Genomic DNA, 72,089 nt, shown 5'->3' with positions numbered 1-72,089 from the left:
TTTTCCGCTGCTATTGTGTTTCGAGAAGTACTTCTGTACTCTTTCATTTCAGTGTATTGTTTCTTTCAGCCTTGTTGTATTTCTGTTGATTAGCACTTCTTAAAGCTCTGTATACTATTGGGACATTTATGTTTTATTTATGCACTGGACTATTGTTATTGTTGAGAAGTGCTGAAATTTGTGGAACAATTTGTAGTATTGTGGGAGGAATAAGGGGATGTTTATAGAAGTGTGTTTTCAGTGCAGGTAATTTGTGGTAAGTCCATCCCTTAGGGGAGGCTCTGCCGGATTTTCCATTGGAGGGTCCGGTAGGGTTTCCCTGGGATCAGGGCTTGTCTAGGGTTCCGGGGAGGAATTCTGGATGGGTCTTGACAGTAAGAATTGTAGTGAAAGGCTATGCACAACAATTTAATGTGCATTAGAATGAAACTTTTGCTTTGGTAGCTCGAATAGATATAATAAGAGCTCTCATTTCATTGTCTACTTAGAAAAAGTGGCACATTCATCAACATGACGTGAAGTCTGCATTTTTCAATGGATATCTTGAAGAAGATATCTAGTTTGGACAACCGTTGGGGATCAAAATTCTTGAAGAAGAAAACAAAGCTTTTAAAATGAAGAAAGTTTTTATGGATTAAAACTAGCTTCGCGAGCCTGATATAGTATGTGACAGTATTGATACTTCTAAGAGGTGTTTTATTTGCTCATAGTTGACAGTATTGATACTTCTAAGAGGTGTTTTATTTGCTCATAGTTCACGTTGTATACAAGATAAAGCAAATCTTGGTTTTCATTTCCCTTGTGATGGGCCTGAAAGGGTGGGGGGTGAGGGTAGAAAGGAGCTTGACGACAAGACCCACCCATTAAGCGATAACGAAAGTCAGCCTTAGTAATCTGACGGTGTTGAGTTGAAGGGTTGTCATTCAACGGATAAAAGTTACTCTAAGGATAACAGGCCATTTAGGTTAACAATATGTGGAAGCGCCTTTCCCTATATAAAAACGGTGCATTCCGAGGTGTGAAATGGGAGAAAGAGATCTATTCATTGATAAGAAAAAGAAAAAATGTGAATGGTGATTGGATTGATGATAAAATAGAATCTTGAGTCTCGAACAATGATTCAACGGATGATAAAGAAAGAGAATTCTTAGTTTAGTTCTCCAGCTTAATGATAGAAAAATGGATTTATCAAACTCTATTGATTCTGACTCATAATGATCACTTATCAAAGAATGAATTTGGTTATCACATGATTGAACAACCGGGAGCAACTTACTTATGATACTTAGTTCACATTCATAAAATAAAAATAAAACAAATTGATAGATATTTCACAAATCAAGTTTAGGAGGAGTTAAAGTGAACTGACACTTGCACCAAGATTCAAGGTAAAGATAGTCTCATTATCTCCCAGTTTATGGATGATGTTATGTATGTAGGAAATAACAAAGATGATGTAAGAGTTTTAAAAAGATATGATAAATAATTTTAAAATGACAAATTTGGATTTGATGCGTTACTTTCTTTAAATTGAAATAAACCAACAAAAGGAAGGGATTTTCATATCTTAAAAGAAATACACCAAAACAGTGTTGAAAAAGTTCAAAATGAACAATTATAAGTCAGTAATCACACCACTTGTGGCAAATGTAAAGTTGAGTAAAGAATTTGAATTTGAGAAGGCAAATGGTAGGCTTTACAGAATTCTAATTGGAAGTTTACTATAACTCACTACTACTTGACTAGACATTATGTATGCTACAAGTCAATTTTAAAAATGCTTGTAGAATCCAAGTCAAATGCATTTCAACATGGTAAAGCATATCATGAGAGAGATATATTTGGCTTAATTGAAGGAAATAAAATAATTAAGAAGAAGGATGAAAAGAAGGAGAAATAAGCATTCATACATCTTAGCAACATAAGATGAGATGAAAAAGAATCGTCAAGATTAAATTGCTACTAACAACTCCTTCTTTGCAAGAAACTTTATCAAAGGAAATATCTTTTTCAAAGGAAAATATTTTCTAATATTCTTTTAATATTATTTGACTTTATTTGAAATTCTTGAATTGGTTGACCTTCCTTTCTTATGCTTCTAATTATCACTCAATACTAAAGAACAATATCATTTTGTAATACTATAAGTATCTGTGTAACATCTTGTATACGCCATTGCCACAACATATACAAAAACTATTTCTTAAAATTCTTCATGGCAGTAGACCATAATTCACCATAACCCTTTATCACTATGGATTCCCAAGCCCAGATAACACCTCAAACAAAAGCCATTTCAAAAGCCCACTATTCCTCAAACAAAGTTGTTCTAACCATACAGACTTTTCATCAATGCTCCAGTTTTGTATTTGTGAAACTGAATAGTTCAAATTTTCTTCTTTGGCATTCTCAAATCCTTTATTTCATTCAAATCCATGGAGTATGTTGTCATTTCACTAGTGCAGAACCACCATGAGAGTTTTCGCAAGATGAAAAAAAAAATCATAGTTATGAATCGAAATCACAGTACATGGATTAATAACGATGTGTTATTGACTACTGGGCTTTTGAGTGTTATGACTAATGATATTTGGAGTATGAATGTAGGAATTGAAAATCTTACTCATTTTGGAAGTCTATAGAGGATTAGCTTTTGCCTACAACTAAAGAGCAAGAACATCTTCTCAAGGATTTTATTGCATCATTCAAAAAGGGCAACATGACTGTTGATAAATATCAAAGAAAGTTTAAAAAGGTGTGTGATAACTTTGTTGCTATTAATTATTTTTTCTAAGAGGTGGACAAAATGTTCTCGTTTTCTAGAGGACACGGATCGAGTTTTCGAGATTTTAAGTTTGCAATGCTCATAAAATCTCCCTATCCATCATTCAATTAATTCATTCTAGCTTTACAGAGTCATAAAGAACTAATAGAATTTGAAACTTTAGAAAACAAGCAAGATGTTAATCACAACCATGCTTTCTTTGGACAATAAGGTAGAGGACAAATATTTAACAAGATTCTGAAAAGAAGGCTAAAGGAAAGGTCTTTTTTGAAATATGTAAGAAACCAAACCATGTTGCTGTAAATTGCCAGCATAAGTTTGATTACTCCTACACTGATAAAGAAATACCCGAGGCTCTTGTTGCTTTTAATTTCATGGAAAGGATAGATCCAAATTTCTATGCTGATTCTGGAGCAACATTGAACAATGCAAATGACAAAGGTAAGGTTTACAATATTGAACCTTATAAAGGCAATGATGAGATATATGTTGGAGATGGAAACTGCTTAAATATCTCTGATATTGGCTAAGCAAAAATTAAAACTGAAAATGGATATTTAAATTTGTAAAAATTATTACTTATTCACTATCTTAAAAAAGAATTCTTTAAGTCAACTAACTAACAATAACAATTCAATTACCAAAAAAAAATAAAAAAATAACAATAACAATTGCTGCTTTGAGTTCTCATCACTTGATTTGTGATAAGGGACAGTAATAAAAGAATTCTAGCCATTGGATGAAAGAAAGGTAAACTTTACGTGCTTGATGAAAAAAGTCTCTAAATAAGTGCAACCAAGGCATCTTCTGAACTTTGGCATCAATGCATAGGACATCCAAACTCAAACATGTTAAAAGTTTTAAATTACAGAAATATTATTGATTTACTCATTGGACAAAGAAAATTGATATTTGTACTAGCTACCAAATGGGAAAGAATTGCCCTTTGGTCTATTAAATAAGTTTGCTAGTTCACCATTAGAAAAGATTCATTGGGGTCCAGCCACTATTATTTCTTCTCAAAAATATTGTTCTTATTTTGTGTTTATTGATGATTATTCAAGACTATTATTTCTTCTCAAAAATATCATTTTTATGTTGTGTTAATTGATGATTATTCAAGGTTTACATGGCTATTTCCTTTACGTGAAAAATCTAACTTCTTTGAATGCTTTATTAAGTTTCAAAAATTGGTTGAAAACCAATTTACTCAACACATAAATCTCTTTCAAAGTGACAGTGGAGGTGAGTTTAAATATTTATTTTTTCAAGAACATTTAAGCAAACATGGAATTGTACATCAAATGTCCTGTCCAGCTACTTAGGAGCATATTGATGTTGCAAAAAGAAATCACGGCCACAGGCTTGAGATGGGACTTACAGTGCTGTTTTCGCACTAATATGCCACTCAAACTATACGTAGAAGCTTTCTTAACTTTTGTTTATCTTATCAATTGCTTACCCTCTTCACCTTTGAATTTTGAAACTCCTTACTTCCACTTATTTAAGTCACATCAAAATTATAGTATTTCAAGGGTATTTAGATGTAGGTGTTATCTCTATTTAAGGGACTATTGTTTCATGTAAGTTCTATAAGAAAATTTATACTTGTGTATTTTCTTGGGTATAGCCCTCAATATAAGGGCTTTAGATGCTTATATCCTAAAACAAATCGTGTATACATCTCTTGGCATGTTGTTTTTAATGAAAGAAAAATTTCCCATATCATGAGAGTAATGTTTATACCTTCAAGGATTATTAGAACTTAATAATTTTCTTGATCATGAACAAAAAAAATCACCTATAAAATAGCCACCAGTGACAAAAAATAAGCATAATAGTCTTGTTGATCAAAACAGTTCATTGTCATTATCAAACATGGTTTGTTGTGAACGAATACAACCATAAACAAAAATTGTCAATAATCCTGCTAAACAGCAACCTTATGATCAACCACAATCAACAAATGAATTCACTAGCAACCTATAATGCAGGCATGCTCTAGCAATTGATTTAGAAACTACCAACGATAAAATAGAAACCTTATGAACATCTCAAATACAACAAATAAACAACAATATTGAGACTATATGTAACGCCCCATACTAAAAATTCACACGTTTTAACAAGTTTGACCAAGTGAACAATATGTAGGTTCAAGTTGACTTTTCAATGGTCAATATTTATGGTTTGACTGAGGTATCATTGTGTAGATCTCATCGATACGAGTTCATAGACTGGCGGCACGTCAAATTCTGAGTTACGGATAAAAAGTTATGGTTCTGAAAAATTTTAAACATAAGTTTTATATCAGTGTCTAAACGAGTCCCCAGTTTTTGTCTGTTAGTGACCCAAGGCTCTATATAAGCCTCGGTAAGCATGGAAAATAGGAAACAAACCCCAAAATACATATTTCATCCCCAAAACCCGAGAAATTCTCCCCCCAAGACCCGCATGTCCAAACTGGATCGTTTTGACCCGTTTAATGGTGAACTTGATCATCACCGTTTTTGCCCATTTTGACCACCAAACTATTAGACGCACCAACCAGAGAGGAAGCCCACATTAAGGTGAGCTTGGCAGTGAATTTCACAGAGAACGACGGCCGGATGCGTACGGATCTGGCCGGCGAAGGTGGCGATGGCCGGCGAGGTGGGTCGTAGGATTTTCCCATATTTCGACCATTTTAGGTAGACTCATAGATCTTTCCTACCATTTTTGAACCCTATGAGCTCATTTCTGTGGTTATTTTGCCTAGATTTCTCACCATTTGAGAGATGCAACAATAGGAAGTTCGGTCAAGATTTAATCGAGTTTTCTGACTAACGGAGGAACGTTTGACCGAGATGAGCATACTGATGGGTTCCTTGTCTCTTGGTATTTCCTTGGATATAAATTTTGTAAATTTTTGAGGTCGTTTGATAATTTTTCTATTTTTAGGTCAATTAGTTAATTATCGGATAAATTGAGATAGTGTTTGGAAAAATTGGATCAAATTGGTTAAAATTGGAATTGGATTTGTGAAATTGGATATTATTGGGACCCATTAGGAGGTTCAATTTTGAAAGATTAGGTTTCGGGTGAAAATCTCCAATTTTGGGTACCGGATCCTAAGGACATGCGGTATAATTGGACTGTTCGGTGTCCAATTTATGTAATTTTATAGAACCATAAATTATTTTAAGACATGTAGGTCATACAAGTGTCTTTGGTTTAGTTAATTGGAGCCTAAGGAATATTTTATTATATTACAGGCACTCGAGTTGAGCATGAAGGCGATCCTGCAGAGGAGTAGGAGTGAGCATCCGCAGTACAATGAGTGGTTATAATTTTTTAAATATTTTGGGTATATAGAATAATATATATGTGTATTTTGGATATTTTACATATATATAAATTGATTGAAATGGTTACTTTATGCATATAAAATATCTACTTTCACTAACACGAGTTATCATTTTATACGGATTTTAATAATGTTTTTAATGATTTGAAATTTTGATAAGTTCATAGTGAACTTGTGAATTATGTTAATTAAATATTTTGCTATTTGAATTGAGATTTTAGATCATTTTGGAAAATATTTGATCTAAGGAGCAGATTGAAAATTTATATGATTTTAAACATGTTTAAATATTTTATAATTTTAAGTGCTTAAAATTAGTTTATTGGTGAATATATTTTACTGTGGTATTTCTGGTTTCGCATGAAATGATGATTTGAATTTTTTTGAAATATTTAAATAAGCAATTGAATTTGAATATTTATTCTGAATTATGACACAGTATTGGTTGGAAAGAGATACATATGTTTTTACAAGGTTGTTTTAAGGATACTGTATCGGTTATTTTAAATTAATGTACCATGTAGTGCCAATATCTTGGATTAATATTATATTATATTATATTACAGCGCGCTGGATTTCGCCACCGATTGGGTTCAGCCCACAGGATATTATTACCATGGATCGTGAGGTTGGGTTTATCCCACAGGTTATCATTGCCATGGTATCGTGAAGTTGGGTTCAGCCCACAGGATATTATTGCCATGGACCGTGAGATTGGGTTTATCCCACAGGTTATTATTGCCACAGTACTATGAGGTTAGGTTCAGCCTACAGGATATAATTTCCATGGACCGTGAAGTTGGGTTCATCCCACAGGTTATTATTGCCATGGTGCTATGAGATTGGGTTCAGCCCATAGGATATTTATTGCTACGGACCGTGAGGTTGGGTATGTCCTGATGGTTTACTATTTCCACGATACCTTTCGGATATTAAGGGTCGTGAGGTGGGGGTATCTCACTATTTACAGATTGGTACATCGAATAGTACATAGTATACGTTTGAATATATTGTTGGTTTCAAATATTGTGGTTATTTCTGCATATTCATAATTATTTCGTGGAACTTATGTATAAGATTGTATGCTCAATATTTATATCTTGTTTAAGATACTTTGTGATATTATATTGGTCATTCATTTTTTTTTATATACTTTTGAGCATCGATTTTATGATATTAATTTGCGGTACAAGATCGGATTTTATGAAATGATTTCTAAACGGGGAACTTTTTAACCAAGTGGAACGAGAGGTCTTGAGAGAAAGATTTTTATAGAATTAAATTAATATTTTTCTATTATACTATTCCACTCACTGAGATTTCTTAATCTCACATTTTATTTGTTTTAAATTCGTTCCCCTATGTCCAGGCAACTAGTAGTAGTTTACCTTGCGCTCAGTTGTCACTTCGTTCTTCCACAACAGCTACAGTATTTATCTTTTCTTATCTTACCTTTATCTTTCCGAACTCGTTCATTATTTATTTGTACTTCTACACTTTGTTAACACTCTTAGAATGCTCTGATCTATGTTTTGGACTCGGTAGAGACCATATTACTTATGTGTGTAGTTATGGCCTATGATACTATAGGCCGGTTGTGGAATTATGCTATTATGGTTTTATATTTATATATATTATGGTATTATTTTTGAGATCCCACATCGGTTGGAAAGGAGAACGAAGCATACCTTACAAGAAGATATGGATACCTTTCCCTTGAGAGGCCTTTTAAAACCGTGCGGGCTGGGCCCAAAGCGGACAATATCTCATGCTGGTGGTCTGGATTGTTACAGATGGTATTAGAGCCGAACCCGAATCGGTGTGCCAGCGAGGACGCTGGGCCCCAAGGGGGATGGATTATGAGATCCCACATCGGTTGGAAAGGGGAACGAAGCATGCCTTATAAGAGGATGTGGATACCTTTCCCTTGAGAGGCCTTTTAAAACCATGTGGGCTGGGCCCAAAGTGGACAATATCTCATGCGGGTGGTCTGGACTGTTATATTATTGATGTCGCTTGTGTTTATTGTCCATGTTTCAAGTGGAGTTCCATTGGATATTCTTAGGAATTGTCCAGTGGAACTTTATCAGGTGGGATCACCAGGAAAATCCTAGGAGGGTTCCTGGGGCGGGTCCTGTCACTATACTCGCTGTAGCATTAATAATTGATCCAGAATGCTCATCTTTAAATATTTTAGTTCATAACTCTATAGGAATTCAAGATAATTTGTTTGTTCATTTGCAGGATCCATAGCATATGGAAGATCAACCACCAGTTAGCAATTAACATCCTGTATCACAAGGCATAAGCTTTAAAAGAACCCTTATTTAGCCTTACAAATGGCTTTTCTCTCATCATTCAATGAACCATGATCTCTTAAGACTGCTTTGAACAATCCAAACTGGTTCCCAACAATGAAAGAAGAGATTACAACCAAGAATGACACTTGGACCTTTGTTCCTAGACCAACAAACAACAATGTGATTGGATCCACATGAGTTTATCTATCAAATATAAAGACGAAGGTATACTAGACCAACTTAAGGCAAGACTTGTTTCTAGTGGTTTCACACAAGTCAAAGGACAAAATTTTGAAGAAACCTTTAGTCCTATGATATAGCATACAACAATAAAAGTCATCATCTAAATTGCTACAACCTATCAGTGGAACACATGTCAATTGGATGTAAAAAATGCCTTCCTTCATGGTTCACTTAAAGAAAAAGTGTTCATAGAACAACCACTAGGTTCATCTCTTCAACCAAACCACATCATGTCTTTTGTTAAATAAATCTCTCAATGGGTTCAAACAAGCCCCTAGAGAATGGTTTGATAAGCTTTTTCAATTCCTTCTCTCTTTGAGTTTTATATGTAGTAAAGCTAATCCCTCCTTATTCAATCTTTGTAAAAATAGTTCTGTTATAGTATTACTCATTTATGTTGATGATCTACTTTTTACAGGAAACAATCTAAAGCTTATTGACAATCTTATAGCCAAAATGGCAGTTGAATTTGTCATCAAAGATTTAGGAAAATTAAGTTATTTTCTTGGCATAGAAGCACGATACTTCTCAAGGGCATCTTTCTCAATCAATCAAAATGCACTTTTAATTTACTGTCAAAAGCTACAAAATTAGAAGCTTCACACATGAAGACACCTGCAGCTGTAAAAGTCACTCCACAATCCAATGACAATCAACCTGTGGATGCTATTGAGTACTGATAACTTATTGGGAGTCTCCAATACTTAACTTTCACACGTTCAGATATCACATATGTAGTCAATCGCATTTGCCAAAATTTTCAAGCTTTTACTGTGCCAAATCTATGAGAAGTTAAAAGAATCCTACAGTATCTAAAGGGTACCATTCATTATAGACTTAAATTTACTCATAAAAGCTCTTTTAATCTTAGAAGTTATAGTGATACAGATTGGGAAGGATGTCCAATTACATGTTACAACACTAGTGGTTACTGCATATTTTTAGGAGCAAATTGTGTGTCTTGGCCATCTAAGAGGCAGCCTACAGTATCACGCTCCAGCACTAAATAGAATATAGAGCCATGGCCACTGCAGCCGTAGAACTTACGTGGATAATGTACCTGCTAAGTGACATTGGAGTTGCTCTCTTAAAACCACCTCATCTGATTTGTGATAATATAAGCGCGTTTCATATGACCATTGTAGTACATGGACGAACAAAGTAGATCCAAATAGATTATCATTTTGCATGAGAGGTCAATATTGGTCGATTAATTACTCAATACATTCCCTCTCATCTTCAAATAGTAGACATTCAAACCAAACCTTTACCAAGGGCTACTTTTCAGAATTTAGGAAACAAGCTTGGCGTTAATTTCTCTCCATTAACTACTAAAAAAATGCCTTTGAACAACCATTAATTTGGTTGCAAAACATCCAATTTTGGTCGCCAGTGGCTTTTAGAGACCAAAAAACCGTGGTCACCACGTGGTCGCTTAAACGTCGTAACAGATTCTATTTAGTAACTAATATATGTTGGTTGCTAAATCAGTTGAGGTTTTAGTGGCTAGTTTTTAAGGATTTTGTGACCATAAATTAGTCTTTAAAACGCCTTGAATATTAAAAAGGACACCAATTTTAAGCTTTTACCGACCAATTATAAAATATGAGCAACCAATATTTTGTCACTCAATGCTGTGTTGGTGACTATTTATGGTCACTTTAAGCATATATTTTAGTCATAAAAACTTATAACTTCGTAACAAAAAAATGTTATGGGACCAATTATTAAAATATTCATGGCCAAAATTATGGTCACTAAAAACCGTATTCAATAACAAAATGTTCCAGTCATCAAAAGAGGTTTTGAATGACCATGTAGTTGGTTGCAAAAATATGGTTTTAGCAGCAATGTGATTTGGTCGAAGAATTTAGTTTCAACGACTTATTATTTGGTCCTTAAATAGTGTTTGAGTGACATATTTTTGTAGTCACTAAAATTGTTGGTATAGTGGCTAGTTACAATTGGTGGCAAATTTTATTACTCTGTAACTATTATTTGGTCGTCGAGAAACCTTTCACTAACGAATGTTATGGTTAATAATAATAATCATTGGCAATTTGAAATGCATTTTAATGACAAAAATATTAGTCACTGTATCCCTTTTGCACTGTATACCAAAATAAAGGGCATTATCAATTACCAATATTGGGTTTCTATAAACCTTTATTTTGGTATCAATTACCAATAGATTGGTAGTGAATTATGCTTATGAATGTTAATAAATATTAATAATATTATATAATTTCAATTATATGTTTAACCAAAAAGTATAAAACTGATTATATTATTATAAATTTCATTACATACATGAAATTGATATCACACTATATTTACATTGCAAACACAAAATATTAAAGAAGAAAAAGCATCTGTATATAACATGAATAAAGCAAACAATATAATTTATACTTGTGAGATGCTACAATGTAATTTCAAAAGCACGCACCAATATCCATGGTTATTGTAATCGTACCATAAACTGTATCAACGCATGTTTGTTGTAATCATACCATCTCATTCTTAAATATAAAAAAACATTAAAAAAAATTGAAGACAAAATACAAACGAAACAAATTAGAAACAAATTACTAATTGATTGATATATTGGGGAAAAAAAATGTGCATAACTGATTCAGCTCCAATAGTATTCTATAATAAATATCCCTCACTTCCATTGAAATTCTCCAAGAACACTAAATGCATTTGTGAGTATTTGACAAATAGAGGCAATAATAAAATTTAGGGAAAAAAAGACAAACTCTAAAAAATGCAATAATAATTTCACCAATAAAACATTTTTTATTAAGCCAATAACATTCATGATTGAGCATAAATTCACAAATGAAAATACATAATTAATTTTCAATCAAAACAAACTCTACACAAATATACAAGTAATCTCAATCTAAAAATAACTTGCACAAGGTAAAACATTGAAGGAAATAGAATCACTGTTACTCTAAATATTATCATGAATTGGAATAAAAACAAATATACATATGTATATATATATATATATATATTTTTATATTTTTATATATCTAATCCTCCTAATTCACTTTAAGAAATATCCTATTAGGATCATGTTCGGCACTGTAGATGTAATCAATTGCAACAAAAAAAAAAAAAGTACTCTTTTTTGTCATTAGGTGCTTGTCCAAGGTGATAAGATGGTGCAATATATTTTATTATGATGACACCCCTGTTTTAAAAAATAAAAGCATATTGGAATTGATGATGACATAAAAATAAAGAAATTATTAAGTGAGAATATAAATATAAATAATTAATATATGCAAATAAACCACATTCAAAAGACAGCATAGGTTATATTAACCTCTAGTTAAAATGGAGCATGATTAGCATAAGCATGAATATAAATCATTACACAAATACAACAGTATGATGAAGAGAAATCATTACATAAATACAACAGTACAAGTAATTCGTATATGCAAAGTGAAGGAACTTTCTAATATGTCCAAAGTGATAACATGGCGCATTATAATCATATTGTGATAAAACTTTAAAGAATAAGAGTATATGTAAAGTGATGACAATAAAAACAAAAACGAATTATTAGCTGACAATATGAACATTCTGGACTTAATATATATATATATATATATATGCTAGTAAGCTATATTAAAAAAGCAACATATAGTTATATTAAATTAGTTTGAAATGGAGCATAATCATCTTTAACATGAACAGAAATCATTACATAGGAAACTGAAAAAAGGAAAAAAAAAAATATAGTTATTTATGCAAATGAGTCAGTATCCTCACCGGTTTCACCATTACTTAACAACTCATCTTCACTATCATTGTCGGTTTCCTCATTGTACTCCCGATTATCTTCATTCTCTGTGCCACTATCTGCATCTTCATAATCTTCACTCTCTGCACCACTATCTGCATCTTCAAAATCTCCACTCTTTGCCTCACTATCTGCATCTTCATAGTTTGTTGCACTCTTCAAATTAATTTCTATTGGGTCAATATCTTCACGATTAAGACGTTCAATATCAATTGATTCAAATAAATTTTGAATGTCCATTGAATCATTTTCTTGATAAGCATCCAACTCATAAACTTCAAATGAATCACCATGATCATCACCTTCATCTAATCGGTCTGGAAAATCCCACAGATGACGGTGATGCACCTTTCAAACCACTTTCCAATGTTGACCCATCTTATAATCATCCACGTAAAACACTTGTTTAGCTTGTGAGGCAAGGACAAAAGGGTCGTTCTTATACCAATATGAAGTGACATTAATGCTTGTGATTTGAAACTCTGTGATCATCTTTTTCTTTTTCACATTTGTGTCAAACCATGCACATCTAAAAAGTACAACAGAGTGTTTGGACCTATAGTCTAACACAAGAATGTCTTCTATTACCCCATAAAAGTCACAAGATTCACCATCATGATCACCTACAACCCAAATTCCACAATTTTGAGTGACACGCCTATCATCACGAACTTTTGTGCGATATCGAACTCCATTTACTACACATCCACTATATGATCTTATTCCATAATCAGGACCACATGCTAGTGAGTACAACTCATCAGTTACCATTGGATATTTACATCTACTGAAATATTTTATCTGTGAAAATGTAATTTTAATTAATTAACAATACTTACATATCAAGCTGGAATTTTACCTTTTATAACTAAAAAATACATACCCTTTGTTCAAACCATTGTGGAAATTCCTTTTCTTGTACCTGCAGAATACTTGTGACACCTCTGTTTTGCAATAGTTTGGTGTGCTCACTGCAAAAATGTAATTTAATTAGAAGTATGGATTTATAATTTACTTATTTTGAACTTCAACTAATAATATATAAGTTTTGGTTCTTACTCAAAATATGGCTGCAACTCACAGCAATTGTAAAGGATGTACCAATGAGCTTTTTTATAATCATCATCTTTCAGTTCAACAAATTGAGGTTTCCCCAACAAGTTCACAGGTTGAGTGAATACTGACAAATTCGAAGCAATCTGATTCTCACCATCTTTATTAGGTTCTGGCCGATTGAATCTAGTTTCAATACCATGAAGGTACATTGAACAATAAGTTAATGCCTCATTGACAACATAACCCTCTGCTATTGAACCTTCTGGATGAGCTTTATTTCTCACATATTTTTTCAATGTTCCCAAAGCTCCAATAATGAATGAAAAATATCATAAAAATAAAAAAAAAAGTAAAAAAATTAAAAAATTAAAAGAATGTAAATTGATTTATCAACTTTAATAACCAAAGGCTTTACCTTTCAAAAGGATACATCCAACGAGTGTGTACTGGTCCTGCCATTTTTGCCTCATATGGTAGGTGAACTGCTAGATGAACCATGATATCAAAAAAGGATGGAGGGAATATTCTTTCCAATTTACACAATGTAAGTATTATCCCCTCTTGTAACAGATAGAGTTCGTGCACAAAGTTTTTGGAAGAACATGCACATTTCAATAATTGTTCCACAAACCTCTTTCTTAATGTAAGGTCTTATACCCACGGGAAAAAAGTTGTTGCAAAAGAACATGACTATCATGACTTTTCAAACCTGATATCTTACCATCCTTAATGTTCACATTCTTTGAAATATTAGCAGCATAGCCATCTGGAAATTTGACAGACTTTAAAAACTTACAAAACTCATGTTTTTCATCCCTTGTTAATGAAAAACATGCCAAAGGTTTCAAAACTTTACCTCCAGTTTCTTGTAAATGCAATTCTTTTCGAATATTCAGATCCTTTAAATCCATACGTGCCTTGTCAGTATCCTTCGACTTACCTTTGATGTCCAACATTGTTCCAACTATATTATCACAAATGTTTTTCTCAATATGCATCACATCCAAATTGTGCCGAAATTTTAATTTAGACCAATATTCTAGTTCAAAAAATATGCTTTTCCTTGTCCAATTTAATTCACAGGCAGCACGTTTTCTCTTTTTATCCACATTGTTAGGATGTTTCCCCGGTCTGCTCTCAATTGTCCTATCTAACTGTTGTAATATTTCAGCTCCTGAAAACTGCCTTGGAGCTAACCTTCGTTCAGGCTTTCCATCATATTGTCGATTATTTCTCCATGCATGATTTATGGATAAATATCGACGATGTCCCATGTAACAAATCTTACTTCTTAAAGCTTGGGAAGAAGTATCTTCATTACAAGTCGGACATGCTTTGTATCCTTTGGTACTCCATCCAGAAAGTGTTCCATATACTGGAAAGTCATGTATTGTCCACAACACTGCTGCATGCATTGTAAACCTCTCCTTTTTAGAGATGTCATAAGTGGTGACACCATTTGTCCATAGATCTTTCAATTCATCAATCATAGGCCATAAGTACACATCAATGTCTTTTCCAGGTGCCGTTGGGCCTGGTATTAATAGTGACATCATCGAAAAAGTCTCTTTCATGCACTTCCAAGGTGGCAGGTTATAAGGCACTAACATCACTGGCCACATGCTATACGAAGTACTCATGTTACTAAAAGGATTAAATCCATCAGTGGCAGCACCTAGCCGGACATTACGAGGATCCATAGCAAATATCGGATATTGTTCATCAAAGTGCTTCCATGCTTCTCCATCTGCTGGATGCCTCAATACTCCATTTGTGTTAGGACGCTTCTCTTTGTGCCATCTCATATCAATAGCAGTATGGCGAGATGTAAATAATCTTTGCAATCTTGGAGTGATAGGAAAATATCAAAGCACCTTTTGAGGGATCCTTTTCCCCTCAGTACCTTGAAATTTGTATCTCGGCTCAACACATATTGGACATTTATCCAATTTAGCTGATTCTTTCCAAAACAATGCACAATCCCATTTACAAGCATGAATCGTTTCATATCCTAATCCAAGTGCATGAAGTGTACATTTTGCCTTGTAGTAAGACTTTGGCAATTTAGTACCCTCTGGAAGTGCTTCCTTGAGAAGTTCAAGCAACATACTAAATGACTTGTTACTCCAATGGTTTAAAGCTTTTATATGCATTAACCTGACCAAAAAAGTCAATGCAGAGAACTTTGTACACCCTGGATATAACTCGCTTTCAACTTCAGCAAATAATCCTGAAAATTCTTTATTTCTATGATCTTTATCTCCAATGTGACCTTCATATGCATCTACATCAATATCCATGTCACCTGCAGCATCTTGCAATGCTACCATGATATCATCATTATCATCTTCCTCCCTATCATGTTCAATAGCTTCATCATCTTCCTCAAAACCCATTTCAATACCTTGAAAATTCAATGCCTCTCCATGATAAATCCAATTGTGATAATCTGGTGAAAATCCTTTCACCCATAAATGTCGTTCAACTACACTTATATCTTGGAAATACACATTCTGACAATATCGACAAGGACATCTAGTCCTATTATCTTCATCTAAATGATGTTTAGCCAATCCAATAAATGATTTAACACCATTTGTGTATTCATCTGACAGCTTATCATGACACCATATCCATTTTTTTTCCATAACTTCCTAGAAGAAACCAATAGTATAGTTATAAGGATATAATATATCAAGCACTTAAAATAACTTAACTTGTACAATATTGAAGCTAAAATGGGTTTAAGTGTCTCAATACACAGAAAGATACCATTAAAGGATAGGAAATTAAAAGAATAATAAACTAGTTAACTAGCAAAAGGAGAACAGATATTGCAATATTCATATACTCAAAGACATGAAATGGTCTATTTAAAAAAAAAAAAAACAACAAAAAGAACAATGATAGGTATACTAAGCATTATTCATTCCACTAATATTTGTTTTTGGAGTATATTCATAGCCATCTAGAATTAACATTGATAATCAACTTCACTTTATCATAATAAAGATAAAACTTCAATGACCTTGTGTCCAGTGTGTTTTCTTATAGCATGATCCTTTTTAAAGGTGACAGCAAGGTAGTGGAAGCACAATGTCAGGAGCTGCTAATATATATTTATGTATCACATAAAAATTATATGTATGTAGATATACTTTATTGAAAAAATAAGAATAGAAATTTCCAGCTTACTAGGCATTAAGTTATGGCTAAACTGTGTGATATAGAGTTATCTTGTAACATAATATTTTAAATAGAATGTGGACAATGTTATTATGTTTCTATGATGTCTTGGTTTACAAGCTGATTTGGAGTTTGGCAAGTATCCCTACATTTGGTTATTTCAATTGCTCTGCCACATGATTTTTGGGCTCAAGTTCGTGTAGATGCACTACTTTTATTGTTTTTGCCAAAATAATAAATTAGTTTTTTCAATCTTATTGGAGGGTAAGTCAAATGGAAAAACCACCTCATCCACAAACAACCAAACCATAATTCCAGGAAATGACATATAATTACGCTTAGAAATTATGAAAACCAAATAGGATATGGAAATGTAATTTGTATAAGTCATAGGAACTAAAAGTATTCACCTAATCCTATATATGCTGCAATAAGCTGTAAGTTGTTCCAACAAAGAATGCAGGTTACATATATTTGTTTTCCTATTGACTCATCATGTAGTTTGGTATGAACCCAAAAACAAAAATCTGATATATTTTTCAATATTTACAGTACTAGAACTCTGTCATTTACATAAAGACACCACAAACTCAGAAAGAAAATGTCTCTTACCAAGAATGCCTTCCTTAGGTCATGAAGAACCTTTTCCCTCTCGGCTCATCACATCCAATTGAAAATCCAACCAGCTCCTCAATCCAGTTGCTTTCGTTTGATATGTATAAAACCCAATCATTCACGTATACCTTACAAGCTGAGCAAAAATACATATGAAGAATGACTTCTTCAGTCAGCCAAAATTCTGGAATTGGATGAAATTTGATAGGTGGTAGCAGAGGTAATAAGCTGTATTTTGAAAAGAAGAAAACAAAACTGAGAGAGAGGTTGAGAGTGTTACCGGTCGAAATGGACGCACAGAGGGGTGGACTCCTATCACACAAAATGTTTCAAATGGGGATTTGCTTTTGCTAAAACGTAAACATAAGGGACAGATTGGGATTTTAGCAAAATGAAATAAATGGGAAATATGGAAAAAGGCGGCAAAACTTCCCACCAAAGTAGAAATTCATATTTGGGTTTCACTTTCCAATATAAATTTCCGTTTACTTTCTCTATTTTGCTTTCTTTTCTTTCTTTTTCTCTTTTTTTCTTCTGTTCAAATCATATGAACCTAAGAATTAACCATATAAAAATTTAATATTCATATGACAAATATTGTAATATACATTTTCTATAAAACAATGTTCATATATATATATATATGTTAAGTAACAATGAAAGCTATATGTATGGAAAGTGAAAAATGTATTTTGTCCATCTTAATTAATCAAGTGTAAATTATTAGGAAACATATTTATAATGTGGTTAAGTATCAGAAAAGTTTATGTGCATTTGCAATTATTTTATATCATGATCATGAGTTTGAATTTAAACACTAATGATAATATATATATATATATAAATGTACAAGTATCTTTGTAGATTAGTATGTAAATAACATCTTTCTTTGTATGATAAAAACTATAATAACATAACAAATGTTCATTGAGAAAACAAAGGAGGATCAAAATCATAATAATTAAACACATATTTTATATATAATTATATGGCGACATATAGTATCTCAAATAAATTGCGGACTATATATATGTATGGGGTCGTGTTCTATCAAAAATATTTGACAAATATGTTTGACAAATCGCACTAGCAATTGCAGGATCATTCAATAGTTGAAAATTGATATATTTTAAATATATTATAATTTTGAAAAAGAATTATTTTTATTATCTATTTTAATAAAAATAAGCGATTATTTACCATTAGCTAATAATAGTTAAGGATCACTAATATGTGTCAAACCCCTAATTTGTACACAGTACATTCCCCTATATACATATAGTTACTTATAAAAACTATGCTATAATACATCTAAGCCCTTAAGATTTGTAATAAGGTTTGTTATAATTTGATGTTAGAAAAATACACTAAGATCGTGAATGTTAGACGTTTTCCATCAAACTATTTGTACAATCAAAATATCTTCCAACAACTTATAAATATAAATTTCACAATTAATCATTAAGGGAGTAAGAATTTGTAAATTTTATAATTAATTATTAAAATAAAAAATATATAATCATAAATAATTATTACATTATGTCGGTAATAATCGTGGCACTAATTTGCGAAAACAAAAAAATGATAAATATTAAGTAAAACAAAAAGATTTGACAAATAATAATCAATTACATTAAAAGTGTTTTTCCTGGCATAGAACTAATTATTAATTTACAACACGTTTATTATAAATTCATAGTCAAAAGTTAAGCATTCATTGAGGCACAAAATATATATACATATATATATGTGTATACATATAATTTTGCATGTGAACAGTTAAAAATACATTAAAAATTAAAAATAAGTTACTTCAAAAATAAGTATAACATTAAAGTTAGTGAAAAAAACCAAAAAAAAAAAAATTCGAACTAGTGCAAAATAAAGAAAATGCAGCTTGCCTCCTCTCGAGTTTAAACAACATTAATATAAACAAGCTTTTTTTTTTTTTGTCTCATTATGTTTATTCTTGTTATTGAGAACAATAAAATGTAAAAAAAAAAAATAATAATAACAGAAAAACAAAATTAAAATCATGTAGGGGAGAGATGGAATCCCACAAACTATTTTTCATTTTGCATTTTTTATCCTTAATTTAATTATTTAAGTTTGCATTTTTGTCCTCAAGTTCGTTTAACCTCCTAAACCTTTAAAACATTGCAGTTAAATGTTGTTCTACCATGAAGAGGGCATAGTATCGAATTTTCAGTCAAAATCTATGTCATAATTATAGGATTATAAAGTAGTGTCCTTGCCTACACATAATTGTCATTGCATACATTTATATACTTACACTACAAACAGAAAGTAGTGTATCAAAAGGACTGTAAGCTGAGCACTTGTGCCTGTACATGCTTTGCAAAAAGACTTGTGATTGCAAATGTCTATAACCATGCATAGTGCCAAAAATTCACCTGTGAATGCAAATATTTTGCATTCTAACTATGTACACTATCAAAAAACTATGTATAGGTAAATTTTAATGCTATGCATATCACAAGCAGAAACCATAACATCAAGTCATTGTTGCAGTAGGTGGTGGTGGTGGTGGCGACTGGCTGGGACGTGAAGGATGCTGACTCACATCCAAGAATGCAGAAAGTCTGGCAATGAGTTCTGCCTGTTGATCCACAACTTGTGCAAGTCTTTTTACCTCAACCTTGTAATCTTCAAACTCTGTAGCCAACTGAGGGGTAGGTTGGTTAAGCAGCCTGCTATAGCTCTTTCTTGGAGCTGGTCCAACACCAGAAATGAATCCAGCATTTCTACCTAGGACTTGTGCACGAATGTCAGCTTCTGTCAAAAAAACCGGTGCACCAGTATCATCAGGAGAAGCATCATCTTGTGTCTGCTGTGTTTATGCTTCTTGTAGCCGAACCATCTCATTCTAACAACATGAAAGGTATAAAAATGTCATTATAAGATATTACAAGTATGTCAAACCAGTTAAGGAGTGATAAGTAAAACTTACATATCTTGATTCAGCTATAACATTATTCCATCCTTTTTTTTGTGTCCAGTGTGTTCTCTTGAAAAACTCAATCTCACCAATTGGTTCATTTGGAGATGACTACAAAATAAAAAGAAAGATAATTTTACTTGCATGCTTAAACAAAGGAAAAGTCACATTCACATTTGGGACTAAACCTTCTGTATGTATTTATATATATGTATATATAGACACTTATATAACATTTTAATCATAATCTCCAACTTCAATTCAACATCCCAATGAATCACCAAGATTCATAGCTTAGAAATAGCTCACAAACAAAGGTAACAACAAATCAACAGAATCACATAGAACTATAGCTACAAGGCAGTAGAAATCCAATATCAACAAAGTTGAAGGATAAAAGGTTTGTCAGAATAACAAAGGTAGTAATAGTAAATGTCCTTTTTAGCTGATACTGTTGACATTTTTGCCTTTTTATCATGGCAATGAAACTAAATAGTCATTAAAGTCATGGAATTCTAAGCTCAAACCCAATTCTGCTATAGATACATGACATATATTATAAACTGTCAAAGGACCAAAACTAGTAAAAATCCATTAGCATCCAATGACAACCAAATTTCAATAGACATAAGATGCATGAGCAAGAGATTTATCCTTAAAATTGCTAAGTAAACACTAAGATATCAAAGATATTAATGCAATTGGAAATTTCACTTATCAAGCACTTTATGAACCGAGTATTTACCATAATATGGAAAAATAATAAAGAAAAAATAATCCATTCTCAAATATAACTAAAGTAATTGTTGAAGAATGTCAAACCAGTGCTGCCCTTGTTGCAATAAACGATCTTGATCCAGCATGATGATTATATAGCCTTTTAGCCCTATTACATTGCCCTGCTTTAGAACGTTTCTGTATATATAAAATAAATGGTTTAGAATATGATAAAATATACACATGAATTTAAAAAAAGTTTGAAACAGTTTAAATAGTTCTAACTCACCAAAAATTCTGGACTCTCAAAATGAGCACACAACCACTCCCAATCTTCTTGACATCATAGTCTTTTTGGTCTAAATTGCAATGGGTCTTTGCCTTGCATCTTACACAGCTTGAAATGATTGTTGCAATAACTCCTATTGTTTTTGTACCTATCACGACAATGCTTCTCAACAATCTCTATCCATTGAGGATCATTCAGATCAATGTCAAACCGATCCTTATACACAAAAGGAAAATAAAACCTTGTTAGTTATTATAATACTGATATGGTATATTAATGATATGAGTCTAAGTTTTACTCACAACAATATGTTTGTAGACAATTTTCCTTTCATCATCAGAAGCATATTTCCATCCCTTCAATCTTGGTGAAACAAAGTTACGCACAGCAATGCCAATCTGATTGGCAAAGGGGGAACAATGGTCATCATATGCATGCATATCGCCATCACTTACTTGGACGCGAAGTTTAGTATTGGATGCCATTGTTTTAAGAATTTCCAATCCTCGCGTAATGCCACGTGTATTTTTCTTCATTAAACCTACAAAGTGAAATAATGTTAATTAATAATACTATGTAATATAGATTCTCAATTTACATAACATATATGATAGATTACCAACATACCAATGGACACAGGTGTATCTTCAGTACTCTCATCTACAGGATCTATAGGAGAATGACCTCTAGACGATGTAATGTTTGGAATTGGTGTTTCCACATACTCTGGACCACTAGGTATTGATGTCTCACTAGGCGTTGGTGTTGTGGAACGATCTGGTGTTTGCATAGGTTGTCGACCTCTAGGGGATGGTGTCTCCATAGGCGATGCAGTCCTTCTAGATGATGCTGTCGTCCTAGGAGACCTCCTAGGAGCCAAATTCTCTCTTTATGATGGTGTCCTCCTAGGGACCAAAGTCTCTCTTTCTGCTGGGGTCGTCCTAGGAGACCTCCTAGGGACCGAAGTCTCTCTTTGTGCTGGGGTAGTCCTAGGAGACCTCCTAGGAACCAAAGTCTCTCTTCCTGGTACATATCTTGATCTCTTAGGTGGCATATTTAAAGGAATATTTTGGCAATATTTGTTTCCCCTATATTACCATCCTGCAAACATAAAAAATAATATCAATACTATATCTAAGGGATTGATATTGTCAATAATCTTAATCATTCAATCCTTTTGTTATACGTATATATATATATATATATACATACATGTATATATGCATAAATGAAGCAATCATCACTGATCTTGTGGAAATGTTATAGTCCCTTCTTATTCTATCTCTCAAACCCACATATTTATATATGTACATACATCTATATAGATGGAGGATGCCATCAGTATTCCAATCTCCACAAATTATGCACCATGCCTACACAAGGTGATCATAAATAATATTTAGACAATTAGTTATATATATTCAACAGGAGTTATTCTAATTTGATTTCTCTATTCAATTCCCAATATGCAATAATATTATATATTGATATTCAATTACATTTTGCTATGTTATGGGTGTTTATTATTAGACAAGTTACAGAGTCCATTATTCAACATTCAACAATTTAGAAGTTCTTAAAAGTCCCAATCCAAAAAAACTAAAATATAGTAAAAATCTAGAAACTGTCTTATTTGTTTATAGGTTGGAAAACCATATTTACTTCTTTACCTCAAGTTTTTTTCCCATTTTCGGTTACCCTTTTTTTTTTCTTTCTTTTTTCTTTTCTTTTTCTCTTTTTACATTTTGATTCAGTATCTCTCAAAAACAAAAAATCTCAAGCAATCAAATTACAATGCTTGTGTTTTTTTCAAAAGCAACAAAGCAGTTCAAGAAAATTCCAATCCATGAAAACTCATTACATTATGTTAAGAACATAGGAAAAAAGATAAAAATGCAATTATGTATCAACATGTAGGAAAAATTTCTAGAACTTTATTGTTTAAAAATATCAACCACATTGCCAAAAACCAATAACATATAAGGCCAGAGACTCCTCTCACTCAATATACCTATCTCTCACAAAACAACACAACAAACATAGAGGGAAAAAAAGAAGAAGTTATAGATGTCTCTTACCAAGAATAGATTTGCTTCCTCTCATGTCCCTAATAAATCCTTCAATCCTTCCTTTATCAGCTCATTAAATCCAGTTGAATCTTTGTCATACGTAACAAAGAACTAACCCATCTTTCACCTACGTTTCATGGAATGAGCAACTTAGGGAAAAATGAAGAAACAGAGAAAAGAAAAAGCACAGAGAGAAAATGGGAGAGGAAACACACCTGAGATGGAGCTTGAGAGAGATGCCAATCCAAGCAGTCAGAAGCAATGAATGGTCAGAGAGGTGAGGCAATCCAAAGGGGGCAGCACAACTCTTGGAGAGAGTTTTAGAAAGGAAATAGGGCCCGTGCAATTTTATCATCTAAAGGGTTTTATGGGGATCATCCATCCAAAAATGGTTCTATCGGGACTGTAACCAAAAATACAAAAAATAAATAAAATCTGTTTTTTTTTTTAAGTAAATATTTCTTTACAAAATGCAGCTTCATTGTGGATTATTTTATTAATATTATTATTAACACCCTTTGTATCTATTTAATAGCCACTGACATGGTAGCTCAAACCATTAAATTACCAATTTCATGTTTCTTTTTCTTACATTTAGTCAAGGTTCTCACTTCCCGCCAAAATGGAAAAGCATGTGGATGGTTTCCCGCCCTTGCATTTACTCACCAAACATAGTTGATCGCTGACGGCATTAAACTAAACCTATTATAAACTTTTTTTTTATATTTTATTATTTTAAATTCTATTTAGTGACCAATATTTTCGTCACAAATATAACATTTGACCACCCAAAATAATTTGGTCGTGGAATGCCTTATGCTAACATTATTTGCTATTTTTTCTTAAAAAAAAATTTTAAGTTATATTATTAGTGATTAATATATTGGTCCTTTATAAATACTTTTAGTGACCAACAGAGGTTGGTCGTTGAAACTTCATGTTCCCGCCAAAAAAAAAGGTGGGAAAGCTTCCCGCCCTGCCTTTTTAACTACCAAATAGTTTTTGGTCAGCGAAAATTTATATTTGTGACCAAATTTCTGGTCACCATAACAGGTCAACCAAAATTCTACACGTTTCTCTTACTATCGTTTCTGCGACTAAATATCGGTCGTTGTTTTATTCATTCAGTGACCATTACTTTTTCATCACTGACAGCATAGTCGCTAATTCCCATTTTTTTTGTAGTGATTGCCAAGCTTGAGGGAGCATGATGAGAGAGATATCTTAGGCTTAACCAATGCAAATAAAACAATCAAGGAAGGAGGATAAGAAGGAGAAATAAGCATTCATTACAGCTTGGCAATACAAGATGAGATAAAAAGGAATCCTTTCAGGATTAAATTACTATCAACGACTCATTCCTTGTCAAGAAACTCTATTAAAGGAAAGATATTTTTCAATGGAAAATATCGTCTAATATTCTTTTAACATTATTTGACTCTATTTGAAACTTTGTAATTAGTTGACCTTCCTTTTATGCTTCTAATGATGGTTCAATACTAAAGAACCATATGATCTGTTAATACTATGACTATCTATATAACATCTTGTGTACGCCATCGCCACAACATATACAAAAACTATTTCTTAAAATTCTTCAGCATATACTTAGATATCTGCAAGGGACAAAAAATTATGGAATTTGGTACAAATCATGTACAAATGCTAAATTGTATGATTACACTGCCATTGACTGGGTTGGATCAGTAGAGGACTTAAAAGAGTATTTCCTGGTATGCATTCACATTAGGCTTTAAATTTTCTCCTGGGTATTACAAAAACAAGAAAAATATAGCACAATCATCTGCTAAAGTCGAATACGTTGGAGTAGAAACCACAAGAAGTCAAGTAATTTGGCTAAAAAGAATATTTGAACACATTGGTGAACTTAAAATTCAGCTATAGAGATCTACTGTGATAACAAATCAACAATTGCTATGGCAAAGAATCTTGTATTTCATAAGAAAGTAAGACACATCAAGATCAAATTTTATTTTCCACGAGATGCGGTAAAAGATAAAGAAATTGAATAGCTGTTATGGCAAAGAATCCTGTAGTTCACAAAAAAATTAGACACATCAATATCAAATTTCATTTCCTATGAGACGAAGTAAAAGATAAAGAAATTAAATTGTTGTGCTGCAAGACTGAAGAACAGCTAGCAGACATCTTCACCAAAGCACTATCTCGAGCATAGTTTGAATTACTTCAAAATATGATTGCAGTCTCAGAAAAATGATGCATATTTTGACACCTAAGCAAGCATGTGGATTACTCATTAAGTGAAGATAAACATGCAGAGCAACACTTGTAACCTTAGGTATATTCATGCATGTGATTGAAGTTTAATTAGTTAACACCTAGATAACATATCTCAGCATGAAATTGTAATGTTAATTGTTGACGCCTAAAGTAGCCATTTGTCAATATGCATGTGCATATAATTTTCCTATAAATAGCATTCTCTCCCATTTGCAATTAACAAGAAGAAGAAGGAAAAAAAAAAAAAAAAAAAAAAAAAAAAAAGAAAAACTTGTAGTGAGGTGCTGATACATTTTGTCCAAGGTCCCACCTTCTTTTCTTACTTGAATTTGAAAAGGGAGATTCGTTTCATAAAAAATAATTTTACCAAACTACCCTTATCTTCTTCCTTTTTATTTTCAATTAAGATTAAACTTTTCTGTTTTCTAGAGGGAGTCTATCGGAGAAGCAAGGAACATTGAACCATCAATATGGTTTGGTTTGAGTGACGTTCCACATGTGCGTTCGCCAACAATTCCCTCTGTGCAACTTAAATTCTCTGAGCAATATCCTTAGAATCTGAAGCTCCTTCATAGGCATCTGAGCTTGGCCAAGCGCCTCCATCGAAAGAGGAATCCAAACCCATTAGCAGGAAAAATGCGAAGAAAGAAGTCGCAAATCAGGAAGCTATCTTAGCTGCAGAGAGGTTGGATCACTTACATCTGCATTGAATGGCAAATCTGTACGGATAGGCGAATGGGCATAAGCAATCGAAGCTGTGGGGAAGAACATGGCCTTGTGATTGTCCGAGAAAAAAGTTTCACCGTGCAACATTGACTGCTTGGTTACAAGGAAAGTGAAGGAGAAAGAAAAATCAATTATATATTTTTAAATAATTTAAAATTAAAAGATATAAAAGGGTAATTTAGGAAATTAAAATAATAGAGATGGTATTGAGCTAATCTGGTATTAAACTAGAAATACTCATTTGAAAATATTTCAATACGAGAATTTTTAATAATTTTCAAAAATATTTCCCCCTTCGATTTCTAACACCTATACACATAGATATATAATTCTTCCTATACACTTCAGCTTCATTTCCTGCCTTAGAATTATTTTCTTTTCCCCACAAAAATGGAATGTCTTATGAGTTTTACCAAATTTATTTTGTATGTTTCTTGTTTCTTGCATGATTTAATGTTCGTTTACCATCTTGAAGCTCAATCCTGTAGTGTTTGCTGTGGAAGACTGTGAGTTTCCAGCAATCTTCGATATCGGAGATTCGAATTCAGTCACAGGTGGGTTAACCTTATGGGGAGACCTTTTTCCATCAGCCCGCTGGAAGATTTTCAGAAGGCCGGCTCATCATTGATTTCATAGGTATAACAATTTCGCTACTTCTTCGGTCCCGTACTTTAGGTATTTTTGTAAGTTACTTCAAATATAAAAATAAAAAATAAAAATAAAAAGCAGTTTTGTTACCATATGAAACCTTAGTTAATTATATTCATGCCCATGACAGCTAGCTAGCTTGGTTCCCTGATGTGAAAATAATTCAAGTTTTTAAAATGTATTTCCAGTTGATCATCCAGACTAAATTAAGTCCAATTTACAAAATACATAATATAGTGTAACTATTATAACTTTATTTTATTATTATTTTGAGGGGTAAAATCACAAATCCATTTCGTTTTTAATATCAATCTTATTATTATTATTTTATATATATATATATATATAAACAGAAAATATTTATGCTGTTATCCCAGATTGATTTTTTGGTTACTTTTCTCAAACATGTCTAGTTGATTCTGATTATTATTATTATTATTAATTTTTTTTTTTTTAATAAACTTTTGTGTTTCGGCGAGTAGTTTGAATCATCTCATATCTGAGCGCTATCTAAATATTCCCAAGGGACAAACTACAAGCATGGTGCAAACTTCGCCACTGCATCTTCTACCATCGTATTATACTAGCTACCGGTGGATTTAGTCTTTTCTACCTATATGTCCAATACACACAATTCAAGCGATTCAGATCCATATCACGTGCACATAATCTATACACACATATATCCTTAGTCTTCCTTAATCTATAATATAAGTGAAAAGAGCCAAAAGGATTTGGTCATGTTTTATTATTCATAATGGTTCAAAAACGATCATTTTTTCTACATTTTACTTTTTTTTGTGCTTTCAGTTTGCATATCCATAGATATCCATAGAGATCATTTTATTTCCTTCTATTTAGACATTTCTTTTGGAAATTTGAAAAAATTTGAGGGTTGTTAATGTCTTTTTAAGTATCTACTAAATTTCGTACGGAAAGTTGAATCTTTCCTTGCCTATGCATTCTTACGTTCCTCCTTCCATTGAAGTTCGGATTCACCTAAAAAAAAAAAAAAAAAAAAAAAAAGAGAAAAAGAACTTTGGGATCTGCTTCAAGTTCGCCCGGGTTATCTAGTGAGTATATATTATATTTTATTTTTTCTTTCTTTTCTTATTTATTCTTCTTTCCTCCTCAAAATTTGAGGTGAAGGGTGAGTGGTTTTTCAGCAATTTTTAGCATTATTTTTTATAATCATTGTAGAAGCATGCAATCTTGCTTTGGATTTCTTTTCATGTTTTTTCCCAATTTTTTTGTATTTTGTTTTGCACATTTTTGTATTTTTGTTTCCAATCTAAGATATATTTTTTGATTGGATCTGCTTCTACTCTTTCTAAAATCTTTGATTTTTTTTTTCTTTCTCTTGGCGTGGTTTGACTTCGCCATTCACTGTTCCCCCTTGTTTTAGAAAGAAAGAGTCTCAATCAAAAACCCAAGACATTAAAAAGAGGCACAAAGTCCAGATGATATTATTGTACAAACCTTGTTGCTCAGCTTAAAGCTTTCTTTTTGTTTATCTTTTTAAATTTTATAGAGATGGGTTGGACAAAGAAACGGGAAAAAATGGAGTCTATGAAATACTAATAGACAAGAAAAAAGAGTAGGGGAAAAAATGGAGTCTATGAAGGACTAATAAACTAGAAAAAACGAGTAATAAAAGAGAAGAAAAATGAAGAGAGAGAAAGAGAGAGAGAAAGAGTTTGGAGAGAAAAAACACCACCACCCAATCACACATCAAAAAGGGCATCATGTTCTCTTTCTATAGAAAAAGCAGGTTTGTACCATTAAACACTGGGATTCACCTCCCATATGTGAATATGCATTATTAAGAGACTTTGTGTTGCTGGACAGAGAGAGAGAGAGAGAGAGAGAGAGAGAAACAAAAAAAAAATAGAAATAGAAAAGAAAAGAAAGGGTGAGAGAAAGTAAGAGAGAGAGAGTAATGTAATGTGTGATTTGTCATGGAGGTTATGTTTTTTGAAATGTCAGTTTTAGTCCCTCCCTTTCTCTTTAGTTTCCAAACTTACACAGAATGCCCGTGTTTGTCCAATTTATATTATTCAAAGTAGTTTCAATTTCGTTTTAATCTTCTTGGTTGATAAAGATAAAAAAGATCAAGCCTTTTTAGCTTTATGTTAATATTTTTATATCGCGTAAATGAATAGTTGGATAACAATGCTAACTGCTTTCAATATTACTAAGGATTTTTAGAATTCCATCATTTTTCTTGGTTTTCTGATTGTTATGTTTTTTGTAAAGGATAAAGATGAAGAACCATTATGAATAGTTAAACATGACCAAATTCTGTGACTATTCTTATTTATATTCTAATAACAGAAGAAGATTATAGGCTAAGGATGTAGAAGCTACATATAATATGAATGTCTTATTATTTGATTTTTTTTAACCTCAAAAAGAGTGTAGATTTTGGCTCTTTTGTAGAAATAGAAGTCCTTAGAAATTTGATTTGCTCTTTTGTTTTATCTTTACTTTTCGTTGGATATTAGAAGTTTATTATTTTAAAGAAAAAAAAATAGCAAGTGTAGTTTTTTTTATTTTTTATAATTATATACTTTGCTAATGTTTCTCTGAATTTTTTTTTTTTTTTTAAGGTGTTAACTCTGCTACATCTTATATTTGGCCTCACTTTTGTTTGTTAACAAGTTTGGCAAGTTCAGGTATCTATATTTATATATATGTTATTATTTGATTTTTTTAACCTAAAAAAGAGTTTAGATTTTGGCTCTTTTGTTCCCTAAAAATTTGATTTGCTATCTTGTTTTATCTTTAATTTGTGTTGGATATTAGAAGTTTATTTTATTTTTTTTAAAAAAATAGCAAATGTAGTTTTTTTATTTTTTATAATTATATACTTTGCTAATGTTTCTATGTAAATTTTTTTTTTTAAGGTGTTAACTTTGCTACATCTTACATTTGGTTTTACTTTTGTTTGTTAAGAAGTTTGGCAAGTTCAGGTATTTATATATATATATATATATATATATATATCTTTTCTAAATATCTTTTTTATAGTTTTTAAAAAAATTTACGTAATTTTTGTTTTGTAGAGTTGTTGTTAGTATGTTATTATTGGTAGGTAGAGATAATATTGACCATTTCTCTACATATGTTGTCATGAATAATAGTATAACTATTATTTAAAGGAAAAAAAATTATTGTAAAAATATATGGAGGTGTCATCAAAGTTTTTGTTTTTGTTTTTGTTTTTTTTTTTTTATTACTAGATTTATGTAGTTGAATATTTAAAAAAATTGCTTTTTTTTTTTTTTTAAATGTTGTGATTTTATTTTTTTATCCATATTTTGTTTCTCTTATATATTTTTTTACCTTGCATTTTCTATGTAAAAACAGAATTTTGTGTGTTTAAGATTTTGTATATGGATTTATAGATCTTTATTAGTTATGAATGCAATTTTAAAATTAAGATGTAGATAACAAACCTACGTTAAAATAGAAAAAAAAATGTACTTTAAAGTGGTATTAGCTATATGGATAGATAACTAGCTTATCACATTAAACATGTATACTAACCTTAAAAAGATTGTGATTTTAGCTCTTTTTTCCCCTAGATATTTGATAGCTGTTAAATGGTGCATAGTTTCTACATTGGATTTGGTTAGTGGTTAAATGGAACATGCTTAAATCCTTATGGATGATGCTAGAAATGGGAACGTCCTAGGAAAATTGACTTGCTCATTTTGTAGTTTGTTTGCCATATGGTTTAGATTTTTCTATGTTGTTTTATCTTTATTTATTTATTTATTTCTTTTTATAAAAAAATAGCAAGTGTGGTTTTTTTTTTTCCCTTTTTTGTTTATAATTATGTTCTTTGCTGATGTCACTGTAAACATATTTTTTTTAGGTGTTTGTTTTTGCTATAGCTTAAATTTGGCATCACTTTTGTTTATTAGAGAGTTTGGTAAGCTTGTATATATTTTCACTTCTAATTTAGCATTGATAATTTGATAGGTGAAAGTATGGAAAAACAAAAACAATATCAACAAAAATATGATAGTATGTCAAATGCTAAAAAAGAAGAAAGAAATAAAAACCGAAGAGAGAAAAGACTATTACGTAATGAACTACTAAACATAAATGTTAGACGAGACCGTTTATTTTTAAAAACTTCATTTGTTGAATGTCACAGTAATAACATTGGAAGTACATCTGAAGAAATGATAGGTGTTAATGAAGTAAGAAGAAAAGAAGATAATTTGGGAACAGAAAACACCTATTCTAAAAAGAGCAAGACAAATGGTATGCATATAAAGATGATGGTATTTTAGTAATAGTTAATAAGAAGGAAGAGCAATTAAGAAAAAGAAGAGAGAGATATGCAAAAAAAAATCGAAAGGGAAAAAGAAAACAAATTAATAAGCAACGAATCAAAGAAGGAAATGCACATGATGATGTGTTAAAAATTATATATTTAGGATCTTCATCAAATCATTAATGATGCAGAAAATTTACCCATTGGATATGTAACTAAGAGTGGCATAGTTAATGCATGTTTGAAAAATCAAATTGAAAATGAGTCATTAATGTCTAACAAAGGAACAAGTGTTTGCAAGAAAAGAAAGCAACGAAAAGACATTTTGAAAGAAATAGTTAGTAGTGCACATGTTCTATCAAATCCTACATTTTGTAATCATTGCAATGCTAAAATATTACAATATAAATCCAAGGGATTTTGTTGTTCAAATGGAGAAGTTTTATTGGTTCATACTAAAATGCCTATTGAGTTGTATGAATTATTTACTTTAAATACTAAAGAAGCAAAAGAATTTAGAAAATATGTTAGAACCTATAATAATACATTTGCTTTCACTTCTTTTGGTGTCAAATATGATAAACAACTTTGTATGAGAAATAAAGGTATTTACACCTTTCATGTACAAGGGCAGGTTTATCATTACATAAATGAGTTGTTACCTATGGATAAGCAACCATCATATCTACAATTATATTTTTATGACACCGAACATGAGTTAGAAAATCATCTTCATTGTTCTAACTTTATGAATTTATTGTTGCTACAAAAAATAGCCAATATTCCTTCAGTGAATCCTTATGTAAAATTTTTTCAAAGCTTGAAAGATATTGAAAATTTACAAAATTATTCTATTCATATCAAATCTGATGTGGGATTAGATCAGAGAGTGTATAATCTTCCCATTGCATCTCAATTAGCTGTTATATGGATAGAAGATATGAAGTCTGAAAATAGAAATCGTGAAATTGTTGTGTATAATCATGCTGGATAGAGTCATAAAGTAAAATACTATTTTGGTTGTTATGATGCATTACAATATCCTTTGATATTTCCTTTTGCAGATGCTGGTTGGCATCAAGGAATAAAAAAAATTAACCAAAAAAAAAGACAATCATATTATAAAGGTCAATGTTTGACCAATGTGACTGAAATGGATTCTGTTGTAGAGATGCTTGACAAGGAAACGGAAGGTGTATTTTTTTTTTTCGTTTGTTTTTTTGATAAAACAACACAATTTATATATATATATATATATATTTTTTCAACAGTCCTACTAACTTATCTTCTTTGCATTGTTTCTACAGTGATAGGAATGAAGAGGAAAAGAAACAACATTTCATGTCGTGAGTATTATTCTTATAAGTTGCAAATTAGATCACTAAATGATTCAATGATTTTGCATACAGGATGCCTTTTGCAACAATTTGCTGTCGATATGTACGTAAAATTAGAAACTTCTAGGCTTGATTATTTTAGAAAAAATCAAATTGAAATTCGTGCTGAATTATACCAAGGAATTATGGATAGTGCTGATGTTGGAGAAACTAGGGGCAGAAAAGTTGGTCGAAGAATTATATTGCCTTCTACTTTTATCGATGGTCCTAGAGATATGCATAGAAGGTACATGAATGCAATAACTTTAGTTCAAATATTTGGAAAACTAGATATTTTATTACTATGACATGCAATCCAAATTGGATAGATTGGCAAAAAATGAGGAAGCACAAAATAGACCAGATTTAGTTTCACTTGTGTTTAAAGCTAAATTAGAAGAGTTGAAGAAAGATCTTTTTAAAGATGAAATTTTTGGTCTAGTAGCTGCACATGTACATGTAATTGAATTTCAAAAAAGAGGTTTACCACATGCACATATATTAATCATTTTAAAATCTAATTCAAAGTTACTATATCCTGATATATTTGATAAGATTGTATGTACTGAAATACCAAATAAGAATGATAATTTGCATTTATTTTCTGCTACAACAAAACACATGATACATGGACCTTGTAGAAAACTTAATCCTAAAAATATATGTATGAAAAAATATGGTAGTTGTAAAAATAAATTTCCTATGTCATTTACATCAAAAATGGTTTTAGGAAAAAATTCTTTTCCATTGTATAGAAGACGTGATAATGGTTGCAAAGTTAAGGTTAGAGGATCTGTTCTAGATAATCGATGGGTGGTTCCTTACAATCCTTATCTGCTTGCAAAGTTTGACTGTCACATAATTGTTAAAATATGTTCTACAATAAAAGATGTTAAATATTTATATAAAGATATATACAAAGGACATGACAAAGTTGCAATGAATATAAAATCATTTAAAAATAATGAAGATATTGATGAAATACATAGTTTTCAGTCTAGTAGATGGATATCACCGCTTGAAGTGATGTGGAGAATTTATGGTTTTTCTTTAATTGAAATGCATCCACATGTAATGACATTACAACTTCATTTGGAAAATAAGCAAATAATGAGTTTCAAGAATTCTGTTAATTTACAATCTATAGTGAATAGTGATTTCTTTGCAAAAACTATGCTTACTGAATATTTTGTTTTGAATCGTGTTAATGCAAACAGTAGACCATTATTATATAGAGAGTTTCCTGCACATTATGTTTGGTCCCCCCAATTTAAAACTTGGAATATACGCAAACGATGTGATGTTGTTGGTAGAATTGTAAATGTGAATCCATTTGATCATGAGAGGTATTATATAAGATTATTATTAAGTCATATTAGGGGAGCCACATCTTTTGATTATCTTAAATGTGTAAATGGTATTCAATGCTTATCATATCGTGATGCAGCTTTGTTGCATGGTTTATTAGAATCTGATAATAGTTTTGAATTATGCTTGGAGGAAGCATCTTTGTACCAAATGCCTTGTAGTCCAAGTAATTCGAGAGATTTATAGATTAAATATGAGAAAGCATTATCTGATGATTTTAAAGATTTAAATTATAATGATAGAGTTAAAAGATCAAAAGTTTTAGGACATATTAACATTATCCTGGAATCAATGGAAAAAACTTTAGCTGACTATAGTCTTTTGGAATTTGACATTGATGACAATGATATTCATGATGACAATAGAGAAATTAGTGAGGAATTATCAATTGTTGTAAGTGATGATGATATTGCATGTGCACAATCTTTAAATATTGAACAAAAATATGCATACGATCAAATATTAGATAAAATATTCTCTAAGGTACCTGGTTTGTTTTTCATTGATGGCCCTGGTAGAAGTGGAAAGTTTTTCTTATATAAAACAATTCTTGCTGCTGTTCGATCAAAAGGTTTAATTGCCCTTGCTATAGCATTTTCAGGAGTTGCCGCTTCCATTTTACCTGGTGGAAGAACAGCTCATTCCAGGTTTAAAATTCCTTTGGTGATGGAAGAACATAATACATGTCATGTTAGTAAACAATTAAGATTAGCAAAACTTATGAAAAATACAAGTTTAATAGTATGGCATGAAGTTCCGATGGTAAAAAAGGAAGCAATTGAATCATTAGATAAGATGTTACAATATATAAATGAATGTGATTTGTTATTTGGTAGTAAAGTAGTTGTTTTTGGTGGGGATTTTAGACAAGTTTTCCCTGTAGTTCCAAAAAGTACTAGAGAAGAAGTTCTAAATTCATCTTTAGTTAATTCATATTTATGGTCAAAATTACATAAAATAAAATTAAGTCAAAATATGCGAGCTCAATTTGATCCTTTGTTTAGTCAATATTTGCTGCGCATTGGTGATGGAGTTGACAAATATATTCATGATGATATATTAAATTACCATGTCAAATGGTTATTCCAAATGTTGATAAAGAAGATGCATTGGATAACTTAATTAAGCATGTATTTCCTGAAATTGAAAAGTATGCTGAAAACTTGGATTTTATGATAAATAGAGCTATTTTAACACTTAAAAATGACTATGTGGATCAAATTAATTATGTCTTAATAAATAGATTTGTAGGTGATACAATAACATATTATAGTTATGGTGAATGTTTAGACAAAAGACAACAAGATGTTCATGAAGATTTCTTGAATATGTTAGTACCTAATGGATTTCCTCCACATAAATTAAGATTAAAAGTAAACTGTCCAATTATACTATTAAGGAATATTAATCCTTCTAAAGGGTTGTGTAATGGAACGAGATTAATTTGTCGTATATTTGATCAAAATGTGATAGATGTTGAAATTAGTGTTGGAGAATATCAAGGAAAAATAGTTTTCTTCTTACCTAGAATTCCATTTATGCCAATAGAGAATGTACAAGATGTTTTACATTTTAAACGTAAACAATTTCTGATATGATTATGTTTTGCAATGACAATTAATAAAGCTCAAGGACAAACATTAGACTATGTTGGTGGATATTTATCGGAACCAGTTTTTTCTCATGGTTAGTTATATGTGGCTTTGTCTAGAGCAAAGATGGCACAATGTATAAAATTTTTAAATATTATGCCTTCAATAGATGAATTAGATTATACATTGATCAAAAATGTTGTATTTCATGAATTGTTAAGTATAGTAAATTCTTAAGATAGGTAAGCTCAATGTATATTACTTATACTATTGATGTTATTTTTATTTATTTATTTATTTTACATTTTCTGGTCATTTTTTGTATATTTGAAATCATGCTTTTGAACATATATGATTGTTTTGTTTTCTTATTAATCTTGAGTTTGATAATATATTTACTTTGATCAATTATTAAAGTGTCTACCACTCCTAACTATTAACTGTCAAAAATTGATTTCTTATTTTAAAAAGTAATGCAATTCATATATATGGGGTTTGCAAACCTTGTGACAAAAGCATTGACTATTGTGATGGTTTTGGGCATAAAATATTGAAATGTATTGTCTATTGGTTGTGATCTTTATTATTGGTCATCATCACTTGTGAGTGAATTGGGGGAAAAAGAAAGGGGTTAAACTTTATTAGTTGATTGTGTATTAGTATGTATATAATCCATGGTTCTAATTAATATCTGAAATGGGTAAAGTTTTCCAGTTTGATGTGGTTTACAATTCAAAAAAAAAAACAAAACAAAACAATTTTATAAATTATTACAATATACTATATCTGTTTCATGGTGTTTTGAACTGTATAATGAAGTTACACATGTTAATTTGGAGAGGAGAAATTTAGAAGTAAATAGAAGGAGTATGTTCTTGTTGATTTTGTGTTGTGTTTATGCATGAATTGAGGAAGTTCTTAGTGTGTTCATAAATAGTTTTGGGTAGGTTTTTGTTGTGGCTTGATGGATAAACTAGATGAGGCAGAAGTGATCAGTAGTCTTTGAATTAATTATGCCTATGCAATGATGTTAACATTGTCAAAATCGTCTTTGGGTACCTCCAGTTTTTGCTTTTTTTTTATTGTTTATTATGTTTGGTTTAATTTAAATTAATTTGTTGTTGTTGTTGTTATTTAATTTTATGGAAGTGGTTTCCTTATTATTCTTAATTCTGGAAATGCAATTTGGTAATCATTGAGAGTTTTCCTACTTTTACCAGCTAATCACTAATGTTTTTGACGTCATATTATTGTTTCTTTTCTTGCTTAATTTTGCCACAAATATCTTAGTTATGATGCTTAATTTTCATACAATCTGATAGTTTCTCTCCCTTTTCTTTTGCTCCTTAGTTCTCAAGATTCGAAAGCAAGGTTAATCTACCCCCTCCTAATACCCGCTTTAGAACAAAGGTATGTTTTCTATGCTTTCATTATATTGTCTACATTCTCCATGCTTCTTCGAAGCTATATCAAGGGAAGCTAATTTCAAGTTTTATGTTTTCATTTTGTACACTTGAGTTGATTCTATCATATCATTTAGTATCATTCACCAGTATGGTTAAAGCATGCTTAATTTGTTTTCCCTTTGTCACACCTGCTGCCCTCCTTTTCCTATTTTGGATTGTAGTGCAGCGTTATTTGTTCTGTGGATAATTATGTTGAATTAAATTTTTTTTCAGGAGGTTGTAACAGGTTGTATGGCATGGTGCAATCTAGACTTTTACTAAATGTTTTATCAAATATACCAACATATATATATATATATATACATATATGATATTGATTTAATCCAATATGTATAAAAATATATATGTAAAACGAAGAAATAATTTATGTTTTGATGTGTATATAAATATGTGCGTACAATATATATATATATATATATATGAATTTCAAAGTAAATTAAATATTTTGCTAAATATTTTATCATATATGATGTAGTAAATTTTTTCACTTTAAATATTAAATAAATTTCCATTAAGGGCTGGGCTTTTTTTTTTAAAAATAAATAATAGGCTGGAATTATTCCAACTATTGCTTTGCATTAGCCTTTTATCTATTAGGTTAATTAAAGTTTTTGAATGTTCCATCACATATTTGATCTTCAACAGTTGCTGTACTTGTGAGATCCACATTTTATGCTTCTTTTTTCATTTTTCCATACGAGTGTCAGGGGTTGTGGTATGGCTTGCATCATAGTTATGATGACTTGCAATATGGTAAGGATGGAGTTGGTGTACTTTATGCAAAATTTTGGACTTCATTATTGTACTTCAGAAAGGACTTTGACTTACCATATAAGTATAGATTTTGATTTATAATATTTTAAAGCCAAAAATTTTATTTCCTTGGTTTTCAGTATTTAAATGCCGTTGGCTTCTTTTTTTTTTTTTTTTTTGGTATTCAATTTTCTCTCCCTCTACTCTCTTTGTCAGTGACTACAAAGAACCTGTACATTGCGCTATTCACTTCAAAATTGGTAACTTTAAATTTTTTCTTTCATTTTTCTTGTTTGATAACTTTTAACTTACTTTCTTCTTGCAGTTCAATTTTTTTGTGAGTTCATGAATTTCATTATGCATGGCAACAAAATCTGACTTTCCCAATAGTTTGCACCAATAAAGTGCTGAAGGACAATGTGCACTCCCACAAACTGGATCCTGAAAATATCCATAAATACTGGTGGAGCAACCTAAGTCATAATTATCCCTCTTCCTGGACATCTTCTAATTGCATCCAACTCTGGTTACTAAACTTGCAACTAAACATTAAAAAGTAAACAAATTGCTTTTTCTTATTTATACGTTGTTATCTTATTTTTCTATCCATTTTCATTTCTCCTTTTCCTGTTTTTTAACATTTCATTTTCTATTCTTAAAAACGGGATTCAATGTGTTTAGGATTTTGGATATATATATTTACACAGCTTAATTAGTTAGGTATGCAATTTTAAAACAATAATCTAAACACCAATGAAAAGTTAAAATAGAAGATGATGTTCTTAAGAGTAGTATTATCAACTTTAAAAAGGATACATAGCTGATTACATTAAATGATTTGAATTATGTTTATTTCATATTTATCAATTTTATTTTCCTTTGTTTAATTTTAACTAAGATTTGTCTATGACTATGTCATCTATAATTTTGTTTATTTGATTCATAGTGACTTCATTTTATGTTTTTCTAAAAATATAACATAACAAAATGGTTAGAGAAGTAAAGCTAATCAAGGATATTCAAGCTCAACAAAAATGTTGGACAGTAAAAGTGGTAGTTATTGAGAAAGGAATGGCACATGTTTCTAAATCAAGTCCAAACAAATATCAAAGGTTAATCTTAGCTGATGAAGAGGTAAGTTTGTTTTGATAATATACTTATTTTGTATATTTTGTCTCATATATAACTCAATTTTAAGTCTCTTGTTTTTCTTATATAGGGTAATAAGATTCAAGCCACAATATATGGTGAAGACATTCACATCTTCTGAGACACACTCGTAATTGGGAAAAATTATTATATTTCTAATGCTTGGGTTAAAGAAATTGATGCGCAATAACAGATTGTTCAAAATAATTGCAATGGACTATAAATGGTCGAACCATTGTGGAAGAAGTGATTGGAGATTCAGAGATAATTATGCCTACTATTTACAGCTTTGTACCCTTCTCACGACAACACTTATATTGATTCTCTATCCCAAGTCGGTATGTTTGTCTATATAGTAAATTTGTTCAGCTATATTTTTATAACTTTTCATTTATATTTAATTCATCATGTGGACAAATTTATGATGATCTATAACATTTTAATTAAGTTCTGAATTTGTTTATCATCATATGTGATTGGAATAGTGATTGAAATCAAGCCAAAAAAGGAGATAATCACGAATGATGGTTTAGAGATTGTCCAATAGATGACTTTGATGAATGAGAAGTAAGTACTTCAAAAAAAAAAAACAATAATTATTAATTATTATATAAGTTAATAAACATTTTTTTTGAATTTTGAATTTAATTTTATGGACAGTGTGGATATTGTGATGCTCACCATGTGGAACCAATTTGTGAACAATGAATGTACTCAAATTTTGAATATTATGAATAGAAAACCAATCATAATTGGATGTCGACTTAAAGTTAGCTCATATAATGGTATGTTTTCTTAATAACTACACTACAATTGATGTTATCTTTAAACAATTTTTATGTAATTAAAATATTCAGTAATTTTCTAAATTAGTTTATATTAATTCAATTTTTTACATGCATATTTATATTATTTATATCATTATACAGGTATCTCACTTTCAAGCAAATCCTCCAGTTCGTTTGTTGTTGAACTGGATATACCACAAGCAGCTGCTTTATCAATTTGGTAAACTAATATTGGAGTTTAAATTTAAAGCAATTTTTCTTGTATAAAAAATAAAAATAGCAATAATTAATTTGAGCAATTATAGGTATAATGCTAATGCTGAAAAAGCCATGGAGATAATATATGGAAGGGTTGGTTTTGAGACAAATTCATTGTCGACATTTCCTTCCGCTGAGGACATCGTTACCATTAAGATAATAGATAATCAACTTAATACGGTAAATTTCTTGACTATTATTTTGTTTATAATTATTAACAACTATAATATTAAGATATGTTTGTACTTTCTATTATGTAAACAGAGGAGAAGTTTTTGGATCAATGATCATATCAAAGTAACAAATTTGATTCAACCTTTTGGTACTTAAGCTGTGAAAAATGCACAAAAGCAATTGGATATGAATTTGAACAGACGTTTAACTGCTTGTATTGCAGACAGGATCAAGTTAAAGCTGTGCCAAAGTTTGCACACAAATATTTGTTGTTGTTATTATTATTATTATTATTATCATCCTATTTATATCGAATTTCAAAATTTCCTTTTCGTGATCTCATCAATCTTATCTATATACGTAGTTCAAACTACAGAATAGCAGATACAGTAATTATGCTTATGAATCTTCAATCTTTTTGGAGGTATTTTATGATTAAAAATAAAAGACTAATCTCTTCTTCAACAACTTGCTAATAGGCTTTATTTACCAAAAAAATAAAATTAAAAAATTAAAAAAATCTTGCTAATTGGCTTTCGCTTCTCTAAAAACTTGGCTTATCTTTGTCATATAGATTATTACTTCATCACCTTTTGTTGTAATCCATTAGGTTAATGGCTCAATCTTCGCTTCTGCTCTCTCCACCCAGTGCCACTTCATAAAATTCCAATAAAGCAATACATGTTAATTTTGCTCTACTAGAGGCCAAAGTAACGGATAATTTTAATATCCCATTGCATTAGTTTGGACCTTAAATAATATAAGTCATAATTAATTTAATTTCAAGTAGAGGCATATGGAGATATATGTATACGAATGAGGAGGAAGTTGTGAAATATTTGGCTTCTGTTATGCCAGCGCTTGCTACATCCAATTTCACTGTTGTCGGCAGAGCTTCTTAATATTATCTTTCGATTTTGTCCAATGGTTAATTTCTTAACTGGTTTTTATCCCCAGATGGGACTTATCATTGTCATGGTAAAATCCTTCTTTTTGGTTTTCCTCTAAACTACCTTCTCTTTTTTCTTTTCTTTTTTTTTTCCCCTTTTTTGGGCTAAAGTAGTTAACTGCCACTTATTATATCATCAATGGATCCTATAGATAAAGAGTAGTGATCATAAAATTCCAATAAAGCAATGCATGTTAATTTTGCTCTACTAGAGGCCAAAGTAATGGATAATTTTAATATCCCATTGCATTAGTTTGGACCTTAAATAATATAAGTCATAATTAATTTAATTTCAAGCAGAGGCATATGGAGCTATATGTATACGAATGAGGAGGAAGTTGTGAAATATTTGGCTTCTGTTATGCCAGTGCTTGCTACATTCAATTTCACTGTTGTCAGCAGAGCTTCCTAATATTACCTTCCGATTTTGTCCAATGGTTAATTTCTTAACTAGTTTTTATCCTCATATGGGACTTATCATTGCCATGGTAAAATCCTTCTTTTTGGTTTTCCTCTGATCTTTTTGTGCACACCATGTCGTACCAGTTAACTTTGTATTTTACTTTCCCAAGATGGTTCATGGTTCCTTAGACTTATGTGCATGATTTGTCTTTCAATATGATTATACTCACTACTTTGTTCTGCAACATTTTAAGCCTAACAAGCATGGTTAAGTTCTCTTGGTGACCTATGTTAAGTTGGTAATACTATAACGAAGCCATCTTATGCTTTAGGATTGTATTAGCACAATAAGTCTTATAATCTAATAAAAACAACTTGGTGTGGAGCTTAATATTTTCTTATCATACTCAATTTTGTATAATGTAAAATACTTTATTCAGTTATAGCACAAGAAAATGTTGTATGCTAAATGCATTTCATATTATTTATTTTATGATTAATTATCACCTCTAATTGGTGATTCTTCTTTTATTCAGGTGTCGAATCATTGTTGATTTGATAGATGATTCTTCATCTTGAAATGCTACATTGTTCGAAAATCAAGCTGAAAATTTTCTTGGTTGCACTGCGTATGAGTTGATGAATAAATCTGATGGGGTAATATAATTCTTTTCATATGTGTTTGAGGAAATGACTGGTCAGTTTTAACTTGTTTTTTGGAAAAAACATATAAATCATGCAATTGCTTTTGTGAGTACTAATTGTGAATCCTTTTTTTTTAAGGATATTGTTAGAGATATTGAAAAAATTGTCACATTATCTGGTAGTCATAAGCTTCTAATTCAAGTTAAAGCATCTAAACATGAATATCGTGATATTACAAGATGGAAACACACAATTCTTTCTGTTTGTGATACTATTTCAAAAGAAATCAACATATTGACACAAACAGATGCTTCAAATGATCTTGAAGTTAGTCAAGTTTTAGAAATTGTTGAAGAGTAAAGTGGAAAATCATTGGGCATAACTGAATTGAGAGGTATGAACATATTTGATATATTATATCTTAAGTGAAATTACATAAACTTTTATTTACTATTCTAATTAGATATATTACAACTTTCAAAATCGGATATGTCTGGAAGTGTTGACAATGCTAAGATAGAACAAGTGAGCAATGAAGATGAAGTCCTAGCTGATTTTGTTTCAAAAGCTATTGCAAGAAACAATGCAACAAAAAAACTAAAGCTGATGACTTCAAAAAGTGCAAGTAAGGCAGATCCAATAATGCTGAATGTTGAAAGTTCTCATTTAGAATTTAATGAAGGAGGCAGGAAGCAGTTTGCCAAGCTTAAAGACAATGCTTAGTTTGTTATCATGGAAACCATCTTTTTGTTAATGTGGATATGATAAATTACTATCAGTTCATAAGTAGATTATTATCGGCCTTTTGTGAACTCATAGTATATTTAGACTATATTATGATAGTAACACTAACATTATTATTTTGTATATTGCAAGATGTAATAGAAAATTGATTTAGATATAACCTAATACATTTCTATTAAATCTTGCAATTTATCTTAGGAAGATAGCAATAATGCTAAGATAGTCTCATCTATGACACAAGTATTTTGTGACAATTTTTTTGTTTAATGAAAGTAAAATAATAATTATGAGTTTTTAAGATATTTCCTATGATTATTTTCTATTTTTTGTGTTTCTTTTAGTTAATATATAAATCCATGAATAATTTAAGTTCATAATAATCCAAACTTTTCCAAATTAATTAAAAACTATTAAACATTCATATTTTAATCCAAAACATGTGCATCGCACACGTAACCATACCTAGTATATATATATATATATATATACAAGACTTCATTCACCAAATACATATATATATATATATATATATATATATATATTTGGTATATATATATATATATATATATGAGGTTTCAATATCCTTGATTTTTTAAATTGAGAATAAATGGAGTGCAATCGTTTAAAACCTTTGGATTTGATATGACATATATATTACCATTTGTCAAATCCAAAAACTCTTTCTATATATATATATATATATACTGTAAGCCTTTTAGGTTGAAGATACTTTTGTCTCCTTTTTCAAATTGAGTACTTCTTTATTGGAGACTTACTGCATATATATGTATATGTATATATATATATATATATCCCACTTTTTATTTATTTTTGTATATTTTTATTTGTTTTCAAATAATAGTATAATTTTCTTTGTAAATTTTTTAGACATAATTATTATAAAAAATAATGAGTGGTCAATAACTAAAAAAAATCATTGTTTTTTGTAGATTTTTTTTTTTGGGGGGTATATTTTAATAAAAAGGGGTTAAAGTGTATATTTGATTAAAATATATTAGTTGTCTATAGTTTGACTAGCAAAATGGGTTAAAGTGAAACAAAATTAAAATTGAGAGGACTATAGTGAAATTTTTCCATAGCAAAAAGTTCAAAATGAAAAGAGCTGAAGTGATTTTTTTCAAAATTTGATAGATACCGAGAATAAAATTATTTTTGGTTCATTGTTTTTAACAAATTTGTTCAAGAAAAAAAAAGTTTTGATTTAAACAAATTTTATTTATATAAACAAGTTAATTTTGTTATTGATTGATCAACTGACATAATCTAATAACAAAAAAGTAAATAAATAAATAAAATTACAACGAGGCGGTAAAATTGACATGATATGATACCAACATATAAGGGAGAGATTGCTTGAAAAATAAATTTAATTAGAGGGCAAACTGAAACTTTTGTAAAAGTTCAAATTGATACTTTGTAATTTTTCCAAAATTTATTAAATAATTTGACTTTTTTGTTTTTTTTTTTTGGGGGGGGATATATGATAATTTGGAGTTTTTTTTTTCTTTTTTTCTTTTTTTCTTTTTTTTTAATCCTGGCGTGATTAAACCTTAGTAAGACTCCGCTTTTACCAAGAGGGAAATAATAGGAAACCTTAAAAAACGTTAGGGGTGGACTAATTGTTTCATGGCTGTCTCTGTATAACTTTATTATTGGGCCAACGTACGTAAAGAACGAGGCATATGAGATTCGAACATAACGTGAAATTAATTTTTGGACTTATTGGAATACGTTTCCAACAATATTGTCCAGGGAAGTCTTTTGATGAGACGCGGAATTTTTTTCTTCCTAAATTTCCATACCTTTTTTTCCAAACCGCCGTCTAAGTCAGTCCAAGATATATCATAAATTTTCCTATATATGATTTTTTCTATACGCTTCGACATTCCACATGTAGCTTAGTCAAAATCCTTCTAAGATTACATATGCAAATGTACAATAAAAATAAAAATTAAAAAATAAAAAATAAAAACCACCCAATTTCCTGCTCTTTATAAATCGAACTCTCTTGTGCTGATCTCCATTCATTGGCATTAAGCTAATTTGGTTTTGGTTTTTTTTTTTTTTTCGCTTGTTTCTTTAACCTTCAAATTAATGGAGTTTCTTACAAGCCTTGTCAGATTTTTTATTTATCTCTCTTGTTCTTTTATGGTTCTATCCTCTATTACCATCTTCAAGCTCAATTATGTAGTGTTTGCTGTGAAAGACTGTGAGTTTCCAGCAATCTTCAATTTCGGGGACTCGAATTCGGACACGGGTGGGTTGGCTGCTGCTTTTCCAGCATTTCTCTACAAACCTTATGGGGAGACTTTTTTCCATAAGCCTGCTGGAAGAACTTCAGATGGCAGGCTCATCATCGATTTCATAGGTACACAAATATTTTCAACCTTTTACTTAATTCTATCACTTAATTTAACTTATATCAATTTAATTACTCTTATATATATATATATATACGTATATTAATGGTCATGCTCATGAATCATGATCACTGTTAAGAGCTAGTTAGCTTGGCTCCTTTGTTTTTGAAAAACATTTCCGGTTGATCTAGACGTCACTTAGATCCAATTTAATAAGCTACACATATATGTAGCATCCAGCATACCATACTACTTATTGGTCCTAATTTAGCGTTTAAAGCTGTATTTTGGTTGATAAAAGTAGATGGATAACACCTTTCCATCTTATAATAACTATCCAAAATAGATGAAAATTTTACATTTTTTAAAAGATTTAAATTTTAAAAGATTTAAATCCTCACTTAATTTATCAAACAAGATAATAGAAAAAAATAAAAATGACTAGTTGTTGTATTAATGGTTCTCATATGATTGTTTATTTGTCGAGACAGTTCTATAATAAAGTTATTTTTTCAATCAAAAAAATATTATAATAGAATTTGTATATGACATGTTGAAAATATAAATGAGATCCACATTAATTTTATAAATAAATGTGTCAAAGATGTAATATATGCCCATTCTATTAAAGATTTTTTTCTTTTCCATCTATAATGATGTGTATAATGATCTGAATCCTAAGAATAAAAAATTAAAAAATTAAAAAAAAAAAAAAAGCCCTTCTAGCACAGAACAATTAATTTGAGTGGTAATTCCAATCCATTTCTTTTTTAATATATATATATATATATATATTGGTGTAAAACCAAAAAAGGGATAATAGTGAATCTTTATGTAATTATTTAACCAAATGAGACCTGATTTTTTCTTTCTATTTTTTTTTTTTTTTTTGGGGGGGGGGGATAAACTTTTGTGTTTCAGCAAACAGTTTGAATCTCCCATATCTGAGTGCATATCTAGATTCCCAAAGGACCAACTTCAAGCACGGAGCAAATTTTGCAACTGCAGGTTCTACCATCACATTGCCATATGGTGCATTAAGTCCCTTCTATCTTGGTATCCAATACGATCAATTCGTGCGATTAAAATCCTTATCACCAAAAACACATGGAGGTAAAACTAAAATCTATATACTCGTCACTTTGTATATATAAAATTTTATTTACCCAAAAAAAAAAAAAAAAGAAAAGAATATATCATTAGTTTAATACGGCACAGTTCAAGCGCTAAATATGCTTACTAGTTAAGAAGAAGTAAATCAAATTGGCTTATTCTGTCTGTTTAGCTAACCATGTTACAATAGCAGAGTACTTTAAGCAGGCATTGTACACTTTCGATATTGGGCAGAACGATCTGGGTCAATGTTTCTTTTCGAACTTGTCTATAGCGATGGTTAATGCATCCGTCCCTGATATCATCAACAGCTTCTCAACAAATTTCAAGGTAAAATATATTTATATGAAATTTCATTTATTACATATTTTTTGAAAATCATGGTTATAATAAATATTTTTTATATAATGATGGTGGTGTAGAATATATATAATATATCGGGAGGTACATCATTTTGGATTCACAACACAGGGCCAATTGGCTGCCTTCCTTACATTTTGAACACTTTCCCATCAGCACAAAAAGATGAAGCCGGTTGTGCTAAACCTTACAATGAAGTGGCTCAATACTTTAATACCAAATTGAAAGAGGCTGTTGTTCAACTCAGGAAGGATCTTCCTTTGGCTGCAATCACATATGTAGATGTCTACTCTGCCAAATACTCCTTATATACGCATCCCCATAATGATGGTAAGATACGCGTTTTGGTTTTGGTCATTATGAAAATGATCATTTTGTTTTTATGCATAACAAAATTCAGTGCTGGTTTGTCAGAAACTTATTTTCATTTTTATGATTGAAGCCATACTAATAAAACATGACCCTTTTAAAATGGTATCACCTTGGTAAATGACTTGAAGTTACAATCTACAAGGCGAACTAACAAACAAATCACAACATACATATTATATCCTAATGTATAAAATATTTTACTAGGAAAATAACCTAGTGTATCAAATCCACTATTTTCTGGTACAAAGATCAAAAGTTGGAATCCCATATCTTCAATATCAAAAAAAAGCTTATGGAAATTCTAGGAATATACACACACACACAGAGATATATATATATATATACATATATATTAAATTATTTTGATTTTGAATTAATGAAATGGTGAAAACTACTTGCAGGATTTGAGAAGCCATTAGTAGCGTGTTGTGGGTATGGTGGAAAATACAATTATGGCAGTGCTGGGTGTGGAGAAACAATCCAAGTTAATGGAACCCAAATATTTGTGGGTTCGTGCCAACGGCCCTGGACAAGGGTAAATTGGGATGGGATTCATTATACTGAGGCTGCTAATAAGGCCGTCTTCCACAAAATTTCAACTGGAGCTTATTCGGATCCACCTCTTCCTCTCAAAGAGGCTTGCCATAGGACTCCCAAGTGAAGTAATTTATCATAGTCAATAAATTTCATGGTGTTTTTTTTTTTTTTTTTTTCTTCTGATGTAATTTGCATTTGATGCGTAAATCATACTCTGATGCTTTATTAAAAAATAAAATAAGTAATGTATACACCCGAGGGGTGGAGCAGGGGTAGGAAGTTGGTAGTCCATATTTTGGGAGTTCAAGGTTGTCAGTTTGAACCTTGGCAAGCCATATTTGTGCCTCTGTTTGCACTCCAATATGCTAAAATCGTTGTGAGAAAAGGGTTTATGTGAGCTGTAAATCACTAGTTATGGACTCCTACATGGTTGTAAAACCAGGCAAGCAAATATCCATTGTCTTTGAGTAGTTTCTAAGCCAATGACCATTGTATACATGGTCACATGAGAAAATTAAAAAAAAAAAAAAAAAATTATATGTAATGGTTGAATATGATGCAACGAAACACATATAATCCCATATTTAATAAATATTTTGTAAGATCTATACATTTTATTTTAATATTAAATATGATGATAGGTTGTTGGGTTAACATTACACATGATTATTAACAGTTGGTTTTATCTCGATTTAAGGTTTTCTTTTTTTGGCATTAATATAATTCTTTTTAGTTTGTTTTTGACTGCCAACTTTGAAGCTGGAAAGCTCGGTAATTTTCTGATTGAGTTAGGCTGCTTTTGTAACTCTCTGAATACTATGCCCAAAAATGTTTTATTGGTTACCAGGACTCGAAAACCAAATATAAAATATACAAGGCTCCATAAGAAAATCCAAAAAGAAAAAACATATAGGTCCTTATCTGGGGCTTGAGTATGGACAGCCACACGTCACTATAAAGAACATAGAATTAATTATAGGAGTCTCGGCTTATTATATACATGGAAAAAAAACTTCAATAAATGTTTATGTATGTACCATGAATAACGAACCCCCCAAAAAAAAAAAAAAAAAAACCTTGTATATATGGTTGAATATGGTGCAATGCAACAAAACACTCATAATCTACATGCTTTATTTTAATGTTAGATATAATGATAAGATATTTGGTTGATATTACACATGAATATTATTAACACTTAACAGCAGGTTTTATCTGCAAATCTTTGATTTTGGCTTCTTCCTCTTTAAAATTTAAGAGCACAATTTGAGATTTTTTTTTTTTTTTCATCACATAAATATAATTTCTTTTTTGTTTGTTCGTAGACTCTCAGCTTTTAAGCTGGAAAACTTGGTAATTTCCTGATTGAGTTAGGCTCATTTTGTAATTATCTGAACACTATATATGCCCAAAAATGTATTATTTGTCACCAGGATTCGAAAAGGAAATATAAAGTAGAAGGCTCCAAGAGAAAATCCAAGAAGAAAAAAAGAAAAAGAAAACATATAAGTCCTTTTCTAGGGTTATTGGCTTGTTTCTATAAGTTGTTCTTGCGTCAATTTTAGTCGTGATAATCGAATGAATAATATTTTTTAATAGGATAGTTTAAAACAAATACATATATTGTTCCAAAAAAATAAAATTGTCAGGACCCGTCCAGAATTCCTTTCCCGGAACCCTAGACAGCCCTGATCCCAGGGAAACCCTACCGGACCCTCCAACAGAAAATCCGACAGAGCCTCCCCTAAGGGATTTACTTACCACAAACTACCTGCACTGAAAACACACTTCTAAAAACATCCCCTTATTCCTCCCACAAACTACAAATTGTTCCACAAATTTCAGCACTTCTCAAAAACAACACAGTCCAGTGCATAAATAAAACAGAAGTATCCCAATAGTATACAGAGCTTTAAGAAGTGCTAAACAACAGAAATACAACAAGACTGAAAGAAATAATACACTGAAATGAAAGAGTACGGAAGTACTTCTCGAAACACAACAGCAGTGGAAAACTTGGTTCGCTCCGGAAGAACGTCTACCACCACTTGCACCTAAGGGAACGGAATTTAAGAGTGTGAGATACTAATCATCTACGTGAGTAACCCGAACTACTGAACACTTTTTACGATGATAAAAATAATAGTAATAGCAATTAAGGAATAGAACAAATACCAACAATTAATAAATAAATAATAATAGCTGTTGGAAAATAATAATTTCCCTCAAAACTCTTACCAATCGCTCCATTTGAAATGTTCCCTTTTTAAAACCTTTTCACAAAACCCAATGTACATACCTCCCAAAAACCAAGGGATTAAATAATTTAACAAACAACAATTAAATAAATAAATACCCCAAATATAATTAAAATGTAATAAATTATAGTAAATAAATTTTGAACACCTTTGGGGTTTAAACCATTATTTGCAATTTACACCGACGCACCACACTATATACCGGTGATGCCCTCCGATACCCAGCGTCCCGAGCACCGACTGGCGGGGGGTTAAAGAGAGAAACCTGCAACGGTCACTTCGGCGTCCCGACAGTACCGCTGCTAAAACCATCACCCGGCCAAGGAGGGGGGCGGCTGTGCGCAACAATAACCTTGCCTGCCCACGGTCCAATGGCAACTCACGGGTGAAGTAATAACCGTGCGCTAAACCAGATAATAACCGCGCACTACCACGTGTCCATACACCATACATCAGAACACCAATACTGTATGAGTGCGTCTAAAAATAAACATAAATAACCAACCGTACCGTTTTCCAAAATTACCGTGGGAAGTATACCAAATTTTCACAAAACACCATCCCACATATTTTTATTCAACAACCTGGTACGAAACAGCGATAGTCAACAAACCACAATTTTCCTCGAAATACGAGATGCAACCATAAAAATACAGCGGGCATAATTTATAAAATTCAAACCAATATTTTCGTAAAATATTTAACCCAATTATGCCCGGAAAATCAAATTTAAAACCACGCACAAATACTACCAAAATACACCTTGCTCATGCATAATAAATTAAACCACAATATAATTCATAAATAAATCACACCACATGAGCATAATTTAAATACCAAATTAAATACCAATTAAATATAATTAATTGTCCAAAATAATTTTTGAAGGTGGGTCACTCACCTGGAGCACGCAAATCAACTAAGATCCTCCTCGGGATCAACTCCACTACTCTCGCGTGCACCTAAACAACCACAGTGCACAAACCAAAAATATTAATATTTTAATCGGGTAATTCTCAAATGGATACCCGGGGAGCGAACACCAAGCGATATCTAAAGGGTTACGAGTTATATACCAAATCGAAGCTAGCGTGATGAGGATCACGTATTCGGTCTTACTTTCCGGTGATCGGATCCGACGGGGTCGAAATCTCGCCGGAAAGCTTTTCGAGTTTCGGCTCCGCAATTCTCCCAAACCGTCGCGAATTGGCAGAAACGGAAGCCGGATTCAGGTTCAGGAGGTCGAACACAGTTGACTGGAGTTAGCCGGAAATTCGGGTACTCACCGGAACAGTACTTTCCGGCGAGCCGCCGCGGTCACCAGCAACCGTCGCCGGCGGCGGCGCGTGCGGTGGCCATTGGTCGTGAAATTTTGCAGACTTGTAGATCGTGAGGAGAGCAATCCAATGGGACCGGCGGTGAGCAAAACGGAGGCCGGACGGCGGCGAAATCACCGTTTGAAAATTTCTGGCCCCTCGCCGGAAAACGCTCCGATCCTGGCGCGTCGGTGGTCCGATGGCAGTGAGTTTTGGTGGGTCGGCCGGACTTGAGGAGACGATCAAGGGTGTACGGCGCGTGTGGCCGGAAAATGGCCGGAAGTGGGTCGATTTGCGGTGGCCGGCGGATCCTCTCTCTCTCTTTCTCTCTCCTCTCTCTCTTTCTCTCTCTTCCCCGAGAATTTTAACAAATAAAAACCCCTGTGACACTGTTCATGCCACGTGGACCAATCAGAAGCTAACACGTGGTGTTTCACTGGTCACCGACTCAAAAACATTAAAATATTACGGTATCCGGTAAACTTCAAACGTCCATAACTTTTTAACCGGATGTCCGTTTTAAGCGTGCCACTAGTCTGTGAACTAGTATCGACGAGCACTTCACAACCATGCACGAGTCAAAGCTCAATTCCCCATAAACAAAAAGTCAACTCCGGCACTCCTTGGACAGTTTAGACCGCAACTTGTTTCGCCTATAACTTTCAAACCGTAGCTCCGTTTTCGACGTGCTACCAGTTTACGAACTTAGGGCATCGTGTACTTCACCACGGTACCCTGGTCAACTCGAAATTCCCACTGAGTCAAAAAGTCAACTTTTGACCCCCTTCGGTCAACGGTCAACGGTCAACCTCGGTCAACGTGCACAGATTCCGGTGCGATTTGGGACGGGGTGTTACAAAAATAAAATAAATTTATGATGGATTTATATATTTTAACTAAAATATAAAATTAAAAACTAATCACATGGTAAAAACAAGAAAAGAAGATCCCTAAAATTCACTATCTTTGCATCTGAGCTACTGTTTTTTTTTGTTTTTTTTTGGGACAAATTATCTCAGCTACTTTTTAATATGTAATATTGATTATATAATTTAACGTGACTTCCTGAATGAGAAAAATCTAGTAATTTTGTGTTTTTAAATAGAATAAACTTTTACCTTTTGCTAACAGCTATTTAGTTCCGAGTTCAAACCAAACAAAATTTAATAATTCTTTGGACATTTTATTCATCATCTAGAGGAATAAAGGAACTTTATTGGGAAAGTTACAAAATATATATCTCTTTGCTTTTCTGCTTTTTTTTTTTTTTTTAACTCATGTTTCAATAGTAGCTTCCAATGAGATTATATATATAAATGATAAATTTAGAGTGATCAAATTTTTTTATCAAAATTTTAATATTTATAATTTGATTTTTTTAAATGATTTATGCTCCTAAAAAAATATATTTGTATGACTTGCCGCGTCTTCTTGACGTTGTGATTAAAGTTTGTTTAATCTGTTGCTAATGTGGCATAAGTGGTTAGATTCATTAGCTAACTGTTTCTGGTTAGCTGTTAAAGAAAGAGTGTAGCTTAATCGTATATAAATTACCTCTTATTAATGAGAGCAGATATGTACCAAGTTTCCATAAAAAATACCAAACACTGCTTCTATTTTTCTCTCTCTCTCTCTTTCTTTTTCTTTTTTCTTTCACTTTCTTTCTCGCATTTCTTAGGTTTCTTTTCCTCTCTTGATTTACATCTAAGTGATCATCGTAATTTATTAGTTTATAAATTCGATTTATAAAGCCTAGCTACCTATGTTTTTTTTTTTTTTTTTTTTCTTCTGCACTGTATTGTTGAGCAAGAATTTTGTTGGAACATCGGCTTTTGCTTTGGCCCATTAAAGTTATCACACTGATTAAGTGAATCACTGTCCATCTGATCTTTGATTTTTTATGAGCTTTCTGGAAGAAAATCATAATGTCTGTGAGCTATTCCATACATGTTTAGACATGAAAAAATTAAAAAAAAAAAATTAATATAATGTTTTAATGTGGTGCAACGAAGCACATATAATTTGATATTTAATAACTATGATATAAGATTTATATATTTTATTCTAGTATTAGATATGATGATAGGCTATTGGATTAATATTACACATGATTATCAACCGTAGGTTTTATCTGCATGTATTAGACCTTAGCTTCTTCCTGTTTAAAATTTAAGAGCACAATTTAAGATAATTTTTTTTTTTTAGCATTAATATAATTTCTTTTTAGTTTGTTTTTTAACTGCCAATTTTTAAGCTGGAAAGCTTGGTAATTTTCTGATTGAGTTAGGCTGATTTTATAACTGTCTGAATACTAAGCCCAAAATGTATTTTTGGTCGCCAGGACTGGAAAACGAAATATAAAGTACAAGGCTCCATGAGAAAATCCAGAAAGAAAAAGCATATAAGTACTCCTTATCTAGGGCATAAGGATGGACAGCCACACAATGCGAAAAAAATAGAATTAATTTATAGGGGTTTCGGCTTGTTTTAATAAGCTGTACTTGTTGCAATTTTAGTCGTGATAATCGAATGAATAATATTTTTAATAGGATAGTTTAATATAAATAAATATATTCTTCCACAAAAAATATAAATAAATATATGATGGATTTATATATTTTAAAGAAAAAATAAATATAAAAATTAATCACATGGTAAAAACAAAGGAGAAGATCCATATACCACTAAAAATTACTATTCTTGCATCTCAACTACATTTTAAAATGTGATAACTGATTATATGGTTTAACGTGATTTCCTGAATAAGAAAAATTCAGTGATTTGTTTTTTCTTATTTTCCAAAAAAGAGAGTGAATTTTTACCTCTGCTAACAGCTACTCTGTTCCAAGTTCAAACCAAACAAAACTCCAATAATTCTTTCAACATTTTGATACATAATCTGGATGAAATTTATCGGGAAAGTTACAAAATATCCCTTTGTTTTTTCCACTCGTGTTTCAATTTACCACGTAAACGTTTTTTAAAAGCAATTTCCTCCCTAAACTTTGCATAATATCACTTTGTCGTGCTCTAATTTTCTTTTGGTTAGAATTTGAAAATATTGGTAGGATAATATTCAAACTGATTGCTTATATAACTAAAATATATGCCTAAACAAAAACTTTCCTTATCAGATTTGATAAAAATTAAAAGGTAAATATCACTTTTGCACCACTTGTAACAGCTCAGTACCACCCGCATCAAGATATTGTCCTCTTTGGTCCAAGGTTCACTCCCTCTCTCCCCTCTGACCTCAAGGTTTTATCAAAACGCGTTTTGAAGGGAGAGGTGTGCCCCTCTCCAACCAATGTGGGATGTTACAATCCTCCCCCTTTGGGGCTCAGCGTCCTCGCTGGCACACCGATCCGGGTCCGGCTCTGATACCACTGTAACAGCCCAGTACCATCCGCATCAAGATATTGTCCTCTTTGGCCCAAGGTTCACTCCTTCTCTCCCCTCTGGCCTCAAGATTTTATCAAAATGCGTCTTTAAGGGAGAGGTGTGCCCCTCTCCAACCGATATGGGATGTTACACCACTATTTTTAAAATTTTTTTTCACCCATGTATATCTATTTAAAAAACTTGACCATAGCCCTCCAGGTTTCACTAATATTTCATTTTAGCCCTTTACATTTCTTTTTTGGTTTCACTTTAACAGCAGTCAATATATTAGTCAACTCGTATCTTTGACTTAAATGACATTTTTATCCTTTTCGTTAATTTCTACATACAAATAATCCATTTTTATTTATTTTAATTGTTTTCAAATAATATTATAATTTTCTTTGTAATTTTTTTAGACATAATTATTGTAAGAAATTATGGCTGGTCAATAACTAAAAAAAAAAAAAAAAAATTGGTCTTTGTAGTTTTTTTTTTCTTTTTTGGGTATATTTGAATAAAAAGGGATTAAAGTCATTTGATTAAAATATATTAGTTGACTATAATTTGACTAGCAAAATAGGTTAAAGTGAAATAAAATTAAAATATGAGAGGGTTATAATGAAATTTTTCATGTAAAAATATATTTGTGGAAAAAATTCAAAATAAGAAAGGTTGAAGTGATATTTTTTCAAAATTAAAAGTAAATACCGAGAATAAAATTATTTTTGATTCTTTTTTTTTTTTAACAAATTTGTTAAAAGAAAAAAGTTTTGATTTGAACATATTTTATTTGTATAAACAAGCTAATTTCGTTATCGATTGGTCAATTGTCAAAATCTAACCAAAAAGAAAAAACAGAAAAAAGAAAAAATAAATTACAACGAGACGGTAAAATTGACATGATATGATATGAACATGGTAAAATTGACATGATATGATACGAACGAACATATAGAGGTGAAATTGCTTGAAAAATAAATTTAATTAGAGGGCAAACTGAAAAGTTTGTCAAAGTTGGAAGTCATATTTTGTAATTTTCCAAAAATTTATTAAATGATTTGACTTTGTTTTTTTTTTTTTTTTTTTTTTGGGGGATATATGATAATTTGGAGAAAGTTAGGGGCGAAGTCATTGTTTCTTGGCAGTCTCCGTACTAACTTTCCTATATATGATTTTTCCTATACGCTTCGATATTCCACCACATGTTAGCCTAGTCAAAGTCCTTCTAGATTACATATGCAAATGTAAATAAAAATGAAATAATAAAAAAAAAAAAAAAAAAAACCCAATTTCCAGCTCTTTATAAATCGAACTCCCTTGGGCTAATCTTCATTCATCGGCATTTAGCTAATTCGGTTTTGGGTTTTTTTTTATTTAATTTCTTTACCCTCCAAATTAATGGAGTTTCTTACAAGTCTTGTCAGATTTTTTATTTATCTTTCTTGTTCTTGTATGGTTCTATCCTCTATTACCATCTTCAAGCTCAATTCTGTAGTGTTTTCTGTGGAAGACTGTGAGTTTCCAGCAATCTTCAATTTCGGGGACTCGAATTCGGACACGGGTGGGTTAGCTGCTGCTTTTCCAGCATTTCTCTACAAACCTTATGGAGAGACTTTTTTCCATAAGCCTGCCGGAAGATTTTCAGATGGCCGGCTCATCATCGATTTCATAGGTACGCAAATATTTGCTAACTTCTACTTAATTCTATCACTGAATTTAGCTTATCTTAATTTAATTACACTTATATATATATATATATATATATATGGCCATGCTTATGAATCAGATCACTGTTAAGAGCTAGTTATTCTTGGTTCCCTGTTTTTGAAAAACATTTCCAGTTGATCTAGATGTCACTTAGATGCAATTTAATGAGGCACATATATGTGGCATCCAGCATACCATACTAGTTATTGGTCCTAATTAAGCATTCAAAGCTCTATTTTGATTGATAAAGACGGGAATAAGAGTTGAGTTATATAGACTATATTTTTCTATTTTATAATAATTATTCATGAAAATTTTTCATTATTTAAAAATTTTAAATTTCCGTTAATTTTACTAAACAAAATTTAGAAAAAAATAAAAATAAAAAGTTATTTTAATGGTTCTCATATGCTTGTCCATTCGTCTGAATTTTGTGACAAAATCAATTTTTCAATAAAAAAAAATACTTTAACTAGACAAGAATACAATATGTCTGAGAACACAAGTGAAACCCGCATATGAGTCCCGCAAATGAATGTCTCAAAGATGTACCATATGCCCATCCTATTAAAGATTTTTTTCTTTTTCCATGTATAATGATGTATATAATGATATAAATTCCAAGAAATCCAGAATAAGAAAGTAAAAAAAAAAAAAAAAAAAAAATACCCTTCAGGCACAGAACAATTAATTTGAGTGGTCAATCCAGTCCATTTCGTTTTAATACTATTTTTTTGTGTAAAAGAAAAAACAAATACAGAAAATAGTGAATCTTTATGTAATAATTTAACCAAATGAGACCGTGACTTTTTTCTTATTTATTTATTTATTTTTTTCCCTCAAAACATGTTTAATTGTTATTAATTCTTTTTCTTTTTTTTTTCTTTTTTTTCCCCCCCTTTTGGATAAACTTTTGTGTTTCAGCAAACAGTTTGAATCTCCCATATCTGAGTGCATATCTAGATTCCCAAAGGACCAACTTCACGCACGGAGCAAATTTTGCAACTGCGGCTTCTACCATCACATTGCCAAACCTTATCATACCAAATGGTGGATTTAGTCCCTTCTATCTTGTCGTCCAATACACGCAATTCGTGCGATTAAAGTCCTTACCACAAAAAACACGTGAAGGTAAAATTAAAATCTATATACACCTCACTTTGTATATATATAAAATTTTATTTACCCCAAAAAAGAAATAGAAACAATATATTATTAGTTTAATAAGGCACAGTTCGAGCTATAAATATGCTCACCAGTCAAGAATAAGTCAATTAAATTGGCTTATTTTGTCTGTTTAGCTAACTATGTTACAATAGCAGAGTACTTTAAGCAGGCATTGTACACTTTCGATATTGGGCAGAACGATCTGGGTCAAGGTTTCTTTTCGAACATGTCTATAGCGGAAGTTAATGCATCCGTCCCTGATATCATCAACAGCTTCTCAACAAATTTCAAGGTAAAATATATTTGTATGAACTTTCATTTATTACATATTTTTTGAAATTCATGGTTATAATAAATATGTTTTATATAATGATGGTGGTGTAGAATATATATAATATATCGGGAGGTACATCATTTTGGATACACAACACAGGGCCAATTGGCTGCCTTCCTTACATTTTGAACACTTTCCCATCAGCACAAAAAGATGAAGCCGGTTGTGCTAAACCTTACAATGAAGTGGCTCAATACTTTAATACCAAATTGAAAGAGGCTGTTGTTCAACTCAGGAAGGATCTTCCTTCGGCTGCAATCACATATGTAGATGTCTACTCTGCCAAATACTCCTTATATACCGATCCCCATAATGATGGTACGATACGCGTTTTGGTTTTGGTCACTATGAAAATGATCATTTTGTTTTTATGCATAACAAAATACAGTGCTGATTTGTTAGAAACATATTTTCATTTTTATGATTGAAGCCATACTAACAAAACATGACCCCTTTAAAATGGTATCACCTTGGTAAATGACTTAAGTTACAATCTACAAGGTGAACTAACAACCAAATCACAACATACATATTATATCCTAATGTATGAAATATTTTATTAGGAAAATTACCTAATGTATCAAATCCACTATTTTCTGGTACAAAGATCAAAATTTGGAATCCCATATTTTCAACATAAAAAAAAGCTTATGGAAATTCTAGGAATATATATATATATATATATGAATATATGTATATATATATATATATATATATATGTGTGTGTGTGTGTTAAATTATTTTGATTTTGAATTAATGAAATGGTGAAAACTACTTGAAGGATTTGAGCAGCCATTAGTAGCGTGCTGTGGGTATGGTGGAAAATACAATTATGGCAGTGGTGGGTGTGGAGAAACAATCCAAGTTAATGGAACCCAAATATTTGTGGGTTCGTGCCGACGGCCCTGGACAAGGGTAAATTGGGATGGGATTCATTATACTGAGGCTGCTAATAAGGCTGTCTTCCACAAAATTTCAACTGGAGCTTATTCGGATCCACCTCTTCCTCTCAAAAAGGCATGCTATATGACTCCCAAGTGAAGTAATTTATCATGGTCAATTAATTTCATGTTTTTTTTTCTTTTTTTTCCCTATGTAATTTGAATTTGATGCATAAATCGTACTGCGAATGCTTTATAAAAAATAAATTATTAACTACATCATTACAAGTAACCCAAGCCATAAGTAATATATACACCCGAGGGGTGGAGCAGGGGTAGGAAGTTGGTAGTCCATACTTTGGGAGTTCAAGGTTGTGAGTTTGAACCTTGGCAAGGCCTATGTGTGCCCCTGTCTGCACTCCAATATGCTAAAATTGTTGTGAGAAAAGGGGTTATGAGAGTTGAGAATCACTAGTTATGGACTGCCACATGGTTGCAAAACCAGGCAAGCAAATATCCATGGTCTTGAGTAGTTTCTAAGCCAAGGATTTCGATTCCGTTTAGGAGACTTTTTTTATTCACCAAAAAAGTATAAGTATATAAATAAAATAAAACGGTTATACGTGTCTAAACAGTTAAAGATGATTTTATCGCCTATATAAAATATGCTAAATATATGCTAGTTGCACTACAGTTTTAATGATTTAGTATTTTAACAATATCCGCGAATAAAATATTTTAAATAATCTTAAATATTAAAAAATTATAAAATATACTATAGATTTTCTTTTTTCTCTCTATCTTTCTATCTCTCACCCTTGGTCTTTAATATAATATTTCTCTTCCCTATCTCTCTCTCCTCTCCCCCCTCTCTCTCTTCTCTCCCTCACCTCTCCATTCGGGGTGGGCAAAATTCAATCCAGTCCATTTAAATGGACCAATCCAATTCAGTTTTAACAATTTGATTTGGATTTTTATATCAATTGAATTGGATTGGGATCAAAATATTATAAATTGTTTTGATTGTATTGGTTATGGGTTGGAAATATAAATCCAATCCAATCCAATTCATATATTATATAATTAAAAAATTATATATATATATATATATTTCCATTTTTATATATTAATTTTTAATTTTTTTTTCATTTTTATATATTAATTTTTAATATATTTTTTTTAACCCATCGGTCCCATCCCCAATTCCCAAATTGAATTGGAACCCTAAACATTTTCCTGCCTTGCTGCCGAACCACCACCGTAACCCTAAATATTTACCTGCTTTGCTACATTTTCTTCTTTATTTTTCATTGTACGAGTGAGATGATGACTATGTTGGATTATGTTAATTGTATTTTATGTTTGAATAAGTATAATTTATTATTTATATTTTATATTTGGAAAACTGTTTATTTGTATTATATATTTATAAACTAGTAAATTTCAAACCAATTAACCAATCCAAATTAAACCGATTATAAATGTTTTGATTTGGTTTGGGTTTAACGTTTCAATAATTTGGATTTGATTCTATATTAAGTAATTCAAAAAGTATAGATTGGGTTGTATTTTGGTCCAAAACCGAACCAATCTAATTCATGCCCCTCTCCATAATTTTCTCTTACAATCTCTCTTCTCTTTCTTCTCTCTCTCTCTCTCTCTCTTCTTTCTTTCCTCTCTCTCTTCTATAACTCTCTCTCGCTTCCCTATCTCCTTTGTAACTCTCTTTCCTCTCTCTTTCTCTCTCTCCCCTCCATAACTCTCTTTCTTTTCTATATCTCTCCCTCCTATATCTCTCTCATTTCTCTCTCTTTCTCTCCTCTCCTTGTGTCTCTAAAGGACTACATATATTTTATTTTTTTTCCTCTTGCAAATTGTTGAACCAAATATAAGAAAAATTCTAATTTTTTTCCTTTCATATTGTTTGCCCCCCTCATTTTTTTCCTTTAATTTTTTTCCCTCTGTCAGAATTCTGACATCTAAACAATGCCTAGACTAAAGGTATTAAAAAAACCTATAGATTGTAGTGTATGTATATTTAATTTTAAGTCATTAAAGGTAAAATAGGTATAAGTTATTAGTGGAACTAGTAAAAACAAATTTTAAAATGAGAGTGCATAAATTGTAGCAGGGCCGTCTCAAGTAATTTTGAGGCCCTAGGCAGAGAAAAATATTTGGGGCCTTAATATTTTCATTTTAAAAAAATTAAATATTAGTTTTTAAAAAATAGATTTTTATATAAAATCTAATTTTCTAGCTTTTTAAGATGCAAAGTTACTAATTAAATTTTTATATTCAAGTTTTGATAATAAATCCTTTTCTTGCCAAATTATTTAATCTTTCTTGAGACATTATTGAGCATAAATAAGATTTTATTAATTTTAATTTGGAAAAACTTCTTTCTGCTGAAGCTATACTAACAGATATTGTCAATAGTATTCTATAAGCTATCCATACATTAGGAAAAGAATTTAATTTTTTTATAAAGTTTAGTATCTCAAGTTTTTTTTTTTTCTTTTAGGTGAAAGTTTAGTATCTCAAGTGTTGTTTTTAATTCAGGATTTATTATTTATTTTAAAACTTTTAGTTCTAAAAATAAATCTAAACCATCAATATCAGATAACATGTTATGTTTTAAAAAATTTTCAAGATGCAAACATTTTTCTTTTAGAAAATCATCACCAAGCAATTTTAATTTTTCTATATCATACAAAAAACTAAAATTATCTTCATATATCTTAAACTGTTCAAACCTAATTTGAAGTGAAGAAACGGCATGATCAACTATGTAGTTGAAATAATTAATTTTAAAAGATTCTTCAGGTGAAAGTCTCACCTCATTAGTTTCATTCTCATCAAATTCTTTCTTTCTTCTAATTACACATTTTTCACGAAATTTTGGTTCTACATTCATTTCATTAGCAATCTCTTCAGCACAAATCACAGCAGATGTGAACCCATTTTCTTTATAGTCATTAAAAAATGAAACAAGACATTTTGGCTGATCTAATGCAATGGCAATATTCGTATCTTTATATTGTAAAAATTTACTAACAGTGTTAACTGCAAACAATATATCATACCAAATAATCATACCTAATAAAAATTCAAAATTTTCAATCTCATATGTTGCTAAAGAAATCGCTTGACCTTTTTGTTTTAGGATCATCACTAGCTTCTGCTAATTGATATAAAGCATCTCTTATTTGTGGAGCTTGATATTTTATTGCTTTAACACTTTTAAGACGACTTTCCCAACGTGTTTGTGACAATGGTTTAAGAGTTAAATTAGATATATGGTCTTGCAAAATTTTCCATCTTTTTGTAGAAGAAGAAAATAATGAGTATATATGTTGTGTCACGCCAAAAAATGTTATAGCACTAGGACAAGAATTAGCCATATCACAAAGCACTAAATTAAGACTATGACAACCACATGGTGTATAAGAAGCTCTAGAATTTATATGTAACAATCTCTTTTGTATGCCTTGTTGTTTACTTTTCATATTAGACCCATTATCATATCCTTGTCCTCTTATATCATTTATATCAAATTCAAAATTTTTTTATTACACTAATAAGCATATCAAAAAGACATTTCCCTGATGTATTATCCACTTTTAAAAATTCTAAAAAATACTCTTCTATTTTGATTGGATTTGTTGAAATATCTACACATCTTAATATAAGAGACATTTGTTCTTGATGACTTATATCTGGGGTACAATCAAGTATAACCGAAAAGTATTTTGCTTCTTTTATTTTTTTAATTATAGTACTTCTTATTTCTAATCCTAATATATTTATTAACTCATTTTGTATGTTATGGCCAATGTAATGATTATGAATTTCACCATTTTGAATACGTTTAAGGTGTACTTGCATTATAGGATCAAATTCTGCAATCATTTCAATTAACTTAAAAAATTTCCATTGTTAGCTTGATAAATCTTCTCATTTGTGCCACGAAATGCCAAATTATTTTTTGCAAGATTTTTAATTACAACAATAATTCTTACTAATCCGTTCCTCCAATGCTCTTTTTCCTTGTTTATCTTTTCTTGTAAATTCTTTTCAGTAGTTTTATTTTTAAGTAATCTCATTTCAATGTCAAACCAAATATTCATATTTATAATATGTTCCCTGCTTGTTTCATAACTTTTAAGCTTGGCACTAAGATTTTTCCAATCTTGACATCCTTTGTTTGCTAATTGAATTGTAGTTGATTTTTGACTAAATAATTTACAACAAAAGCAAAATACTTTATCTAATTCTTTTGAATATACCAGCCATCTCCTATCATGTTTTTCTCCATTTGGTAATTTTAGAATGTAATGAACAGTAGAAAAGTGTTTAGAATTTTCATCATGTGGAAAACACAAATTGGTTTCTCTAATTGGACCTTTTTCAACTAATAAATCTATTAAATTTGTATTTATGTTTTCCCATTATGCTAGATCATATATATTTTTACAATAGTTTCATCAATGTCATTAAAATTTTTATCTTCTTGATCAACTAATTCATCTTCTTATAAATTATTATTATCTTCTTCGTTAATATTAATATTTGGTGAATTAGATTTATGATTATTAGAAAGTTCTTGATAGATTTCTTTTTGTCCTAATAAAGTATCATCTTCTAGTGAAAATTCAATTGTTTTTTAATTTAAATTTTCAATTGGTTTTTCTGAGTTTTGATTTTTAGTATTAGTAACAAACCTATCAAGTGCTCATTTTTTAGATTGAATAAATTCTTCTATTTTTCTTTTTTTCATACATTTTGCATATCCAAACTCATATTTTCTAGCAGACATATTTATATTCAAATAATAGAAAATATAGGTCCTTAATATTTTATCAAAACTAAAATGCTTAAAATTAAAGAAACAATAAAACCTGATTTATGCCTTGCACTTTCAATTTGATGATACTTTAAAGTATAACACTGTTACCTGCATGAATATGATAAAAGAACAAACAAATATGAACTTCTATTCAGATTAATCAGAATAAGCATCTAGGAGAATAATTGGCCCAAATTAAAAATACCGTGTAAGAATTCAAATCTAATCAATTTAGTTGAATAAAAGATATAAAAAAATAAAAACACAATATACAGAACAAAACCGTGAGCTATATATATATATATATAAGAACAATAAGAATGATTAGTAAATAACTACATCATGAATTCATATAAAATAATATATATATATATATATATACAGAGAGGCTAGCCTGAGGACCAACCACATAGGTTATATGCGGACCAAACATATGATGAAATTTCCTGCCCTTCGATTTGCATTGTTTGCATCTACGGCCCAACTTCAAAGCAACTCTCACGTGAGAATGGCTGGCCAAATTTCCCCTGAGCCCTTCCCGCTCACAGCAGCTCACATTCCCGTTCTCACCAGCTCAAAAGGACTTTGCCAAAATTCCCAATCGCACCAGCAGCAACCAGCATTGCAATCCTTGCAAACCCACTAGATCGCACCACCATTGCCACAGCATTGCCATCTTCATAATCTTCTACTCTGCATGTCTGTATTCTGGCTCTTCTTATCTGTGAGTGAGTGAGTTTATGTTTTGTAATTTTTTTTTCATTCTGTTTTTTATGTTGGTGATTTTATGTAGTCTTGCATAGTTGAAATTGTTAAATGTGGGATTGTGATTTGGGTTGAGAAATAACTTGAACGAAGGCCAATCTTCATGATGATTTTCAAAAATTTAGAAAATGATACTTTTCGCAGAAAAAGCATGGATGTATGCATGTTGTTTTTCTTTCCTGGTGTATAAATACCACTGTTCACGCATACTGTTCATTATGTAATAATCAATTCACTTAGTCTATCATAATACAAACACGAAAGAGATTTTTGCACCAATTGTTTTTGGGGTATACGAATGGCCAATCCATGCATGCTATACAAGAGAAAATAAGTTTGTTATAATTGGAACACAAAGTAATTCTATTTTGTAATTCCTATATCTACACACACACACACACACACACACACACACACAAAGACATATGTATATATATCCTATTGTGTTCCGTTCCAAAACTGCTTAGTTTAGTTTTGAATAAGAACTTTGAATAATTATAATCCCCTTAGTATGCATGACACATAGAGTTAATAGATTATATTGATGTCATTGCTTTTTATTTTTATTCTTTTAATAGCCTTTGCGTAGATTGGTTAACCTCTTATTGATTAAAGAGTTATGTATCAATATTCTTTTTTCCCTTTATCTAGCAAAGATGTAATTATTTCATTGTTTTGCAACTTATATTTTTCATTTTCATATGTACTATTAACCTTTTTGAACCCCATGATTCAGATTTATTTATTTTTTTCTGTTGATGCACGCATATTTGTTTCTTTCATTATAGAGTGCTGAATCAGCAACCATAATGCAAACTCGGCAGATTTTAGCTGAAGTGCCTTTATTTTTGCAACATTTTTCTCTTCTATTTAGAAACTAAACTTTCTTAAAATAAAAGATATTACCACCTCTCATGATGGTTTTGCTTTGCTGTCTACCAGGTTACAAATTGATCAATAGGAAGCTGGTTTGAGTGTAGAATAGTTGGAAGCAAATTCAGATTGGAAACATGAGTGTAGAACAGTTGGAAGCAAATTCAGATTGTAGACGAGTTGAAGACATATCCTTGCTATCACATTCAAAATCCGTGGATGATGTTTACATTCCCCAAGTGGCCGAAAACTGCAAACCAAAGGTTGGACAAGAGTTTGAATCGATAGATGGGGCACATGAGTTCTACATTAAATATGCAAAAGAGGCGAGGTTTAGTGTTCGTAGCAGTTCGATTAAGAGATGTAAAGGTACGAATGAAGTTGTCAGAAAAAAATTTGTGTGTTTTAAGGAAGGAGTATCTTCTATTAAGGATGGTGAGAGAAAAAGGTGTTAGGGAATGATAAAAGAAAATTGTAAAGCTAAACTTGTCGTGGTTAGGTCAAAAAGGGGGAAATTTGTCATCACTGTATTTGTTGAAGAACATAGTCATCCATTATCAACCCCTCGAAGAGTGCATTTATTAAGGTCACATCGTAGTATGTTTGAAGCCAAGAAGTCACTAACCTTGCAGTTTTCAGCAACAAATGTGCCAACTCATCAACAAATAACCATTCTTGAATTTGAAGCTAGAGGTATAGAGAATATTGGGTGTACAAAGAAGGATATATATAACCATGAAGCTAAAGTGTGGAATGAATTAAGAGGATAAGATGCAGAACTTTTAAAGAAATATTTCCTAACCGAGCAAGAAAAGGATCCATGCTTCTTTTTTAAAATAGATGTAGATGATGATAGTAAATTGAAGCGTTGTTTTTGGGCTGATTCAGTGTCTAGAAAAGCTTATAGATGTTTTGGTAATGTAGTTATATTTGATACAACTTACAACACTAATTAATATGGTATGATATTTGCACCCTTGGTGGCGGTGAACAATCATGGTCAAACGGTGCTTTTTGCATGTGCCTTTTTAAGTGATGAAAAAACGGAATCATTTGTTTGGTTGTTTGAGCTATTAAAGGATAGCATGCCGACGAACAACCCAAAGATGATCATTACCGATCAAGATCCTGCAATGACAAAGGCTATAGTTCAGAGCTTACCGAATACATTTCATAGGTATTGTAGTTGGCACATACTTGAGAAGTTCTCTACGTATTTAAATGCAATCACCTATAGAGATTTTTATAAGACTTCCAACAATGCATTTGGGAATCAGAATGCTCTGAAGAGTTTGAAAGAAAATGGGTGACTACCATCGAGAAGGCAAGCCTAGATAACAATGATTGGTTAAAATCAATATTTGAGCCACGTTCAAGATGGGTGCCTGCATATGTTAACCATATATTCTCAGCTGGAATGTCAAGTAGCCAACGTGCGGAAAGCTCCCATACATTTTTTAAGAAATATGTTTTGAAGAGAAACTTATTAATGGATTTCATATTTCAATTTAATAGGGCGCTTGCACATCAACGTCACGAAGAGTTAGGGGCTGATCACGTTGATATTAATGAGAAGTTTGTTTTGAAATTGCCATTGGAAATGGAAAAGCAAATGGTCGAGATTTACACACACAAGATTTTTCTTAAGTTTCAAGATGAGTTGTGGGATAGCTTAGTAATAATGCCACAATTTGTTCGTGAAAATGCTACACACAAAATGTATGTGGTCAAGAGTAGTCCAAAAGAAGGTGTTCGTAAAGTACAGGAAGTTGCTTATGATAAAGAATTGGACTTTGCATCTTGTACATGTAAGAAGTTTGAGAGTGAAGGACTTCCCTGTAGACATATCTTGGCATTCTTAAGACTGTTTGGTAATATTCCTTTGCCAAATCAATATATAATGAAAAAGTGGACTAGAGGTGCAAAATGTCAAATAATAACCGATAAGCAAGGTGTTGAGATAGGTGGACAGCATAGTTCAATGTTGACTTGGCGAGCTAAACTATTCCAACTTGCTTCGGAAGTCATTGATAAAGCCATAATATATGAAAAGGCAAGTGTAATTGTGAATGATGGTCTTCAAAGTTTGCTAGGCAAGATTGAATCCATAGTTAGCAACACGAAGAGTGGAGGCATTTCTGAAAAAGGTAGCACTGCTCATGACTATGAAGCTTTGAAAGACCCATCTGCTGTGAGGGCAAAGGGATGTAGACAAAGATTAAAAAGGGAAAAGGAGAAGGCAACAAATGCCGCAAAGCATAGAGGTCGACGTTGCAATGGATATGGAAAAATTGGACAATCGCACGACAAAATAAACTGTCCACTCCTCAACAATTCGTAAGAAAATAATACATTTACTATTTATTATTCTTATGCAATTTGTATGATCATACTTTGTACAAACCATGTTGCTCATCTATATAGGTCCTCACAAAATGAGGAAAGTCCTCAATACGTCTCGGAATGTGATTCTAAAGCTGATAGTTTGTCTTCCACAGGTATGAAACTAAGTGGTGTCATATGGTCTTCGACATTTTATTGAATTAACATGCTGCTAATCTAAGGACTTGATGGACTTTGGCAAGTCTGCATGAGAAAACAAAAGGATGACCTATCTTGCAACAGATTTAGGAGAAGAAGTTGTTTTCTTATTTTGGTGTGCTTGTTTGGGATTTTCTATCTTATACCAAGCACTATCAGCTGACTATGCAAAATAGAGATGTGTTTTGCTTATTGGACTGAATGTATCCTGGTTTTGCCGTATATTCACATGCTATTCTTTGTGTTTGGAACGTTTAATTTCTGTACATCATGATAAATGAAGAGAAGAGCAGCCATTTTTGTAATAGATTATGTTCTTCCACATACCACTGCCATTTTGTTCTACTTCAATATTCTAATATGTCATGTTATTGATTTACTTCTAAAATGCCACATTGTACTTCACCACCTTAGTTTATTTGTTAGAAGACTTATTGGCCTGTTTATTTCATCTTTCTCATGTTTTTTCTATGCCTGTTTATTGGACTTATGCTTATTAGGAATTTTCTGGCCTCTACTTAGGTGTGTTTGTCAATGGATAGATTGGCATCTCAAAAAAGGATCTAAAAAGCCTTAAACTAAATGAAGCACACAGAAATATCCTATGGGACATTGATAATTGAAATGAAAAAGGAAAGTGCTCTACAGAATAGGATGCTCAATGCTGTGGTAAATTCTGCAGAGAACAAAAAGCTGATATTTTGTTCGTTGGTTTTGTAGAAAACTAGATTATTTTCATGGGATTCTGTCATTGGTTGGTATATTTGTTAACTAGGATAAAAAAGCCATAGTACAAACTAGTACAGAAAACTTAAGAAAGCAAGAAACTTAAGAAAGCAAGTTTCACGATTACTGTTCACGTGAACTATTTACCTGTGTTTAAACATTCCTTTTTTTCTTACATTTTTTTTTCTTTTTTTGTCATATTGTAATAACTATCAACTTAGTTACTAAAAGAGAGTTGAGTTATGATTATAGACTCCTTAAACTGCCATGTATTGGAAACATGAAGTCTTGTTTGATTATTTGACTAAATGTATGCTAGTTTGCCTTTAGTCTAGTTTGCCGTTTATTTACCAATGTGGTTTACTTCAGTTAGTAGGAAGGAGAAGCTGGAGATTGATGTTTATACACAGGTATTGCCAAAAAAAAAAAAAAAAGGATGTTTAAACACAGGTGAACAGTACACGTAAACAATATGCGTAAACAGTATATTTATACACCAGGAAAGAAAAACAACATGCATACATCCATGCTTTTTCTAAATTCACTTTCTGAGAGTGCATGTTAATAAGTAATATGAATACATTGGTTGAAGCCTACAATTTTATTCCTTTCAAAAATAAAATCTGTGTGATTTGATGGATCAACATTCATTTGTACACATATAGAGGACACATAACAAGGAGAGCATGTGATGGAGGAACAACAGCAACATAGCTCGGCAGCTCGGCAACTTGGCAGCAACATAGCTCGGCAGCAACATAGTAGCTCAGCAACAGCACTAGCAGCAACACAGCAAGCTCGGTAACAGCAACAACAAGCTCGGCAGCACTAACAACAGCACCAGCAGCAATACAGCAGCACCAGCAACAGCACCAGCAGCAACACAGTAACCTCGGCAGCAGCAACAATAAGCTCGGCAGCACCAACAACAGCACCAGCAGCAGCAACAGCAGGCTCAAAACAGCAGCAGCTTCATCATGAACAGTAGCAGATGCTAAAACAGGGGAGAACAGTGATACGAACCTAGGACGACCTGCTCCTAAACCCGTATTATATTAGCCCGGATCTCAATTAAGTTCAAGTTCTAATGGAATGGACCTCAACCCCTAACCAACCTGTGGTTAGAAACCTTGGTATAATGTAGACGCCACAATAGGGGATGGATAACCTATTGATAAGTCAAGCTAAAACAACCAATTCTCTAATGGTGTTTTAGGTGTTCTCAAAGAACAAAGAGATAATTAATCTCACAAGTATTTTCTCAATCAAATCAAAGTTGTATTATTATTGAAAAATAAGCCTTTAAATAGGCTTGAAAGAAACAAAATAAACCCTAAAAAATAATTCAAAACCGGACTCCTATAGGAATTAGGAAACTTGACCGAATTCTAATATGTCCTAAACTAAGTTTCCTAAACTAAATTTGATTAATTAATTCCTTTATTCTGAATTAGGAATTAATTAATTTACAATGAAAATAATAAAATAATAACTTTCCTAAACTTATTTGTCCAGAAAATAAATAAATAAAAACTAAAAAGTAATGGTAGTTTCCTAAAACAAAAAGTAGAATAAAATTAGGAAACTATAATACTAGCTTTTTTGACTAATTTGACTTTGACCAATCTTTGACCTCTTTGAGCTCCAAATCAGCTTCTAGATGCTTTTTAGGATGCCAAATAAGCTGAATATGAAGTCCCACACGTTTCCCATGCTTGGAAAAATAAGAAAAGGCTAATACAGTAAAATACAGTAAAGCCAGCAAGCAATACAGCAAATTCGGCCAAATTGTTGATGCTGTCCGTACAAGCCCTTTTTGATTGCATTTGAGGCTGCTTTAACTTGATTCCATGACCTCTTAGGCATATGTATTGAACCCATAAATCGTTGGAACCATTTCATGCTTCCCGGACTCCAAAAATGTACCAAAACCGTCACCCGGGTCCGTATCGGCTTCTATTGCTTGTATGAGTAAAATAGGCCTTGGTTCTTTAGATATAGCCAACCCCTCTTGACTATGACTTATTCCTTGTATGAATACAGCAAGATTTTCCTTGAACTTCTTGGCTTGGGCCCTAGTGATCGGTCCCACCTTCATTTGTATTGGGTCAACACCCCAGCAGGTTGTCGGTCGAACAGTCTCGGGTGGATTCGCATCAAACAGAGTGCTAAAGATAGATTGTAGCATTAGTATGAAAAATGAATATGATAAAAACTTGGAAAAAAGGTTGTCAAGGTTTGGGATGTAACGACACTAACAGTAAATAAATATGATAACTTAGGTGAAATCAGCAGCATAAATTTGCTTGCTCGTGAATTACACACCCTGAATACCAAATGAAGATTTACAAATTATAACCAACACATATCATCAGAAGTTAATATTTACCTAAATGGACTATAATGTGCAACATCACTGCAAAACTTTGTTGCCTTCTCTAAGCAATCAATTAAAAATAATTCAAATGCATAAATGAACTACAGTTATGTAACCTTCCAATCTGAATTTCACCAAAGCAAAAGGAATGTGCCATAGTGAGGCACATACAGGATAAGAACACCACAATGAAGATAATGATCACTATTACCATATAATTCGAAACTTACCTCCAGATCCTTCCTTTGATACCATTTCCCTTTCAGCATGAACTCTTGATCCAATAGATCAACTTTTGGATCATAATCAGCCCTGCAGTCAAAAAAAAAAAAAAATCCATAGGCTTCATGCTTTAATCCTAAGAAATTTCTCAGACCAACAAAAAAAATAAGAAGTAGAAGACGATTCTGCCTAAGCTGTTCTTGTTGGTATTGGTGGTGGTGTTCCCATTTGTGTTACTTTCCTTGTAACAATGAATAAACTAAACTAATATTATTTGCTTTTTCCAAATCCATGCAAGCTATAATGAATTATAGAGAGAGAGAGAGATAGAAAGAGAGAGGGAGGCATGGCTGTATGGCAAGAGGTACAGATAAAGCTTCACCCAAAATAGGAATATGAACATCAACTTAATAGAAAAAAAAATATACAGCGAGCTTAATAGGATACACATGGTGCTACATAATTAGTTTACCAACCGAACAAACATATATATTGCTTGACTACATTACTAGGCTAACATTTTAAAGAAAATAAATAATAAAAGTACAAGAAATATGACAGTCTTAATGTCATATTGGTCACTCCTCTTGGTATTTTTCTGAATTGCTTCAAGCATATTATTAGATTTCTCCACTTGCAGAAATAAACGACGAACTTCACCGATAAGTACATCTATTTTTTCTAGTTTAGCTTCCCTTTCTTTTGTCCAAATGAATTTACCACATCCTTTTTCCTGTGGCAAGTAAACATATATAATTTAATTATTTTATAAACGAAAACAAATAAAAATTCAATACATAAAAAATTGTATACAACCTATTCTCCATCTAAGCATTTTCAGAATTGACGATTTGGATTCTTATCTATCCTTGATGTTTTTAAATGCATATATTACCCACATGAGCACATCCGGATCGGTTGAACATCACTAGTACTTGTTGACATGCTTACAC

At 31.4% G+C, this 72,089-nt stretch overlaps 4 protein-coding genes and 1 non-coding gene across 10 annotated transcripts; 4 read left to right on the top strand and 1 right to left on the bottom strand.

Annotated features, from left to right (window-relative positions):
• Positions 1-12,848: 12,848 nt before the first annotated feature.
• LOC132803758 (uncharacterized) lies at positions 12,849-15,358 on the bottom strand. The gene is made up of 6 exons (XM_060817272.1): positions 14,635-15,358; positions 14,410-14,517; positions 13,969-14,035; positions 13,599-13,736; positions 13,381-13,468; positions 12,849-13,298 (listed from the first exon to the last, which is right to left on the bottom strand). The coding sequence occupies exons 1-6, from the start codon at positions 15,356-15,358 to the stop codon at positions 12,849-12,851; spliced, it is 1,575 nt and encodes a 524-aa protein (XP_060673255.1).
• Positions 15,359-25,889: 10,531 nt separating this feature from the next.
• LOC125422909 (uncharacterized) lies at positions 25,890-40,573 on the top strand. Of its 3 annotated transcripts, XR_009638935.1 has the most exons (13): positions 25,890-27,012; positions 29,634-29,699; positions 32,377-32,505; positions 32,620-32,658; positions 36,999-37,058; positions 37,822-38,127; positions 38,863-39,001; positions 39,087-39,354; positions 39,502-39,583; positions 39,677-39,801; positions 39,946-40,024; positions 40,110-40,242; positions 40,327-40,573. It is a non-coding gene; the product is annotated as an uncharacterized LOC125422909 (transcript). The 3 variants fall into 3 exon arrangements; XR_009638933.1 differs by having other exon boundaries at positions 37,822-39,001; XR_009638934.1 differs by lacking the exon at positions 29,634-29,699 and having other exon boundaries at positions 37,822-39,001.
• A 4,521-nt stretch (positions 40,574-45,094) lies between these two features.
• On the top strand, positions 45,095-48,283 carry LOC107421039 (esterase-like). 2 transcript variants are annotated; one of them, XM_048475479.2, is made up of 5 exons: positions 45,095-45,365; positions 46,279-46,470; positions 46,664-46,800; positions 46,893-47,160; positions 47,604-48,283. In XM_048475479.2, the coding sequence occupies exons 1-5, from the start codon at positions 45,146-45,148 to the stop codon at positions 47,861-47,863; spliced, it is 1,077 nt and encodes a 358-aa protein (XP_048331436.2). In that variant the 5' UTR covers positions 45,095-45,145; the 3' UTR covers positions 47,864-48,283. The 2 variants fall into 2 exon arrangements, with proteins under 2 accessions (XP_048331436.2, XP_060673654.1); XM_060817671.1 differs by having other exon boundaries at positions 46,661-46,800.
• Positions 48,284-55,993: 7,710 nt separating this feature from the next.
• Positions 55,994-59,078, top strand: LOC125422908 (esterase). 3 transcript variants are annotated; one of them, XM_060817668.1, is made up of 5 exons: positions 55,994-56,369; positions 57,329-57,535; positions 57,706-57,863; positions 57,956-58,223; positions 58,687-59,078. In XM_060817668.1, exons 1-5 carry the CDS (start codon positions 56,096-56,098, stop codon positions 58,944-58,946), a joined length of 1,167 nt encoding a protein of 388 aa, XP_060673651.1. In that variant the 5' UTR covers positions 55,994-56,095; the 3' UTR covers positions 58,947-59,078. The 3 variants fall into 3 exon arrangements, with proteins under 3 accessions (XP_060673651.1, XP_060673652.1, XP_060673653.1); XM_060817669.1 differs by having other exon boundaries at positions 55,995-56,369; positions 57,724-57,863; XM_060817670.1 differs by having other exon boundaries at positions 55,999-56,369; positions 57,727-57,863.
• Positions 59,079-66,870: 7,792 nt separating this feature from the next.
• LOC132803757 (protein FAR1-RELATED SEQUENCE 9-like) lies at positions 66,871-67,611 on the top strand. Its single transcript, XM_060817271.1, has one exon. It carries the CDS (start codon positions 66,871-66,873, stop codon positions 67,609-67,611), a length of 741 nt encoding a protein of 246 aa, XP_060673254.1.
• Positions 67,612-72,089: the final 4,478 nt, after the last annotated feature.

Source organism: Ziziphus jujuba, chromosome 5 (assembly GCF_031755915.1).
Source record: "Ziziphus jujuba cultivar Dongzao chromosome 5, ASM3175591v1".
Lineage (NCBI taxonomy): Eukaryota > Viridiplantae > Streptophyta > Magnoliopsida > Rosales > Rhamnaceae > Ziziphus > Ziziphus jujuba.
This window is presented reverse-complemented; position numbering and strand designations above follow the sequence as displayed.

Excerpts from the sequence above, each read along its gene's own strand:
- LOC132803757 (XM_060817271.1), top strand. The coding sequence starts at position 66,871 with ATGGAAAAGCAAATGGTCGAGATTTACACACACAAGATTTTTCTTAAG.
- LOC125422908 (XM_060817668.1), top strand. The coding sequence starts at position 56,096 with ATGGAGTTTCTTACAAGTCTTGTCAGATTTTTTATTTATCTTTCTTGT. Across the intron at positions 57,536-57,705 it reads ACCACAAAAAACACGTGAAG|CTAACTATGTTACAATAGCA; the intron begins GTAAAATTAAAA and ends TTGTCTGTTTAG. Across the intron at positions 57,864-57,955 it reads GCTTCTCAACAAATTTCAAG|AATATATATAATATATCGGG; the intron begins GTAAAATATATT and ends ATGGTGGTGTAG.
- LOC107421039 (XM_060817671.1), top strand. The coding sequence starts at position 45,146 with ATGGTTCTATCCTCTATTACCATCTTCAAGCTCAATTATGTAGTGTTT. Across the intron at positions 46,471-46,660 it reads ATCACCAAAAACACATGGAG|CAGAGTACTTTAAGCAGGCA; the intron begins GTAAAACTAAAA and ends ATGTTACAATAG. Across the intron at positions 47,161-47,603 it reads TACGCATCCCCATAATGATG|GATTTGAGAAGCCATTAGTA; the intron begins GTAAGATACGCG and ends AACTACTTGCAG.
- LOC132803758 (XM_060817272.1), bottom strand. The coding sequence starts at position 15,358 with ATGAGATGGCACAAAGAGAAGCGTCCTAACACAAATGGAGTATTGAGG. Across the intron at positions 14,036-14,409 it reads GCATTTACAAGAAACTGGAG|TTCACCTACCATATGAGGCA; the intron begins GTAAAGTTTTGA and ends TTCATCTAGCAG. Across the intron at positions 13,299-13,380 it reads CACAATGGTTTGAACAAAGG|ATAAAATATTTCAGTAGATG; the intron begins GTATGTATTTTT and ends ACATTTTCACAG.